Genomic DNA, 72,089 nt, shown 5'->3' with positions numbered 1-72,089 from the left:
CATCTTTCAGAACACTGGCCTGTTCAGGAAGCTGCAAGCAGGGACTTTCTTCCTGGACCAGAAGATCACCGTAGGGGAAGTCGAAATGCCCATTGTGATCTTGGGAGACCCTGCCTACTCCTTAATGCTGTGGTTTATGAAGCCATATACTGGGCAACTTGAAAGCAGCAAGGAGCGGTTCAACAACAGGCTGAGCACATGCAGAATGACTGTTGAGTGTGCTTTTGGCCGTTTGAAAGCCCGCTGGTGCTGCCTCTGTGGGGAAGCTGGACCTGGCTGATGACAATATTCCTGTGCTCATAGCTGCGTGCTGTACGCTCCATAATATTTGGGAAGGGTGGAAGCTTCACTCAGGGCTAGACCGCAGAGGCTAAGGGCCTGGAGGCTGAGTTTGAGCAGCCAGGGACCAGGGCTATTAGAGGGGCACAGCGTGGGGCCATAAGGATCAGGGATGCCTTGAGGCAGCAATTTGAAGCTGAAAGCCACTAATATTTGTTGATATGCTCTGGAGTGCAGTGCTTGTAATGCTAGGAAGTGATTGGTGCACATGATGCCATATATGGATTTAACATAATTGTATGTTGCTTTGCAGGGTTCTTTTTGCATTCAGTTGACAGAATAAAGATTGCTTTCAAACCAACACAATTCTTTTATTAAAAGACAACAACCGGAGGCGTGAGTCAAATAACAAAAACCAGCAGCAGTGAGGGTGAAGGGAAGGTCCGAGGAGGAGGAGGGCTCCCAGGATGGCTCAAGATTTGTGTATGTCCAGGGATCATATCCAACCTTTGGAGTACAATGCAGTGAGTACTGTACTTCAGCAGGGCCAAACTGCAGAGGGATGGGTGTTGAGTGCAGTGGGTAGTGGGAGTCCACAGTTCTGGACTGTGAGGAGGAGGAGGAGTGGAATGCCACGGGTATAGATTGGAGCCAGGAGGTTGATAAGAGCATGTTGGCAGTGTCTCTGGGAGGCACATGGGAAAGAGTTTTGCAACAGTGACTGCTGGGGAGGGTGGGTGTAGAGCTGCTCGGTTTGAAGAGCTAGTATCTCCTGGAGCGTGTCTGTGTAACCTTTAAGAGCCGATCTGTGGCTTCATTCTGGTGTGCTGCATTCCCCTTTCAGTCCCTCTTCTCGCTGTCCCGCCACTCTTCCATTCCTGTTTCTTGGCAGCTGAGTGCATCATAACATCACACAGAAGGTCCTCCTTGGTTCTTCTTGGCTGCTTTCTAATTCTGCACAGCCGTTCAGCCACTAATAACAAAGAGGGAGGGTGGTCTCCCATGGTCATCTCCGTGAAGTTTAAACACAGCATTTTACAGAAGCATTTGCAACACATGCAACACTAATTCAGTGATTTAAAACCCTGCCAGTACACTCACACCTGTCACTAACTGGCTGACCCCAGGCAAGCACACATGAGCCATAAGACCCCCAAAATGGTGAGTAGCTGCAGGGGCAGGGTAAATCACTCTTCCCGGACCCTGCTGTACACTGGACATGTGGCTCTTGGGGAGAGCCAGCACTGTAGAGGGGGCCTGATAATCATTCCTATCCCCACACTTTCCACAGGATGTGATCATTATGGAAGATATCTCACTGCTGAGGGTGAGCAGGGAATCAAGGGAGGATCTTCTCCAAAACTGCGGCTTCTGCCCTGGACCCTATGTGGCTCGCAATGCTCTCCCTGCCCTTCCGCGCCCCCCCTCACCCTGTGACAGCACAGTGGCGCGGGAAAGTTACAGTTAATGAGGCAAGAAACAAAGCAGCTCTGTTGAAAAACCTGTGGCAGCGGATTGCCCAGTGTCTCCACGAGAGTTTCCTGGAGATCTCTGAGGGAGATTCCCATGAAGCAAGGGAGTCAATCAACAGCCTGTTCCGTTGCTCAGAGTAGGCATGTGGTGGGAGACAAGCCTGCTTTCTGCAACCCTCCTGTCCCCAACAATTCACTTCAGCGATTGCCAAAATCAGATCCACTTACCAGGGGCCTCTTCTCCTGTTTGCACTTCGCCAAGATCCGACTGCTGTGACTGGCTAGCCTCTGGGGTAGAAAAGAGCTCCTGGCTGCATGCATCTCTGACCTCTGAGTTGTCCTCTGCCTCTGGGTCCCCCTCCCTCTCCTCCAAGATTTCCTCCTCCTGGCTCAGTCCACTCTCGACTGGCACACGAGCCACCGAACTATCCACAGTGGCCTTCGCAGTGGAGGTGCGGTCGTCGCCGAGTATCGCATCCAGCTCTTTGTAGAACCAGGAGCTCGTAGGTGCAGCACTGGAGCAGCAATTTGCCTCCTGCGCCTTATGATAGCCATTCCTTAGCTACTCCACTTTGACTCTACACTGGTCATGGCCTTTGTCTGTCATGCACCGTGAAATCTGGCCGTAGGTATCCTAATTCCTACTGCTGGAGTGCAGCTGGGACTAGACGGCCTCCTCTCCCCAAATGCTGATGGGGTCCAGCAGCTCGGCATTGCTCCAAGCGGGGATCGCCTGGTGCATGGAGCAGCCCTGGCCACCTGGAAAGATTTGCTGAGACCACTGCCCACATCACCGAGCAAACAGGAAGGGGACTTCCAAAATTCCAAAGGAATTTATGGGGTGGGGCTGACCGTTGGTCACCTGAGGGCAGGGCAGTAGAGTTCAAACAGATAAGAGGTGAGAACAGGCAGTGTGGGACACCTCCCAGAGGCCAATCGCAGCTCTGTAATCCAGCAGGGTATCTACACTGGCACCACAGCGCTGTAGCCTTGGCGCAGAAAGCTGTATGCTGCTTGTTGGGGGTGGTTTTTTTAAAGCGCTACAACTGCGCAGTTTCTACATGCTAAGTGGCTTGGCAGTGTGTACTCCTTGGGAGTTACAGCACAGAAAGCCGCTTTACTGTGCAGAAACTTGCTAGTGTAGAAAGGGCCTTACTTTAAATCTTCCCAATAGCATTTTGTCCCATTGGGCAAAATAGTATAAAACCTCCCTCCAAATCTTACAATATCTGAGTTCTGTTGCTAAATGTGCTATTACACAGTTCATTACAGTATGTCATCTATATACATTCTATAATTCTTTCCAAAAAGAATTAAATAAAAATACTTGCTATCTATCTTGAAAGGCCGAGAGAATTCTCCTGCCATTTTCCCCATATGATGAGAAACTCCTAAACAATCAGCTTAGGAAGTACACATATGTGATAGGCTGGTAGAGGTTCTGGCCCAAGGTGTCTATTAGTTTATTACTTTATCTCATGGTTCAATTAAGGGTGTGATTTCCCCCCTGCCCCCTCATGTTGGTATTACTGCAGCAAAAACATTAATTGCAAAGATTATTGCTTCACAGTAAAATGCATCTTCACTGAGACTCTGGAGTCTAATATTAAGAGCTGCGTAGTGGTGGATAAAATTACTATTTAAAAATGGTTTTTAAATCTGGGAAGCTAAGCTTTTGATTCACTTAACTGCACTATAAGATCTCATTGTGAGGTACCAAAGGTATTGTGTATATGTGTATCTATAACCTGGCGGCACAAATACCCTAGCCTATATCTTACAGTAAGTATTTTGGTGTCTTCTTTTAAAGTAGTTTGTACGTTGTGTCAAAGATCAGTAAAACCAAATTGACTAAAAATTCTTATAACCTTGACCTCTTTCAAAGGTTTATATTTTGTAGAAGGGAGAAGGCCTTTTTCCTTTAACTAGGACTAAAACACCTAAATGTTTCTTTGTTTACTGTTTTTAAAGGATTTTTAGTCAAGATGAAATAGTCTTACATCAACTCTAGTACACATAAAGCAGTAGCCCTGATAATCCTTTGTTTGCCCGCATCTTCATCGTTTTATTTCCACACAAGGACAAAGTACCAGGTTTTACCTCTAACTATTTTTTATTACTAGAGACTCCGAAAAGACCCAATCTTGTTCTTTTGGAAGTCAACAGTAGCAGGATTGGGCCCTAACTCAAGGAGATAAAGGAAAACAAAAACCCAGACTTAGCCCTTACAACACTAACAAAGATTTAAGGAACCATTATATTAAAGGGCAAAGTTTGACTCACGAAGAAATGCCATACTATAACAGTGATAAGAAAAGCAGTACTTGTGGCACCTTAGAGACTAACAAATTTATTAGAGCATAAGCTTTCATGAGCTACAGCTCACTTCATCGGTGCATCCGATGAAGTGAGCTGTAGCTCACGAAAGCTTATGCTCTAATAAATTGGTTAGTCTCTAAGGTGCCACAAGTACTGCTTTTCTTTTTGCGAATACAGACTAACACGGCTGCTACTCTATAACAGTGATAATTGTCATCCGATCTTTCTGTACTCTTAAATTCTGACACTGAAGTAATAACTACCAGTGCCACTAATACTGTTTATAGGCGCTTCAGTATAAGGATCTGTGGGACTAGAACCTGGGTCTGCAAAACTGGGATAGCTCATGTTCCTACATTAGCACTAGGAGGTCATGCAGAGTCACAACCAATGGCCACTGTGGAGTTTAGATGCTGCAGGAAATATCACCAAAAGAGTCCAGGGTGACAGCTCCCTGTGCTCACTATTTAACCCTAGAAGATGCTCCAGGTTTCGGAGTAATTGTCTGGGTAATTATGCAGACTTCTGATCTAATCTTGTTTGTTGATCTCCAATTCTGACCCAAGCCTGATCCTGACTCTTATCTGATTCTAGTGTGGCAGCTATCTTTGCTCTCCTGTCTCTTACTGCCTGATTCCAGCCTGGTAACTACCTCTGGTCTCTGACCCTGGCCTGACTCTAATCTTGGCTTTTGCTTATTGATCCTAGCAGAGACACCGTCTTTCTTAGTTGCCGGGGGGTGGGGGGGGGAAACGGGGCTTGATCCCCTCTCTGCTCCGGACCACGTCCCCACTTCACCCCTTCCCTCAAGACCCCACCCCTGAGCATGCCCTGCCTTCCCTGCCTCTTTCTGCCCCAGCTCCTCCTCCTTCTCCCTCCCAGCGCCTCTTGCACACTGCTGAACAGCTGATTGTGGTGGGCAGGAGGCACTGGGGGAGAGTGAGGAGCTGATTGGGGGTGCTGCTGGTGGGTGGTGAGCACCCACTTTTTTTTTCCTGCTCTAGCCCCGTAGGACCCATGGAGTTAGCGCCTATGGATCCTAGCTCATGATTACTCTGATTCTGTGCACTGAATACTGTCTTGTGACCATCTGTGAGTTGGTGACACCAGCCCAGCTGTGACTGCTAGACCAGTCTACCTATTCCCTTATCCCTTACAACCACAAGCACCTTTGTGTTCACTGCTTAAAGGCAGCAAGAGCCAGATCGCCATGATCCACCACATGATCTGTAGTCTGTATATCAGTGGTTCTCAAACTTTTGTACTGGTGACCCCTTTCACGCAACAAGCCTCTGAGTACGACCCCCCCTTATATATTTAACACCATTATAAATGCTGGAGGTGAAGCAGGGTTAGGGGTAGAGGCTGACAGCTCGCAACCCACTATGTAATAATCTCATGACCCCCAGAGGGGTCACAATGCCCAGTTTGAGAACCCCTGCTGTATATAATACTCAACTTTTACATGTGCATATTTTTCTCTGATCTTTCTGTACTAATTACGCACTCTAAACTCTTTAAATATATGTTAGTCAATACAGAATTTTAATCTTGCTGAGGCCAGAGCTAAGGTTGTGTGGCTGAGTATAATTGTGAGAAACTAGATGTGTATGTTGTTGTGCTTGTATGTTGGAACTGTAAAGGAGATGGTGAGTATAAAGGAGTCTGAGAGGTAAATTAAGTGAATTAGGTATGACGTGGTTGTCACAGCTGAGGACAACTGCACCTATATTTCCCCCTCGTGGCCCAGTAAGGGCACCTGATCTAGGTTCCCAGTTCCTCAGCCATTACCTCTCGGGTGGAGACTTGCATCTCTCTCCCTCCTGACGGGGGGTTCCCCCCTGCCCCCAGGTTGCACAGTTCCCTGACTATACTGTGAGTTCCCCAATAAGCTAGATGGCCCAAACAGCAAGTGTTTCCATTTTGCTTTCTCTCCCAAAGCTACAAACAGCATAACTGCTCACAGTTATAAGTTACCACACGACCCATTCTAGGTAAGCACTTTTATTCTTAAAATGAAAGCCTCACAGAGAAAATATATTAAAAATAATAAAATGATGCATGCTAATAAGCTTACCAGAGTCCCAATTCCAGGAATGGATCTGGTAGGTGGTCAGCCCTTCAAGCCTCACATGGGTTTTTTTTCTGTGGTTACAAGTTCATAATCACTTTTTGCTCACAACTAGAACCCATATATATAGATTAGCCTTTCTTTCATATAAATTGGGTCTGGGATCTTCAGAGACCATGAATATGTAAAAAGAAAAGGAGTACTTGTGGCACCTTAGAGACTAACAAATTTATTAGAGCATAAGCTTTCGTGAGCTATATATTCATATTAATTTTCATGAATATGTAATCAGTTATACAATGGTGCTCTCCTCAGGGCATAGCTTCAAAAGGTTGGATCCAACTGTGGGAATTTGCATTCCCCTCCTCCCAGGTATTTGCTACGAAACCCACTGAACTTTGTAATTCATTCTTGTCTGGTTCATTGATTAAAATGAACACTTCTCATACAATCCCACAACAACACATAAACTTTGCATTTATGGTTCAATGGATTCCAGAGCTATTGAAACTTAATTCAGTAAGATCTCTTAAAGATATTGCTGGGAACTGCTGTATCTGTCTCAATGGGTTTAAGGAAACTGGAGATTTCCAAAATTTTTAGTAAAAAGTGATTAAGAAATGCAGTTTAGAAACCTTAACTTTAAGTTAACAAAGGGTTTTTTTTGTGGGGAGGGTGTATAAAACTATTAATATCGTGAATGTGCATGCAATTTCATTATGCATTTTGGATTTGGATACAGACTGTCTACTTCAAACTCTTGCTGGTTGTTAATGTTTTACATGTTTGTAGTTTTCATGTTTGATATGGCAAAAGTCTGAAATCAATACATTGACTTTTTGCCACATATTACTGACCTACTTACATATCTATCTCTTAAGCCTTTTTGTCTCCTTTTTTTGGAATCTGAAGCTCTTATACACATTTCACAACTGTAATACATAATACTGGAACCAATAACAGAATATCTGATAGATGTTGTAATAAATGAAGCGGGGGAGGTAGCTCCCTTTTATGGACAGCCAGTTAGCTATAAAGTCCCTCTCAGTAGCTCTTCTCTACTTGCTTTATCTGTAAAGCATTAAAAAGTCTCACTGTGATTTATAGGTAAAAGGAAGTGAGTGCACACTGGGCTAGAACTTTTTAAAATTAAGGAAAAACTCTCCCTTTGTCTGCTCTCTCAACTGGAGAGGCGGACAGGGCAGCAGGTATGCCTGGTATGAAAAATCATCAGTACCATACCTAGAAACTACTCATTTAAAACCCCAGATATGTAAGTAGATCAGGAAATGTCTAGGCAGACATGATTAGGTTTTTCTCTTTATTTCATTATGGCTTTTTTTTTTTTTTAATAAAATTTACCTTATTTAAGAACAGGATTGTATTTTTGTGTCTTAAGTGGTTTGTGCACATGTTTTGTAGTTAGCTGGTGGCAACAGCTGATTTCTTTTCTTTTGGTTTCGTTTCTCAGCTCATCCCTGGAGGTAGAGTGAAAGGGCTTGAGGGTATCCCACAGGAAGGCATTCCCAAGTGCGCCTTCCTGGGCTCTCAAAGGGATTCTGCACTTGGGTGGTGGCAGCATTTACCAATCCAAGGTCAGAGAAAAGCTGTAACCTTGGGAGTTTAATACAAGTCTGGAGTGGCAAGTATTAATTTTTAGAGTCCTTGCGGGCCCCCACCTTTTGCACTCAAACTGTCAGAGTGGGGAATCCACCTTGACATGGTGTCGGAGCAGTGGGATCATTTTGAACCAGAAGCACAGACCTCAGGATTCTAAAAGGACACATTTTTCCTTTTGGCAGTCTGCAAAACTAGGGAGGTTTTTCTTTTTCTTTTCCTGAGGGGGAACAGGCATGCAAAAAGTTCAGCCTGCAAACCAGGGAGTCCAACAAGCAGTTTATTTTTTTTGTCTTGCTTCATGGCAACAAAATAGCTAAGCTAGAGTAGGGCAGCCCTGTGTATGAGGTTGCAGTCAGGCACCAAAACCCTAGAGCAACCGGTCTTCCCAAAGCGATACGTCATGGAGAAGACAGACCCAGACATGCAGCTCCATGACTGAAATGCAGGAAGCAGATGGAGGACCGGATATTTTGTCAGAGGGAATGGTCAGCCTTCCCCAACCCGAGATCCAGGTGCCAAGATGGAGGGATGCCCTTAACCCATACCGAGTTCTAACTGTGGAAGACAGGAATTTCTTCCTACAGATGGAGCGCTTGGAGGAGGAGGCGGAGTGCTTGGAGCTGGAAAGGGCTAAACTGGGTCAACCAGGTAGCCCTAACAGTCCTTGTCCAGGTACCGTTCCCCATTCCAAGAAATTCCCCACCTACAATGTAGGCGATGATACAGAGGCCTTCTTAGAAATTTTTGAAAGAGCCTGCCTTGGGTACAACATCCCTACAGACCAGTATATGGTGGAGCTGAGGCTACAACTCAGTGGACCCCTAGCAGAGGTGGCAGTTGAAATGCCTAAAGAAAACATGAACGAGTCTGAACGTTTTAAACAAAAGGCCAGAATTAGGATGGGGCTAATCCCCGAGCATGCCCATCAGCTGTTCAGAGCCCTAAGGTGGAAACCAGACATGGCATTTCCCCAACATGCTGACCACATTGTAAAAAAAATTAGGATGCCTGGATATCGGGAGCAAGCGTTAAGTCTCTGGAAGATCTGTCTCTCTTAATCCAAATGGAGCAGGTCTTAGAGGGTGTTCCTGAGGAAATAGAAAGTTACATCCTAGATGGGAAGCCTAAAACTGTAATTGAGGTGGGGGAGATCAGAGCCAAATGGGTGGAGGTGGCAGAGAAGAAGAAAGCTAGTAGCAGTTAATGGGGATATCAGAAGGTGCAACCCGAGATGACACCCCACCATTGGGGTCAGCCCAAGGCCCCACCTCACAAGGAGGAGCCCTCCACACAGCCAGGGAGACCCCCAGGTGCCCTTTCATCCCACCACCCTACTCTCCAGCCACCCACCTTGCCCCAGCTGGATGATGCTTTAAATGTAATGAGTTGGGGCATGTGAAAGTCAACTGCCCAAAAGCACCAGCCAACTGCAACTCATCACCCCGGGGACCCACCAAGAGTCTTCAGGCGCAGATGCCTCACAAATACCCCCAGAGCCAAGGGAAACTGTGAGGGTGGGTGGGAGGAATATTACTGCGTAGAGAGACACTGGAGCACAGGTGTCAGCTATCCACAAATCCCTGGTGGACCCCAAATTCATTGACCCAGAGGCTCAAGTGATGGTGCAACCCTTTAAGGCCAACTCTTTTAACTTGCCTACAGCCAACTTGCCTGTCCAGTACAAGGGCTGGTCAGGAATATGGACTTTTGCAGTCTATGACGATTATCCCGTTCCCATGCTGCTGGGAGAAGACTTAGCCAACCATGTGAGGGGAACAAAAAGGGTGGGGATGGTCACCCGCAGCCAGGCTAAACAGGTCTCCACACCTCCATTCCTGAGTGTCCTATAAGGGCCCAGTCTGTGTCCCCAGATACCACAGGCCCGGGGACCCAGCCAGAGGTGGTGGAACCAGACCCCGGACCAGAGTCTATGGCAGCAGTTGTAGATCCAGTTCCTGGGACCCAGCCGGAACCAGTTCAAGGATTGAAACTGGTGGAGCAGTCAGCACCAGAGCCCACGCTTACAACCCCACCAGAGTCAGGGGAGCCAGCACCAAGGGGTTCCAAGGAGCCTGCACCTGCAGCAGCAGCTAAACCAGCACAAGAGGCTCAACCGGAGCCTGAAATACCACCTAGTGCACCAGCGGAGAACATTTCACAGTCGACAGCGACACCCCTATCACCTGCATCGCTTCCAGTGGGACCAAGGCCAAGTACACAATCCAATGAGGAACTAATGTCTCCAGCATCAAGGGAGCAGTTCCAGGCAGAGCAGGAAGTGAATGAGAGCCTCAAGGGAGCTTTGATGGTGGCCCGGAGTGATCCACCACCTTTCAGCTCTTCTAGTAGGTCCAGGTTTGTTGTAGAAGAAGGACTCTTAGACAAGGAGACCCTTTCTGGTGGGCACGAGGAGGACTGGCATCCTCAGAGACAGTTGGTAGTTCCAACTAAGTATAGAGAAAAGCTCTTGAGCTTAGCCCACAATCACCAAAGTGGCCATGCTGGGGTGAGCAGGACCAAAGACTGTTTGGGGAAGTCATTCCACTGGGAGTGAATCGACAAGGACATTTCTACCTATGTCGGGTATTGTGAGGTGTGCCAGAGGATGGGAAAGCCCAAGATCAGGTCAAGGCCCCCCTTCAGCCACTATAATTGAGGTTCCATTTCAGCATGTAGCTGTGGATATTCTGGGTCCTTTCTCTCAGAAGACACCTAGAGGAAAGCTGTATTTACTGACTTTCATGGCCCCAAGGCCAGGGCCGGTGCCTGAACCATCTAGAGATTGAGGATTCTGCTACACCCTGGGCTTAAGAGGCATGTGGCTTTCAGCTCATACAGGCAAGGTTCATACACTAAGATTCAAATGTCCAAGGTTCAATCCTGCCCGCTGACAACTAGGGACTGTCAGTGTTACAAGTGGGGGCTCATCCGAGATGTCAACTGCCAAGTCTTTGAAACTCAGATTGTGCTTAAACATGTCCTCTCCCAGAAGTACTCCCAGAAGTACACACACTATTGCTATTTACTTAATCACATAGAAAATACACAGATTGGAACAAAAATTGTAAACCCTATACACAATTCCCTGCCTCAGTTTCCTCAAAGCACCAGGCCATTCTACGGGTCTGGATCAGGGTCACTTGGGGTCATCCAACAGCCTTCTGTTGCAATGCATCACTTATGCACAAAAACAGAGCCTTCTCCCCCAGCTCAGCTAATCTGACCTTGGCCAGTTCGTCCTCTTCCACCCTCTTGCCCACATGTCCTATGGGTCTTCCCCTAGTGATTTTCTTTTAGAACCTTTTGGTTTTGTCATCTGTCTCTTTGTCAACCTTCAGTAACTTTCACTCCTAACCCCTATTTTCCTTAACACCAACTTGGCCAAACTGGCTTCCCAACTCAGGTACCCTATTTAGCATAACGATGCTGTCATCAGAACATAGTTTTAAGTAAAAAGAAAAGGAGGACTTGTGGCACCTTAGAGACTAACACATTTATTTGAGCATAAGCTTTTGTGAGCTGCAGCTCGCTTCATTGGATGCATTCAGTGGAAAATACAGTGGGGAGATTTATATAGTTTTAAGTGTCCCCCATTGTCCTCAGCCTAGTGAGTACCTGCTTAGGTCCTGTCCAATAGAATGGTTACATATAGAAAGATGTTTCCAACCAGTTTGGTGTACAGAATGTGTTCAACTTTCAGTTCTAACATCAGCAATACCTAAATCCAACATTTAAAATTCTAGTAATAAACCTGCCGGTTGCATCAGATCTTGGGAGGATCCAACTCTTTACCAAGTTTCGTGTAGGTGGATAGTAGTTCTGAAGAGTTATCAGTCAACAGTAGTGCTGCCAACAACATATTTCAGCTACAGCCTAAACAGTTGAGACTTATTAGACATTTATGAAAAATGTTTGGCCATTTGTAAACATTTTCTGAAATATTTGTACATGTGAGTTTTTGTTAGAAAAGAACATCTCTGTAATGAGAAAGTATAACAAACTCTCATATAAATATATATTTTAAAGATAATTTTCTCCAGAAAACTTCACGCAGACATCTTGAAAGCAGTTTTGAATTGGAAGGCAACCACCCCGGGAACAGACACAATAGCATTGACAGGTGAATGATCATACAGAACAAGTAGCAAATTATGCATAGCAAATACTCATTGGGAAAAGATGTGGTGAGGAGGTCCTGAGCAAGCAGAGTGGAATGTGTATAAACCATTTGCAAATCATTTTAAATAAACACATTAGCACATTCTGAATTTATTTGCAGATTATCTGCAAACAGGAAAAAGGGCTAAACTAATTTCTTATTTCACATTCAAGTTAAGCTGGCTGACACAGAGGAAAAAATTCAAATAAAATTTCCTGCTATTTTCACTGAAATTTAAATATACAGTATTTAATCAAATTCTAGCAAATATTTCACCCAGCTGAGTCTGCATCTAACCTTTCCCAGAAAACAGGCAAATGGCTGATGCAAATATGCTGCAAGACTATATGCCTTTACTTCCATTGCTTTCTTATTTTAGCTTTTCTTGTTAAGATTCAGATTTTAAAATTTCTCTCTTTCATATAAATATTATCTCCTGAAGCTTCAACTTGCCAGGAAATGCACACAGAGAACTTCCCACTGGATTGAATGTGAGATTGGGGTCCAGAGCCTCTGGGATGACTGGGTTCCTTTAAAGTGACGGTGCATTCTTTAAAGTGACACTTCCAAATAATTTAGGCAAAACTCTAGATTATGATTAAAGAAAATGTTTGAGGTGATGAGGCGATGAGGCAGGGAGATGTAAAAGAAGAGACATGCTCATGTTTTGCTTTTTAAAAATTAATATGAAAAAATTCCTTTTCAGTTTTTGGGTTGAAGACCGTTCCCCTTTACTGATAGAAACTCCAACATGACAGCCTAGTGCTATGGTATGAAAATCAGAAAGTGAAACTTTCTACAGGATGCAAACTTCATTCATCAGACCACTTGAATTTCAGTGTCCAAGCTCTGTGAAATGCACGTTGAAAAAAGAATAAAGCTTGAATGGTGAAAGGCAAACACATTTGAAAATGACATTCATTTATGTCAGTCGCTCTAGCATATTTATTACCAACCACATAATCTTTTTGGACAACTTCCTTCCGTGTCCCTACCCTACATCCCTGGGAACTATTCAGAAGTGCCTGAGAAGCAAGCATGTTCACACCCTTCAACTGTACCTGTTCCTTGGGCTTTTCACAGCTGGTATCAGGTTCTTAAGTAAACCTCCCAGTTTCTCAGTGCCCTCTGTCCATCCTCTGGTATTCTCTACACACATGGTTTTTCATCTCTCATATTTCAAATGGCCAGGAAATTGCGTGAGATTAATAGAGACTTGTCTGGCCCCAATCTCTCATAGGAATTTTTTCCATGCTTATCAAATTTTAAGAGGTCCTTATAATATTAGGTTGTAAGGAGGGAATGAGGCAGCCAGAGCATAGCAGTGTGATTTTGAGTGCAACAGCAGTGAGGGAAAGTTTTCCACCTGCTGGCAGAAATGAAGGAACAGTAGCTTTACACATCGCTTCACTGCTGTTATCTGCAGTCTAGCAAAAAGAAGCTCTGCCGTAGTTCTCCCCTGCCCATTTCAGGGAGCGGCATAGCTCACTGGTTTGAGCATTGGCCTGCTAAACCTAGGGTTGTGAGTTCAGTCCTTGAGGGGGCCATTTAGGGATCTGGGGCAAAAATTGGAGATTGGTCCTGCTTTGAGCAGGGGGGTTGGATGAGATGACCTCCTGAGGTCCCTTCCAATCCTGACATTCTATGATCTGCCAAAATTCATTGTTATCACTTAAAAGCATGGTGTGACATTGCACTCTATATGATTTTATAAAAATATGCTAACAAGTGTGAATATAATGTATCTGGAATATGCTTCATGCAAAAGAGCTCTTGTAAGGTATCATTACAAAGCTTAATCTACTGAGTGTGATCATCCTATTTGTATAAATGTATCACTCTTGTATCTGAAACTAGAAATATGAAATATAACTCTGAGGTCCTGTTGTAGTTATGCAAAGTGTGGGCCATTAATGGTGGTTTGGAATCTTAATGGCTTCTATTAATCAGGACAGTTACCTGTAGATGGCTCTGTTTTACTTGTAAGTCTTCCTGTATACCTGTGGCCTGGCAAGTGGGTAATAAAATCTTACAGTGACATATGACCATGTCACCTGAACTGGAATCCATCTTTAACTTGGTGCTTTTCCATTGAGAAGAGGGGTGGAAACCCAGAGGGACAAAGGATTTCCGCCTTATGCAAAAAACATATAAGTGGGTGGGACAGAACAAAGGGGGTAGCCATCAGGAGAAATCCCTTAGCTACCACCTGAGCTGGAACAAGGGCTGTACCAGCAGAAAAGATTGTGCCCAGACTAGGAAGGCGTCTAGTCTGTGAAATAAACTTATTGAAACATCTCTGAGGGTGAGATTTTATCTGTATTCAGTTTTATTACTGTACTAGATTTAGACTTGCGTGTTTTATTTTATTTTGCTTGATAATTCAATTTGTTCTGTGTGTTACTACTTGGAATTGTTACACTTAAATCCTACTTTCTTTATTTAATAAAATCACTTTTTACTTATATATATACCCCCAGAGTATATATTAATACCTGGGGGTGGTGGGCAAACAGCTGTACATATCTCTCTATCAGTATTATAGAGGGTGAACAATTTATAAGTTTACCCTGTATAAGCTTTATACAGGTGTGATGGGGCAAGGCCAGATGGCTATAGTAAGGAAGGAGGAACAGGTATGTTAGCTCCAGGCTAAACAAATCCCTGGTACCATGGTAACCAAATGGCAGTTGCTCTAGGTTAATCAAGACACCTGGGGCCAATTAAGATCCTCCTAGAAAGCAGTGGAGATAGCTAGGTTGATTGGGATACCCGAAGCCAATCAAGGGCTGCCTGGAACTAGTTGAAAGCCTCCCAATTAGTCAATGAAGCGCATGTGTCAGGAGCTGTAGTAGGAAGCCATGCTGTTGGAGGAACTAAGCAGTACAAATCTATATCAGGCACAAGGCAGGAGGCCCTGAGGTAACGGTGAAAGAGATACTGAATGGGAGCTGCTGTGCAGAATGGCCAAGGGAATTGTACACATCCTATTTCTAAAAAGTCAGCTAATAGCTGCTACTATTACAGTCCCTGGGCTGGAGCCCAGAGTAGAGGGTGGTCCCAGGCTCCACCCTCCCTTCCCTAATTAGTCACTGAGACTGGGAGACAACTGAGACTGTGTGAAGGAGGGTTGCTTCTCCTCGCCTCCGTTGCTGGCTTATGATGAAAATGGCTCAGTAAACTGTGACCCTAGCCCCTAGAGAGAGAGAGAGAGAGAGAGAAAGGCTAGTTCTTGTGTTATAAGAAGGAATAAATAACACTTCCTTATTTACTTTCTCCACACCAGTCATGATTTTATAGACCTCTATCATATCCCCGCTTAGTTGTCTCTTTTCCAAACTGAAAAATCCCAGACTTTTTACTCTCTCCTCATACGGCAGCTGTTCTATACCCCTAATCATTTTTGTTGCCCCTTTCTGAACCTTTTCCAAGTCCAATATATCTTTTTTGAGATGGGGAGACCAAATCTGCACGCAGTATTCAAGATCTGGGCATACCATGGACTTGTATAGAGGCAATACGATATTTTCTGTTTTATTAATCCCTTAACTATTCCCAACATGCTGTTTGCTTTGTTGACGGCTGCTGCACATGGAATACAGTTGAGCAATGTTTTCTGAATGTATTTTTAATAAAAAGATAGCCTTTTACTTAAACTGAGATTTTTTCACAAAAAAAACTCAAAATGTTTATACACGTGGTTGTTAAAATGGCTTGCTTCCTGAAAACTTGGTAACTGGATAGTTGGATCAAGAAGTGGCAGCCCATGGGTAAAGTTCAGCATGGGAGACATACAGGGTAATTGTGAAATTACAGGTCAGAATCATAAGTCCCATCTCCTGTAGCCCTGCATTTGGATGCATTCCCTCCACCTTACTGGCGAGGGGGTGTCGGAGGGGAGCACCGGGGGAGGAGCAGGGCTAGGGCTAGCGCTGACTCGCCTCCTCCAGTTTGCAGGGGCCCAACGTCGCACCCTCCGCTCTACCTTGCCTCTGGGGGGTGGAACGATCACGCTGCGGGTTCGTGGCCACTGGGCCAATGGCTGCGCGACTCGCAGCCCAGCGGCCAATCAGAGCGTGGGTATAAACAGACCCATGCGGCAGGGGCCAATAGGAAGCCAGGCCGCTGCGTGGGCTTGTTGCCGCGCGCTCTAGCTGGGTCGGTAGGCGGCTGGAGCAGCGCGGCGGGACGCGGCATCCTTCGGCCATGGACGCCAAGAGGCAGGTGGTTAACTTCGGCGCAGGGCCCGCTCAGCTGCCGCGCTCTGTGAGTACCCGGCGGGCCGGGGCCGGGGCCGGGTTGCTCTAGGAACGGGAGTTTGCGCGGGGGCTTGGCCGGGGGAGGAAAGCGGCTCCCCGGGAACGGAACGAGACGCTGTTGCAGCGGGAGCGCTCGGGCTTGCGCCGGAGATGGGGCGGGAGACTCCGCGTTGCACCCGCGGCGTTTAGCCCGGGCGGTAAATCCGGCTCGTCTGGCGCTGCGGTGGGGGTGATTCAGGCCGGCAGACCCCTGTCCGCCCGCCGATCGCTCCGCAGGGGCCGGGGGGAGGCGGTGTGCCCTGGAGGGAAAGGGAGGGGTAAGGATTGAAATGCGTAAAGCAGAGGCTGGGTGTTGCTGAAGTCAGCTAAATCGGCGGGCGTGGTGGCACCGGCTGGCTGGCTGCTTCCCCTGTTCAAAGTAGGGTGACCTGACCAGACTGCAAATGTGAAAAATCAGGACGGGGGTGGGGGGTAATAGGAGCTTATATAAGAGAGAGAGAGAGACCCAAAAATCGGGACTGTCTTTATAAAATCGGGACATCTGATCACCCTAGTTAAAAGTATCCTCAGCTGGGCACCGCAGATGCAGGCTCGGAGACCTGCCCTGGGAATCACTGTTACCAGGGGCTGTGGCAGGTCAAACTCCAATTTGAAACTGGGGATCTTTCTCCTGAAGCTCACACTGTGGTTAAGAGAGAGCTCCCCTCTCAGGATGCTTGCCCCGGTACCTACCTGCATTGCAGGTGACTTGTTTTCCTGTTAGCCCAAGTGGGTATCTACTAGTCCTCTTTCCTTGACCACGAAACCTGAAGCGTGTTGGTCATTTATAATTAATTTTGTTCCAAGGCAAGAGACTTAGCACGTTGCTTTCAGGTATAACTCATGGGCCTGTTAGGTAATTCTTGCTGTCAGTTTTTTGTGGCAGTTTTGAGAAAAGGGCAGGTTCCTATTGGCTATTGTCATTGCAGATCTGCAGACTGTGGAAAAATTAATTGCTTAAAAAAATCCATACTATTAACACATCAGTGCTGGGGAAAATAAAAGGTCAAAGTAATCTAGTTCTCTTAACTGCAAAGCCTGATAATTTTGTAATTAATTGTTGGATATACCATTTTCAGTATGGGAGAAAAGTATTTGCAGATACCTTAGTGTAACTACAGCAAATTAAAGCTTGAGCTAAGTGAAGGAGCAATCTTTAATCACTTTTATATGTGGAAAAAATGATAATGTCTAAAGTATAGACTCAATCCTTCAGAAAGTTGCATCAGCAGCTATCAGTTATCCAATTACATCTGGGTGGAGGAGTGGCTCATGCTGAATTTAAAGCTTCCAATTTTCCACACCATGGTTATGTACTGTGAGCATTTTTTGTTTTTAGGACTTCTGTGCCTGGGTTTGTTCTAATATATTCTTGTTATGTAGCTGCTGTTCTTTCTCAAAGTCAGGTGTCCAGGGAGCGACATCTAATGGATTTTCTGGAAATATTTTGTAGGTTGTATTGCAAATAAATTTGTTTTTTCTAACATAAAGCATTTAGACAGGAAACCACTCTTTCATTGGTGCTGCTCTAATGTCTAATCTTGCAACCATTTAACTGCTAAGTATTAGTAGTCGCGTGATATATATGAGATTACTCATGTGACTAAGGACTATTTTTGTGAGCAAGGGAGGACAGGATCAGGCCATACAATTTGTTTGGTTTTTTTGCCCCTCTTTTATTTGGAAATTACAATACTCTTGCAATGGACTGTTTCACTTCAGTTTTAGTGGGGTCTAAAGTTGCCTTCCTTTCATTCCCCAAACTCCCCTTGAAACAAAGGATTGCCAGGAGTAGGCTGTTGACTTTTGCAGATTTGTTTTAAGACTAGGGAGAGGGGGATTGTTAATGTGTGAGAGGAAGAAGCATATTCTTTTGGAAAAGTAATCTTCTCCTCCCTCACCTCTTTTAATTACAAATTCCCCTGCAACATTACTAACACAACACAAAGTTCTCTTAAGAATTGAATTAAAAATAGTATCTTGCTTGTCTTTTGATGATGATTTTTTTTTCCTCCTGAGCCAATCTGCACGTGCTGTCCACTAGTCTGAAGTTCAGTCTGCAGATGTCAAAAGTGACACTGTCTTTCCAGATCAGTCAGGTGGTGACCACTTGGTACCCGCAACAGGTCATGCAGATTTCTTACTGGGAAGGCAGTTTGCTTAGTGTGACCAGGATCCCAGGGAGCCAGCTGAGGTCACTCAGTTAGGGTGATCTGCAAAGAATGAGGCAGACAATCCCCAAAATACTTAGATTTACCAAGCTACGAAAGCTTATGCTCAAATAAATTTGTTAGTTTCTAAGGTGCCACAAGTACTCCTTTTCTTTTTGTGAATACAGACTAACGCGGCTGCTACTCTGAAACAAGTTAACACAAAACAGCTTCTTTATTACCTCACTGGTTGCCCAGAAGCCAACAACACAGTTCCCTTAAAGTAACCCAGCCTGAGTCCTCCACCCAGATACCCAAGCTGAGAATGATGAGGATTTTTGAAAATCTTATTTCATCATATAAAAAAGAAAAGGTTCTACCAATCCCAAAGGATTGGACACATTACCTCCCAGGTTAATGAATATTCCAGATCATACTCAAATACACACTTACAGCCAATTCTTATTAAGTAAAGTAAAATTTATTAAAAAATAAAAGTGAGAGCATAGTTAAAAGATCAACATACATACAGACATGAGTTCAGTTCTTGAGGTTCAGATTCGTAGAAGAGATGGTGAGCTTGGTAGTTGCAAAGAGTTCTTTTAGAATTTAGCCCAGAGGTTATATTAAAGTCCAATATCGTATTCTGGGTGTACGAGCTTAACTGGGATCTCAAACTTCCTCTCATGAAGCTTAAGCAGATCTGAGATGACAGGATCAGGACCATTTTATACAATGTTCTAGTATCCACTTGACCACACGGTCCTGGGTAAACATTAGGCAGTCAGGGTGACTTTGAAGTAGGTTTACTTCCTAAGCATTGCCCGGTACTTATTCACACAGATTAACATAAGGCAATTACCTGTCTTTCCACCATTTGCAGATTTGCTATACATTTCAAAGAGAGATGAATACAGTGAACATCCTATGTTTACAGTTCATTTAAATGTTAAGGTGTTCTTTTGGTCTCAAGTAACAGAATACAGCATAGACAGGGACTGTTGATTACGTTGTTGACCACTACCAATATATTTGTAAATACACAAAAACACCAACATTCTTTCCCCATATGTGTTTAAGGGTTGAATTTGAGTCATTCGTCGTTCGGGATCTTAACCCTTTCTGGTCATGCGTCACACTTAATTTGTGCAATTCTCCAGAGCATATGTTTCCTTGGCAAATTCATAAATGGTGTGCTTATAATGTTTGCCAAGGAGAGCTCTTTGTTGGGTTGTTCATTCCTTTAACTTCCTTTGGGGGGGGGGAGACGGAGAGAATATTATTTTCATTTTGTGAGCTAAGAATTATTCCAGTTGTGGGCAACATGGTTTAATGGTTAGACCCTGAGTACAGCTCACTGGTGTATGATAGCAACAGGAGAGGACATGCTGGGGCATCAAGTCACTTAGGCCTAGACTTTCAAAAGTGACCAGTGAATTTGTGGGGTTTTATTTATTTATTTATTTATTTATTTTTATTTTTTTATTTTTGGGTGCCCAACTTGAGATACCTTAAAGAAAACTGATTATCAGAATGTGTTGAGCACCCGTGCTCTGAAAATCAAACCCCTTTAAATTGCCTTCAGCTAAGCCACACAGAATTCACAAGTTTGCTTCTGGCCATAACTCTCAGAACTTCAGTTTCCCCATCTGTATGCTGTAGATAATAATAATTTGCTTTTATAAAGCAATTGGAGATCTACAGATAGCAGGAGCTAATATATGCTCCAAGTTTTGTTCTTATTAAACCAGCACAAAGGAGGTGGAAAGGTCTAATAAAACCAATAGTAATAGTCTGGGCATTGAACTATAGAACTGACTTGAAATGAAGAATACCCACAGGGGGCACATGATTTGATTATCCCATCATCTGAGAAGCCCTTAGCTAGTAGATAAGGTGAAGTTGTTGTAGTAGTTGAAATTTCACTAATTTTATAATGCCACAATATACAGTAGTTGGGATGTTTATGCTTCAGCACTGGCACACAATGATTTTTTTTTTTTTTTTTTTTTTTGGGTAGGTGTTGCTAGAAGCACAGAAAGAATTGGTGGACTATAAAGGACTTGGTATTAGTGTACTTGGTAAGGCTTTTTAAATATTATTCTGTGTTTTACAGAGTTTAGAAGTTTAGCTGGATTATGAAATAAGTATAAGAAATTTTGAGTTGTAGATTTCAATCAAGTGCCCCCATTTCCTTTTAAAATTTCTTACCCCCTTTAATGTCTGGAAGGCGTCTCTGAGTCCTGAGGATCTGTTTACACATTGTTTTCCTCTCTACACTAATCATCCACCAGAAAGTTTTGGAGTGACATATGAGCAGAGATATTTTATACTTTATTTTATTGATCCTACACTGAGGCCCAGAGGCAAGGAACACAGCAAATCATAGCTAGTGCCTCTGGATCTTCATTAATTTTGTCAGTGGAGAAGAAATGTAGAAACATTCCAAATTTATATGAAGCCATGTTTACCATTAAGAAGGAAATATGGTGTCCCGTTTGCTGTCTTTTGTGCCATATGCATGTCTGTTTCACTTTTCAGAGCCCAAACTTGTACCCCCTCCCCCACAAAAAAAAGTTTATGCAATGCACTTAGCAGTACTGCTGTACAGGATCAGGCCCTTATTTTGTAATAAGTCAAAACTTCTACAAATAGAGTGAGTACAGGTCTGATCATGAGAATTAATATTAATGATTCTTAGCTCTTCAGTGGGATTATGGAACAAAGAAGTCCCTTAAAAACTACACATTGGTTACAGAGCAGCTCTGTTCTGAGGATGTTAAAATGGTAAAAGGGAAAATATACTTGGATTCTTACCAAAAACAAATAAAAGGGAAGGAGTTAGAGCAATGGCCTGGGAGTCTGGCTGGAGACCTGGGTTTTAATCTAAGTTCTGCCACTGTCTGCTTTGAGGTATTAGGCAAATCACTAGTGCCAGCTTTTAAACTTAGATGGTTAGCGCCATGTTTAGGTATCTTAAAAATTGCTCTGAATTTCAGAGATGTAGAGCACCCATGTGTGGGATGAAAATTAACTGGAGCCGCAGATGCATGTCACCTCTAAAAGTCAGGCCCCTTACTCACCTAAGCTTCCATGTTTGAATAATTGGGCCTTAACATCTCCGTGTCTGTTTATTTTTATAAAATGAGAATAATACATACCAGCCTTTTTAGTATGGTTCATGTTCTTCAGCAGAAAGGCACCATGCCCTGATTCAGCAAAGCACTTAAACATGTGCATTAGTGCCTTGGAGCCTGATCCAGTGCTCATTGAATTCAATTGAAAGGCTCTCATTGAATTCAGTGGGTTTTGGAGCGGCTGCTTGCTGAATTAGGGATGGAGTTACGATTACGATTAAGTGCTTTGCTGAGTTGGGAACTATATGTGAGCAAAGTATTATTAAAATATTAAGTATTGTGGTTTATATCGGGGACAGCTGACTTACAGAAGGCTTTGCTGCTTATCCAGCTGTTTTATAAAATCAAGTTTGTGCTGTGGTTTTCTTTCACATTCTCTTTTTTTTTTTTTTTTTTTTTCCCCCCCACCCTATAGAAATGAGCCATAGGACATCTGATTTCTCAAAAATTATAAACACATCTGAAAATCTCTTACGTGAATTGCTGTAAGTTTTGGGTATTTTTAACTAACTCAATGATTAATGTGGAAGCCCTTCACATCAAAGCACCTGTTTTTCAGATACTATAGAAATAATAAAATATGTATATTTGGGACTGAAATTGATCTTCCGTTTGCTATTTTATTGGCATACTCAGATAAAACAAAGTGTTTTTATCAGGTTAAGAAACTTTTCATGTGCTTTTATAAAATCTTATTAACTCAAAATATCATATTTTTAAAACTCCAATCTATCATGGATATAGACCTGATACAGGACAGCAACCCTGTTAGACACAATTGCACATGCAAGTTTTTAAAATTTGGTCTCAAAGTTAAACTCCATTTTTAAGCTCATTAATTGTACATTTTTAGCATACATCTACCGTAACAATAGTCCAGTCTGTAAATCTTTGCCTTCAGGAGTCCATTCTTTTTTCCAAACAGATTGTTTCTGACATTGAAATTATATCTTAAAAGAAATAAAAAAACATTATTTTCTGTGAGACCAACAGTAAACAAAGCCATTCATGAACATTAATTCTGTTGTACGTATACGCTATCTTATTTATTGTTTATACATGCTACAATAGAATTAGTACTAGGGGCTTTGTTTATTGTTAGTGTCAGAAACAAGCAAGGTTTTCTGTGAGACTATCTTAAAATGTTTTGTATTGACCAATGAAATGGCTCCATGACTAGATCAAACCAATACCAAGCTGATATATTTTTGCTTTAATGTCGTCTTTGAAATGACCCTATCTAAAACTGATATAGCTTTCACAAGATGTTTGCAGTAAGTGTAGCAGCAAAGAGTGTACTAAGTCCTGTGCATAGTTTTGTTTGAAATATAAAACTAATTTCCTTCTTTTACACAGAAATATTCCAGAAAACTACAAAGTCATTTTCCTCCAAGGGGGTGGGTCTGGTCAGTTCAGTGCTGTACCACTTAACCTTATTGGACTAAAAGAAGGAAGATGTGCCGATTATGTGGTTACTGGAGCTTGGTCAGCAAAGGCAGCTAAGGAGGCAGAGAAGTATGCCCAAGTGAACATTGTTCATCCTAAACTTGGAAGTTACACAAGTAAGTTGATGTTTAGCTTGCTATGTCCGACAATCTTGCATGTAGTCACATGTAACAAGATTTTTCAAATTGCTCTAGCAGAACAAGTCTGCCACATTTGAATCATTCCAGAAATGATTGTCAGGTTACTGAATAGAACCAGTTAAACATTTGGGCGCCCAACCTTTTTTTGAATTGCCAACAACATCTGTACATTCTTCCTGACAGCGAAAGACATCTGACATCCTACTTTGAGGAAGGAAGGGAAGCCCCATCACTCAGAACTTTTAAAACTAGACTGAGCAGATCCTAGAAACTGTATGGTGGGCAACGGTCCTGTCTTGACAGGTTTTTTGCAACTTTAAGTTGTGTGATTTGATGAATAACCTAAAGCATTTTAAAAGGTGTAACCCATTCACAAGGGCACTTCTCACTGCAAGTGCTGGGGATTGCCGCTTCAGGCAGTTGGCGTAAGAAGGCTGCTTCTGGAACCCTAGCCTTCCCGAGCAATTCCCTGTTATCTGAAACCATTGGGAAAAGGAGCTGGTTTCCAGAAGCAAGTGGGCCTTGAGAGCCAGCCTGTTAAGTTGGGAAAGGAACAGGCCCCTAGGATGGAAGTGGGCTGGTTGGGAAAAGAAGCTTGAGCCAAGGGAACTGCACTGGGACAGTCCAATAAGACTTCTTGGACAAAATGATGAACTGATTTATGTGCCCTAAACTCCTCCTTCCCCTTGCCTTAGCAGCTATGGACATATCAATTGGCTGGATCTAGATGCAGTTCAGTCTTGTGTAAATGCCTCCTACACTGTAAAAGGTATATCTTAGTGGCTTTAACATCATCCTGTTTCCTAATTTTTGCCTATAGTGTTATGAGCTCTATTTGGACCCATGTAAGTTCATTGGAGTTTTTCCTTTTACTTCAGTGACTGCAGACTAGTCTTTAGGGATGGGTACATTCTTCTTTATTCTTAGGGGAGTAGGCTTTCTTTTGTACCTAGCCTACAGGTGAATTTGATTTGTTGTTGGTAAAAACCTTTGTTACCTAATGTAATAAAACCACTCTCAATAGCAATTTAAAGTTCAATGCCAAAGTAAAGTTGCACACCAGTAAAAGTAGAGTGCTGTTTCTAGCCATCTTCGGTAAGCATTGTTTCTATTTATTTATTTATTTATTTATTTATTTATCTGTCTCAGAAACTCCTGACACAAGCAGCTGGAATCTTAACCCGGATGCCTCTTATGTCTATTACTGTGCTAATGAGACTGTTCATGGAGTGGAGTTTGACTTTGTACCTGATGTCAGAGGAGCAGTCTTGGTTTGTGATATGTCTTCAAATTTCTTGTCCAGGCCAGTAGATGTTTCCAAGGTACAGTATCAAACAAACTCGCTCTACAAAGTGTAGCCCAACCTCTTCAAACTTGGATTAGACAAAAAAGTGGATGGAGTGTGTTGGGCATTCTCCATTCCCACTGAAGCTGTTGGAGCACAAGCCGCTTTTTTTTTTTTTTTTAAGGTCCCTTTATAAGGAATTAGGCATTCAAGTCTGAATATTGTCTCTAATGTGCTACCTTGTTCACTGAGACTTGGACACGTCAAATTATGTTGAGTGCCGTGTGAGTGCTCAGCACTGTACACCACACTAAAAGAGAAACAGTCATGGCCTTGCACTTAGAATCATCTAAGATAGATAGTTTGTGTTGTCTTAAGTGATGCTGAAGTGGCTCTTGAGTATTAGCTTTTCCTTCAGGTGGTTACAGCAGGGGACAAGGTGTTGGGACTTCTGGATTCTACTCCTGGCTCTGCCATGGACAAGCTGTATGACCATATACAAGGCTACATCCATGTCACAGAGATCATGGAATCCATGACTTCCAGAGACCTCCATGACCTTCTCTGCTTCAGCCCCAGGGACTGCAGGACTGGAGCTGGCAGCCAGCAGGACCCTGGCAAGGTTCCAGTGACAGGCGACAGCAGCGATGGGGAAGGGGGGGTTCTTGCAGGTTCCAGTGACAGGTGACAGACTCCTGAAGTGACCCTCCTCACGGTTCCAGGGATGGGTGACAGCCTCACATGGGGGAGGGGAAGGAGGATGCCTTGGGTGGGTGGCTGCGGGTGTCCCATTTTCTCTTTGGGAAATATGATCACCCTGCAGCTGCCTGGGCGGAGGGGGAACCCCACAGCTCCTAGCCACCATGGTGGCAGGGGAGATCATGGAGCTGCAGCAGCAAAAGTCATAGACCAGTCACGGCTTCCACGAATTCTTGTTGATTGCCCGTGACCTGTCTGGAACTTTTACTAAAAATAACCATGACAAAAATCTTAGCCTTTACCATAGTCAAGTCATTTAATCTCTGTGCATCAGTTTGTCTATCTGTGAAACAGGGATATAACACTTACCAGTATTTGTAAAGTGCTTTGATATTTTTGCATGAAACGCACTATGGAAGTAGAAGTGTTATTGATTTGTGTACTTATTCGCTTGTAGTGAAACATAGGCACCTGATTTTCCATAGAAACCTGTGCTAGGGGAAAGGAGGGTCAAATAGTTTATCTCCTATTTGTGTTTCACTGAGCCTCCTTTCCTTTACTTCCCTTTGAGTAGCTAGAGATTATAGGGTGCCAGTTCTAGACCAGTGGGGGTTTGTTGAAAATGCTGCTATTAGTTTTCAAGCAAATTGTTTTGGGGTACAAACAGATGGAGACAGGCTTCTCTGAGAATAATTTGTAGCTACTGGATGGATCCTTGGTAAACAAAGTGAGATGGTTCTTGAGGTGAACTGTCTCAGATGAAAGAAGATATTTAATTTTGACAGTACAGATAAACAAAGAAATCAAAATTGATCCTCTTCCACCCCTCAAAAAATGGGATATGTTTTCTTACACACTGTTTTCTGAATGGCTATGTCTTGATATTTATAAAGAGACAGATCTTACAACTATATAATATGCCTGAATAAGTCATTGCTTCTAAGAAAATCCTCTTCTTTCTATTAAAGTTTGGTGTCATTTTTGCTGGTGCCCAGAAGAACATTGGCTGTGCTGGAGTAACTGTGGTAATAGTGCGTGAGGATTTGCTTGGGTTTGCACTCAAAGAATGCCCTATAGTATTGGACTACAAAGTACAAGCCGGAAATGGCTCATTATATAATACTCCTCCATGCTACAGGTAACTTGTTCCTCCAGCAAACTACTACGCTGGCTGCTGCTGTTGTCAGGAAAGGTTTCAGAAACTGAATGTACATTTGCTACCAAGTCACAAATAGGCTGGAGGATAAAGTACAGCAAATCAAATCATTATGACTTTGAGTGAGGGAACTACTATTGTAAGCCCCATTCCTGTGACTTGTATCAGGGTTGAAGGAGGGAGTTGAAAGAGGTTATTATACAGTATGTACTTTTTAGTTGTGATTCCATGCTCTAGCAGTTTTAGGGCCAAATTTCTGTGCTGGCCATAAACTGAAGTAAGTGTAGGTCCAGTGAATTCAACGGTGATGCCTCAGTTGATTCGAGGAGAGAATTTGGTCCTTAGTCTTTATCTTCAGTCAGTCGGTCCAGATTCATATAACTCCCATCTTCAGCAGACAAACCAAAGGTCCAAATCCTCCCTTCAGGGGAAAAAACGTACACGGGGAATTGGAAACTCCCCAAAGTTCCTTGCATGGAGTTTCCCACAAAACCTTCCCTAAAAGGCCAGGGTTTATTCCACCTGCCAAAGCAGCCAGCATTTCAGACCCTAGAGCATGCAGATCCCCAGCAACTTACTGAAGGCCAGAGCCATCTACACATAGATCTTCTGTTTCCACAGCACAGCCAGGGCCCCCTTTCCCTGCCCATGGAGTACCTCAAACAGGGAACCCCCCTGTAGGGTGGAGGGAATGATGCATATCCCACCTCTAGATTGCACCTCCTTCCATCCCTACACTGCCTCCTTCCCGTGTAGTGTCTGGGAGCGGGGAATGGTACTGTGGAAGTGGCTGATCCCTTATCTGCATGATGGGTCGAGGAAGAAGGGTAGCTATGTGTGGAGGATCCCTTCAGCAAACACAACTTTGGGCCTTTCTTTCAAAGTGCATCCTGCACAACTGAATCCCTCTATATCTTCGTTGCTGGAAAATGTTGATGGCAGAAACATATTCTTTTAAATTATTTTTCCTAATACATTTTCTATTGTTGTGACATTTACTGCAATAGTTAAAGTGAGACTATAGTCAAGAGTTTAAAAACTGGCATCTTGGTGATTTTTGTATTTATCCTCTCAGAGCCTTTCATCTTAAATTTGCATAGATTACCTCTCAAGATCAACCTGGCATCCAAAAATAAAACTCATCTTTCTGCTTCATAATCCTCACCAGCAATCAAGATCATAGAATCGGAATGTACCTGGCAATTTTGTGTATAGATGAGGCACTACAGAATACAGCTTGCTCTTCCACAGCTACTGCGTAGTGACACTAAACTGCTGACAGCAGTGAAAACAGGCTTTGCTAGTGGAAGATTCAAAAGACATGTAGGCCCAAATCCTGCCTCATATATAGTAAAACTTGTATTGACTTCAGTGAGATTGGAAGCATTTCCTTTACAGTTTGTGCAATATAAAGATGATTAAAAAAAACCCAAAACCCCCAAAACCCATTGTTCTAATCCAAAACTCACTTTAAAAAAAAAAAAAAAAGCGTATGCCCTTTACCCCAGAATACTGCTTTCTGGCAGAATACACTGTTTTCTTTGGAAAGAGTACACTGTGCTTTTTAAGGTCAAAATCCTTCAGTGGAAAACTTGCGTTTTTAATAAAATTTTATGGCTGGTATTTTCCACATACGTCAGGAATTTCAGCATTAAGTTTCCAGCATAACCTGTGATTGGGCCATATTGAACATGCCGTATATATCATAAGGCATGATAATCCTTGTATTTGGGGTCTACCTTAATGCCTTAACTTAGTATATATGTGCAGTGGGTCAAGTTACCAGTGATGTGGGCACTGTAACTTTGAATTTCCTGAATTTTGCATGTATTAAATGCGAATCACTGTACTGAAATGAAATAGGACTTACTTATATTGGAGCACTAAATCTAAAGACTGTACATTCATTTCAGACTCTGTGGGTCTGGAGCTGTTTACTCCAAAGTGCACTGCACCCTATAGAGCATACACATTTGAAACTGGTGGTAATGGGGCCCAAAGATGGTGCCTCCTGCTGGGTCCCTCCTGAAGTCCTCTTAGAAGTTGGACAGGTTGTTCAGCGGAGGAGGGGGGTTGACCGTGTCAATATAAAGGGCTTTGTACATGTATCTACATATTTGCTCTCCCCGTTTACGTAACTGTGTAACAAAGTGCCATGCATGCTCAGTAGGCTGTTTTTATTGGCTGATAAAACCTTTATTTTGTAACCACTTATTTTCCTGCTCACCAAAGTACACATTCTGTATTGAATACTGTGTATTTGGACATGCCACGTTTTAAATTCAAACAAATCACAGTTTTTCAAGTGCAAAAGTGTTTCCATTTGAAAACCAAAGAACTCACCATACCTTGGAACTCCAACAGCATTGATTCCACATTTGAGATGCAAACAAAAATTCATTTCTGGGCTGAAAAGAATACTGAGAAATTTTAGTCATTGGTGATGATTTGTTTCAAATGGAAGTGCCTTTTCAGCTATAACTGCATATCTATTAATAACATCAGTTGGAGTGGGAAATGCAGTCATTTTAAAATAAAGTTATGCTCCAAAGTCTCTCCCTTCTTCCCACCCAGTACTTGGCCAGCTTTTACTTCATGCCAGTGACCCACATTGGAGGATGTTCCAGAATCCAGTGTTGTAATACCAACCTAAATTTTGGCAGGATACAGATCTGTTTGGCTTGGTTTTAGGATGCCTGTTCTTTTCTGTAAGGAAATGGCAAAGCTTCTTTCCTTTCCTTCTGCCTCCCTCTACTCTGTTCCAGGGCTAGCTGGCAAATAGGCAGGAAATATTAACCGAATTTGCATGAACCACTTAGCAGAACATTGAATTAAATTAACGGGATGCTGATAGTCTCAACCTATTGGCACTAAGAGTCTTGACTTTCTGACATTAAGCTCCTCTGCTAAAATTAATAGCAAATTTGCTGGAGAAATCTCATTTCTCAGTTCCAAGGATTTATTTTATATTTAAAGCTTCTCCAAATCCATACTTTTGACTGGCATGGCAGAAGGGTATGGGATTTTCTCTTGTTGACTGGTTTAAGAGCATCACTTAGGGCTCAGACCTCCAAAGCTAACTTGCTTAAGTAGTCCCATAGACTTGAGTAAGTGTGAGCTATTTCTAAATTTACCCCTATGCGGAGGGCCAGTGGAAAGGCTATGCACCACTTAAATCTTCAAAATAGAGTTCAATTGATGCATAGGGATAAAGTCATGAAGTCATGAAGATTGCAGGAGTGAGCCCTCAAAGTCATAAGCTGTTACGTTAATTTATAACAGGGAGTCCATAACCTCACTCCTTCCACAATGTGTTTCTGAAGTGTTTAAAGATTTAGTATCCAAGGAGAAATTAAAGGTAGTGATGTTAAAACAACCTCCTGCTAGATCTGTATATGAGAGATTTGTAGGGTAATGTTGTCTCAGCACTTCCTTGGAAACTGCAATGGAAGGATTAATAAAAGCAAATTTATTGGAAATATGCCATGAAAACTTGTGAACAGTTTGTTATGTAAAGTGGTGTAGTTGTGGGAAATGTCTGAACTTGAACAAGCAGAGTATTGTAGCCAAAGCACAAAGGCAAAAGTCTTTGGAGATTTTTACATAATACTGGGTAACTGGCTTTGAAATAGTTGATGTGTAGCCATGTGAAATCAACAGGCTTCCAGCTTGTGCTTCGGATTTGAATTGGAATTAATAAATATAAAATATTTATAGTTTAATGTGAAAAATAACTTTTTAGATGACAGTGGGGTCATGAATGTATGTTTAATGGTCATGAAAATAAGACTAGATTTCTGGCATGAAGCAGGCAGGTACAATGCAAGATCATCCACAGAGCTTTGTCACTGTAGTGGCACTGAATCTATAACACCATCTGCTGTTCCAGCCCTGGGTCTCCCTGAGATTTCTTTACTAAAATTGACAGTTACAATCTCAGTTCTGCAGTCCTTACAGAGGCAAAATGCCCAAATGAAGTCGATGGGAGTCGTGCCCTGGTAAAGACTGCAGCATCTGTCAATAGGTGGTCCAATTATTTTTATGGAGAAAACTCCATTAGGGACTAGGTTACATCCAGCAAACTTGTCACTTATGAAGTTAAAAGGTACTCCAGTTAGGCTCAGAAATTTCACCTGCTTTAAAGTTGTCGTTATTGGGAATGTGGTCCAGATGCTAAATGTGTAACTCGTTAAAAAAATATCTCCACTTAATTGTTGAAATTTTCAGAATAAAACCTGACTATACTTTTTTCCCTATTTTTTCAATAATATGACTTCATAATGTTTTCTTTTGTTTGTTCAGTATCTATATCATGAGTTTGGTCCTGGAATGGATAAAGAACAATGGTGGGGCTGCAGCTATGGATAAACTGAGTTCAATCAAATCACAAATGATTTATGACATTATTGACGAATCCAATGGATTCTATGTGTAAGTTGCAATAAATTGTCTTGTTTTTTAATATTTGTTGCATTGTGTTCACATTTATAAATTTTAAAAAAACCGGTGAAACTAAAACATTGAGTGCTGCTAAAACTTTTTCCAAATGCTAAAATCAGGGGAAGTTAATTAGCACATGCATTACCTTTAACTCCTTTTCTCTGGTCAGTGTCCAAGGATGAATCTGAATCTGTTGCATTATGTTGGGAAGTTATTTAAATCTTAGCCTGTACAGCTTAATTGTGGAAGTATATTAAGAGCTCTCTTCTAAACATAACATTCAGTACCTAGGAAAAAGCAGTCCATCTCTGTGCACCTTAAGGGAAGCATGGGCAGAAGCTGTTACGCTATAGCAGGAGTGGACAAACTTTTTGGGCCAAGGGCCCTGAAATTATATGCAGGGCTGTGGCGGGGGTTGGGGTACAGGAGGGAGTGCAGGTGCAGGAGGGGGCTCAGGGCAGGGGTGCAGGATGGGTGTGGACTGTGACAGGGGGCTCAGGGTAGGGGGTTGGGGTGCAGGAGGGGTGTGGGGTGTGACGGGGGCACAGGACAGAGTTGGGATGTGATGGGGGCTCAGGACAGGGAGTTGGGGTGCAGGGTGTGATGGTGGCTCAGGGCATGGAGTTGGGGTGCAAGGGGCTCAGGGCAGGGAGTTCGGGTGCAGGAGCAGTGCAAGGTATAGGCAGGGGGCTTACAGCACGGAGTTGAGGGGGTGGGGTGCAGGAGGGGTTTGGGCTCCGGGGTGGCAGTGGCATGTACTGGGGTCAGGGCAGGCTCCGTGCCTGCCTGCCTGTCTGGCCCCAAGCCGTGCTGCTCTGGGAAGTGGCCAGCACCTGGGGCGGGGGGGCGAGACAAGGCTCCAAGCGCTGCCCTTGCTGCGCCTCCAGGTACTTCCCCCAAAGCTCCTATTGGCTGCAGTTCCTGTTCCTGGCCAATGTGAGTTATGGGGTGCGGTGCCTGGAGGCGAGGGCAATGCACAGAGCCCTCTGCTGCCGACCCCCTCCGGATTGCAGGGACGTGGTGCCGGCCACATCTGAGAGCGGTGTGGGGCCTGCGGCACCATGGGGGGCAATCCTGCAGGCTGGATCTGGCCCACGGGCCGTAGTTTGCCAACCCCTGCACTATAGCCTACGTTTGGTGTAGATAACCGCTGTCCCTGGAAGTACTTTGTCTGATTCAAAATACACATGCCAAAATGGGCTTTAACATGCTAACAAGATGCAGTATGTGCTCTCCCCACACCATCTCTTTTTACAGTCTAGAAATGGTGCTAAACTCTCCCCTGTCCTTTCATTCAGGGACCAGTGAGTGACGTGCTCATACTCACCCATAATGCTGAATCCTACCTTTTACTGAAATCTATGTCTAGAAACTCCCATTCAAATTAATGGGATGAAGATCAGGCCTAAAAGAAACCAGTGTAAAAATCATTAATAACTTGCTTACATTCATCAAATACATCTGCAGGTGTTTTCAAGGAAACTTAACAATATGGCTGATTTGGAGGGTTACTAGTTATTTATGAGCTGAAGGGTCCCAAAGCAATGTTAGACAAAAGCTGATATTTTAAACCAGGGTAGCTGTTTAATAAGTAACAAGCTGGCTGGTGAATATTATTCAAACTCTGCAGAAATATTTTGCCTTCAGGATAAAACTAGAGATTCTCAGATTTAACCAGTTTTCCAAGTTAGTTATGATAGGAGAAAGTCAGAGTGGGATTTTTCAATGAAAATTGGTTGCAGCCTTCATATGTAAAGGATATAGCCTCTTCGTAATATCTGATGCTTTCAGCCTATCCATTTCATTAGTGGACATAACCCTTAGCCTTTGGCAGGATGGTAACTGAGGTTTAAGTATGCTCCATTGAAGTAAAAGGGAGTCTTCCTCCCCCCCCCCCATTGTCTTCAGTGAGTACAGGCTCAATTCCTGAGAAACATTTTGTGACGCACAAAATGTATGGCAGGTTGGCCTACAAAGGGTGTCTAAATTTGGAGCTGGGGAAGTAATTTCCAGCTGAGAGAGACAAACCTATGCTAGCTGTCTGATCAAGCTAGCATGCTTGATGGTGCAGGGGCTGGCTGGTCTGAATGCCTACTAAGGATCTCAGATGGGTACATATTCATGATGGCTAGCCCCTCCCACTGGTTGTGTTGCTAAAGCTACACTTCTATTTTTAGTGCGCTAGCTTGATCAGAGCTAATACGGGTATGTACCCTTGAGCTGGGAATTACATCCTAGTTTGAAGTGTAGACCTAGCTATAGTTGTGAGCAGGGAATAAAACACAGAAATGGGGGTAATTAGGCTGTGTTTGAAAGCTGAAGTCACAAATTACACTCATTTCTCATTGTATGCAACTTATTCTGTATTGCAATATTTGCAGCTAAGGCAGCAACATTTTGAACTGTGCCTTTGATTGAAAATAAAGGGTTACCAGAAGCTGTCTGTCCAGCTGTGATATGCCTCCTAGGCCATGGAATGCCTCACTGACGAACCAGAGTATGACAAGTCTTCCAATGCATTGACAAATCTACCATATTTAACACAATACTGAAAGCCACTTGGGGCATGTGTACTTCCATACATGATGTTATGAAACCACTAAATTAAATGATTTATTATTTTAACATATAATACTAGTACCCTGCATTGTTTGATAAAGATGCAATCTTGGAAAAGTTCCAGTGGTGCAACAAGTTACTCAAGTGTGAGAGAGTTTTCAGATTCAGATCTTAAATGATGCATATTTTCCATTTTATATCTGAAGCATATGAGCAACATTTATATACAGAGGCATCTGACCAATCATTCCTTCAGCATGAAGACAAATGCAAAGTAACTAGCAAGTCAGTGCACACTTTCATGAAGAACGTAGAAGAGCTGGATTCCCTTTCCGACCCAAACAAAGTGGTGATAATATTGAAAGCTGTTTAATTTTGAAAATAATTTTTATTTCATTCACACCTGACAGAATCCATATAGTGGCTGTGTAGAAGGGAAACTTGCAGCTCCATGTCTTCCTTCCATACCAGGAAGAACTGTGCTGCTGGAAGCCCTGAGGTTGAAAGGTTGCTCTTTACTTTTGACGAAGTCATCCATCCTTCTTGCAGAACATCTATCCTCCTAATACCTAAGTGGTTCTGTTCTTAGGCTAAGATTTTCAAAGGAGATATACACATCCCATTGACTTTCAGTGAGAACTGGAAATGGAATTTTCAAAAGCACCTACATGACATAGGAGCATTGAAAGTCAATGGGACTTAAGCTCCTAAATCACTTGGCTGCTTTTGAAAGTCTCTCACTAAGGCCTTGTCTACACTACTGTGGTAAATTGACCCAAGTTGTGCTATTTCCGTTATGTGAATAATCTAACTGAAGTTGATGTAGCTTAGGTTGATTTACCTCAGTGTCTACACCACCCTGTGTCAATGGGAGACACTCTCCTGCCGACTTATCTTAATCTTCTCGGGGAGCTGGAGACTGTAGTTGATGGGAAAGTGCTCTGCCATCAACTTAGTGGTGGGTTCACCAGGCCCACTAAATTGACACCACTGCATTGGTCGCAGTGGTGCCGATCTACTGGTAAGTGTAGACATGACCTAACTCTCTCATACTGCTTTGAAAATCCCAGATCAAGGGTGTGTCTGGGTTAGGAAATGTGGCTTAGGTTGAGGTGCGACTTAGATTAGGTTGAGGTTCACTAACACCATTATAGCTAACCTCAATTACCTTTTTCTTTTAGTCTAGATGCAGGGTAGCACCTGTTATCTTGATTTAACTGATCAAGACCAAACCTAGGGTGAACTGTGACCAATTAAATAAAGGTCAATATAGTAGGGTCAATATGCAGCCAGTCTACACACCTGGGGCCAACGAAAGAATCCCACATGTGGCTGTGGCCAAAATCAGGCAATGTCACACATCACTGACAGCTGCCCTTTGACTAGATCTGGTGGTGGTCTGAGGGCTCTGCACTTTTCTGAGAAGGCTGCAGCTGCAAGGCAAGCTCGGCATTCAATAAGAAGTGAAGGATACAACAGAATTTCTGCTTTAAAAAGGATTTGTTCTATGTTTTTGGCACTGAAAACGTGTATGGACACAGCTTGCACTTCTCAGTGAAAGTTTTTGTATGCAAAGAAATGCAAGATCAAATCTTCATTTGTTATCACAGCAGCATACTATTTAAAAAAGAATAATGTATTATAAAATCATCATTCAAGTGACCTCTGGCTGAAATGACAGGTGAGAGTGACTTGTGTGGCTAACCAAACATGATTACTCAGGCAAATACATCCATTATAACTTCCATAGATGGATTTAAAAAATAACCTAGATTAAGGACAAAATGTTGTAATAATTATATTTTTCAGATGTCCTGTGGAGAAAAAGAGCCGAAGCAGAATGAATGTTCCATTCCGCATTGGCAATATTAAGGGTGATGAAGCTCTGGAAAAAAAATTCCTTGATAAAGCTGTGGAATTGAATATGATCTCTTTGAAAGGACATCGGTAAGTACAAGCCTGGGATGAATTCATTTGTGTTAACTTTTTTAGGTCTCTGTGCAAAACGAGACAAAAGGGTTGCCATTCTCCCCCCAGTACTATAGCAGCACTATCATCTGAGTGGGAGTATTGGGACTGGCAGTCCTGAGTTGTAGTAGGAGCTGCTGCTGCTTTGGGCTTGGAAGGTAGGGAAAACTTTCTCCCTGTTCTCACCATCCAAGTCCTGTGGCAATTCTTCTCATTCTGGTTATTCAGACAGTGTGCTGGGCAAAGGAGTTGGCTCTTGAGGACATGTTCTTCTACTGTGTTGGAGGTACATGCTCAGGCGAGGAAGATTAAGGTGTTAGCCTGGGACTTTGGTGGTGCTGGACATTGAATGCAGGCCACCCGAGACTTTTCTGTGTGACTTTGAGCAATTCATGTAATCTTTCTGTGTCTTAGTTCCCTACCTGTAAAATGGGGTTAATAGCACTTCTGTATCTCATAGGAGTATTGTGAGATTAAATACATTTAAGATTGTGAGGTGCTTAGACACTAGGATAATGGAGGCCATATAAGTAGCTAAAATAGATGCATGGCTCCTGTTGACATCAAGGGAAGCTGCATGGACATATCAAAAGATGGAATGTTACCTTTCATTACCATGAATGTGAAATATCCCCATATATTGAGGGGAAGATAGCTGTGTGTAGTTAATGGTAGGGATACCTTTACTGATACGTAGAAAAATAACTAACTATTTTTTGCTCTCAATTCAGATCTGTGGGAGGAATCCGTGCTTCTTTATATAATGCTGTGACAATAGAAGATGTTCAGAAGCTTGCAACGTTCATGAGAAGTTTCATGCAGATGCATCAGTCATGAATGTGCATGAATTAGTGTAAGGCTGCACATCTATGAAATAAAACATAAAGGGTTTGACAGTTATTGTGATGCTGCATAAAATGCACAACAACTTTTTAGTAAACAAGAATTTTGTTTTAGTTCATATACCTATTGTAGATAACTAAATAAGGATGAAGGGCCCAGTCCTACAATATCTTGAGTGCCCTCAGTTTCTGTTTAAGTTGAGGACACTCAGTCCCTGAAAGAACTGGTCCCTAAATATGCAAAAAATAACTTTATTGGCAATCTAACAGCGGATAGTATTGTGATCTACTGTAGCTCAGATTCTGATCTTAGTTACGCTGCTGCAAATCCATGGAAATCAATGTGTTACTATGGATTTACACAGGTATAATTGTGATCATAAGCTGTCCCAGTTGTGTGTGTGTGTGGGGGGGGGGGAAACAAACTAGTCATGTTTTTTTACTCTCTTATGTGTAACTGTAGAAATCAATTTTTTTTTTCAAACTAATGCCTTGTTCTCATTAAACTTCAGTAGTGCTTGGTTCTGTAAACAGAATTTCATAAATACTATGAACACGCACATGAGGCTAGAACTGATTGTAATTGAGAATACTTGGTTGGTATGTCAAATACATTCCAAGAATGCACCTCTATATAGTCCTTGGGGAAACTGATGTAGACATTTCCTGACTTCAAACCTAGCCTTTAGACAGTTGCTCGCCAGCATGAGGCTCATTATCCTGAGGAGTTTCACCGACTTCAGTGTAGTAGTAAGTGTTATTGTAGTAAGTGTTTGTATGGTTAGGCCTTTTATTTGTGTTGTCATTTATAGATGTAACAAGACATACACTCGTATGTAGTAAAATTAGTGTGTAAGATGTTTGTTTTTGTGTGCATTTTATGTTAAACCAGTGTAGGGTATTTTCCCCTCCCCACAAAAACTGCCCTCATTTTAATTTAACCCTCTGTTAAACTGGACTCCCGAGTTTTACTCGATGGAATACCTGTTTAATGTATCCTCCTCCTTACTGACTGACCACAATCCCATCTTGCTCCCTAGCAGTCCAGATCACAGCAGCTAAAATAGTTTCCCTTGCCTGCTGTTTGGACCCTATCTCCTCCTTCTCTTAGTTGCTTCACTTCACTAGCTTCCTTCATCTTCTGCATCACATCAATCTTCTCATCTTGCACGTGGGGCTCTGAACAAATCCAGCTGGTGTATATCTTGGCTCCTGTCTTGTTTCCTTCACTCTGCCAGAGAGAACTCCACCCCACTGTGCTCTCTGTACCCCTCCCCCACTCACCTACATGCCTTATTCCATGGTTTCCTGAACACCTAAAACTCCCTCCCTATCCCAGGTTTCAGGGACTTTCTTTGCACATGCAACTTTTCCTTGAAACTCATTTCTTCTGCATAGCCCACAGTCCTAATCAATGCCATTAAAAATGCTGCCAGCAGCCTTTTGTTGAAACAACAACAGAACAAATGATTCTGTTAACGCTGTTGTCTGGGATTCCTAATGTAATTGTGTTTTGTTTTTTCTGTCTTGTTCAGACTGTAAGCTCTTCGGGGCCGGAATATGTCTTTTGCTTCTTATATAGTGCCAAGAACAGTACTGAAGCTTTAATAATCTTAATGATGGACCACTTCATCCCTGTTAACCTCACTGAAATCAATGGAGTTACATCACCGATGAATTAAATTCTGATCAATAGGTAGTAGTTTTATGACTGCTGTTTTAAGAACTCATTGCCAACTTATTTGTTTAATTTGTGGAGAAAATAAAGTCTTAGAACACAGAGTGAACAATGTATCTGTTTTTTTTGAGGGCTTTCAGACTTTTTTTTTCTTAGTGAGGGAATAAGAAGTAAATACATTTTGATAGTATTTCAATTCTGATCCTGCTTATTGAACAGTTTGAACCTTTCCATTCAGATTGCTATTTGTTGTTGACTGGCGTATTTGCCCATGCCACTCACCAAGTTCTGTTTCAGACTTCCTTTTCCAAAAGTCCCAGCATCATCCTCACTCTCGTGCGAACTTCCTTCCTTGCACTTTCCATCCCTCCCCACCTCATCAGCCCTTCTCTCCTATCATAGATTCTCCTCCTGTGCCATAAAATAAACTAATATTGCTGCAGGAAGCCCACCTCGGTGGGATGTTTGATGGATTTGGCCACCATTAGGTCCCTCTAGCTTCCCTCCAGATTCATTCAGCACATAGTGCTATATAGAACTCTTGACTCATGGGAGAGGATTTAGCAAGGACAATACAAGTGGGAGGGAGTCATGGAGATCAGGGAGGTCAGTTGAAAAGGCAGCCAGGTGAAGGATTTTTTTGATAATAGGTGGTGGGACTGGGGGGGGCGGGGAGGGGAAGTAGAGGCAGCAGGTTAAGAGGCCCTTATTAGGGATAGAACACCTGTGAAGGGATAGATGGAGTAGAGACCATTAGCTCTCATTTGTTGCAGTCTGGAAGATAAAAATGTGCTTTTCCTAAAAGATGGTTTGGTTTTGTTTTTAAATGATACTCCTAGATATCATCAGTGGCAGGGATAATTTAACAGTAGTAGAGAGTAGTGAGGGTCAGAGGTAGGGAAATTATCTCAATCCTGCTTTAAGTTGGTGGGGGGGCAGAATTTTAAGAAGGGGCTTCTGGAAGCCCTGACAATCCCCTTCCACCTATCACTTGTCACAAACCAGCATTTTCAACACTAAAATGTCATTTCAATAAGTTGCAGCTCTCTGAGGTGATGTGTGAGAGACTGATGTGGGGGGTTCTCAGCTGTTGAGAAGGGACGCGAGGGATCCATGGGGTCTGAGTCTGGCCAGGGAGGTCTAAGAATTTTTCTGAAATCTTTGCCCCTGCCCCGCCTCTTCCTTATGTCTGAGGTTCTCCTTCCCCTGTGTGATTATCTTTGGTGATCTTTTGTGAGTTATGCTGCGCTGGAACTTTGAAAAGGCTGTAATTAAAAATTTACTTTTAGACTTCTTTTTCCCCTCAGTGAAAATCACAGGTTACTGTTTTTGCCATGGACAAGTAGCGAGCTGAGGAGGCTGTACACTAGATGCCCACCCACAGATCACATGGAGAGCATGTTGGCCAGTCTCGAAAGGGTCTAGACTAGAAAGGGGCCATGTTATGGCAGTTTTGTGCCTCCTCCCATGTCTTACAAATTGGGTGTATAACTAAATCCAGTTTTAAAAATGCAACATCAAAGAAAAGCACTTTTCTACTTACACAGCCTGTCTCATATGAAATCTGAAGGTCATTAACTTGGGGCCAGCCTGTATTGTGAGGGCTGTCTCTCTCCTTGGCATTGGGTCTTCCCAGTGCATAGTTGTGGTGGTCTTTCTGATTAAGTAGTAGTTATGAGCACACCCATACTCGTACAAGTAGCCCTATTGGAGTCAATGAGGAAATTCACCTAGTGAATGATTTGAAGGATCATGTTCTGTGTTTCAGCTGAAACTGAATGTTCTTGTTTTTCTGACTTAAAGATAGATTTGCTCCTAATTTTTCTTTCTTCAGATGGTATTTTTAAAAGCTTTTTTTTAAAAAGTAATGGGGATCAATTCTTAAACTTAATATAGCAAATAATCCATTTTATACCTCCACCCCTATCCTGGAGTAAATGTTAGCAGAGGAAAGCAGGAATAACCATAAAAAATGGACAGAGTACTTTGAGAGATTAGATATTGTCAAATTATGGTGAAAGTATTATTAGGTCTGGCATATCAGCATATGATTAATGTTTGTTGCATTACATTCTCTGAATGGAAAATAAAATCAGAGTGAACCTCTTCACATTTGATAAGAGTGTGCATAATTAAAAAGTGAAATGTTACTAGATTTTATATGAAATCAATCACTTTAATTGGAAGGAGGTATCTTTTATTTCTGTTGGTAATTGGGCTCTTGATAATTTTAAATCAGAATTCATGACAGTTTGTGATAAATAGGCTCTTTTTAGGCTAAGGAAACTAAAGTTATAATTACCCATGGATTACTCCTGAATGGTTGAAAGGGTTTGATTAAAGAGACGCAGGGAGATATATAGAAAAGCTGGTAGCATGTGAACGTTTGTGTGTGTGTGTGTGTGTGTGTGTGTGTGTGTGTGTGTGTTTTTTTAAGCAGCTAAGGAATAAAAGCATATTTGATGTGACAGAAACAAAAGCACAGTATTTGAAATCCCACAAAATAAAATGGATCTTCTAGGAATGCACAGTGCATGGAAAGAGAAAATTGGGCATTTCAGTAAATGAACTAACCTACAAAAAAATGGAGTGGAGAGAATTATGTGAGATGGATTGAAATTTGCTGAAATTGTAGGAGAAATTGCCATTAGGATGATTAGAAATCTTAATTTATAAATATAATTAAGAAATCTGGTCACAAATATTTTGGCATGTGATTCTTTTTTCCTTTGAATCTGAAAGTCATTAATAGATAACTAAAACTGAGGGGCTTTATAGAAGTGCTTAAGTCAGTTTATAAATGTTCATTGTGTGTGTGTGAGAACTGTTTGTATTGAAAACAAAATATTTTAAACTGGTGAATTCTGAGGCCAGATGCTACTTGGATCAACCAAAATTCAAATTCAGAACAATCCTGAACTTTTAGAAAATTCAGGTCTACCCTCAAACTTTGCATCTTGGGGTCCTTCTCTAATTTATATTTCAGACTAGCTCAATATCTCACTTGTAGAGTACCTGTTATATATTAACTATTCTCCACAGTTGTAATGCACAAAAAGAGTTTAAAAAAAATCCATATGGGGTTATTTAGGAGCCTCTTCTGGCTTGATATTTTGCTTCCTGGTTGACTGCTTTGTATGCTGTACAGAGAAGTGATATCTCTATTAAAAACCTCACTAAACTAAACCTAGTCCTCCCTTCAAATTTACTGTATAGCCACTGCTAGGTAGACGTCAAAATCTGTTAATAGTCCCATTGCCTGTGATCCAGAAGCCTGGGGAAGCAAGGAAATAATCGTGGACAGGAAAGGGGCTATGCAGTAACTTCTAATCCTACAGGGTAGCCACTACAACCCCTCTGTGCCATTTACACAAGGGAGTCACTATGTGGGGGCAAAGAGACGTGTGACCTGGCTGCTGGAGAGAGTACATGAGAAATAACTATTTGGTATATTCCACTCCCCAGTATTAATGACTGATGGGGTGGAATGCAATGAAAGTTACTGCTGATACAATTATGCTTACGAATTAAATGCTTTTCCTTCAACAATACCGTGAGTTCCCAGTGAATGGGATCTCAGACAAAGCACAGCCTTCAAGGATTTCCAGTGTATAAAGATTTTTTGGGGGGGGGGAGGAAGAAATTCTGATATTGTTCAAAGTACTTATCCTGCACTATTCGTAGAATATTGTGCCAGTGGCATCGGAAGAAAATATTCCTTTGTTAATAACCTTTGCATTATACCATGTATCGGAAGAATAGCTGCCAGTTGAGCAAAGCTTAGCACAGCTGTTACTGGCTTGGCCAGTGAGTGGGTTCGTCAAATGTAGATCTGCCTGAGAATCACCCAGTTCTTGCTTCCTGTTTCAGCTGTAGTGGGATATGGGCTTCATATACAGGGCTACAAGCTACCTGGACTAAAGCCATACAATGTCCATAGGAAACAAATTCAGTGGTGATGTAAGCGGTACTGTAAGTTACATGTTGCATGCATGTTGGTTAGAAAATGGGTATACTGGGCAGTGTAAAACATGCATGGATTTGACATTTAATGCTTGTGTAAAAACAAAGGAACAGACTAGAGGTATAGGAGGAAAAGCAACTGAGAGGAGGTATAAAATAAAGGTGCTATGCCATTTTGCCCCTTGATGGGTAAGTTACACTTACTTTGCATGCATGCTGAATGTTGAGTCTATGCAGTTTATTTCCAGCATGTATTTTACATAATCTATAATGGCCTCATTTGTACATATTGCTGCTTCTTTTCTCTCTGTTAAATGAGAAAAGCGATCCCATTTTGTTTTGGGGATACCCTCAAATGGTAGTTACAATTATAGTATTCTTTAGTAAAGGGAATTGCTTGGTTGACAACACTACCTTAACAGGACGTTATTTGCATGTGTGTCCTAAGTGAGTGAAAAATAAAGCACTGTGGACTGTTAGCAGGAAATCTAAAGACCTTTGTCTTTTCATACAAAAAGGTAAACTGGTGGGTACGCTATACCACAGCACTATTTTAATCATTACTGAATTTGGCACAGGGAATCCAATCTGGGATTCTGGTAGATGGCTAATTCTCCTGTGGATATTCTCTAATTTGCTAATTCTCCTCCTCCCATCTTCTGGCTATTGGCCGTTAGACACATTGAGTCACATCTGAAAATACAAGTATGCATTTTCAGTCTTGGGAGGTATGACAACCTGGGAAGATGTCTCTAATACCTTTTTATGTCTATTATGTGTGACTCAGTTTCCCCTGTTCAGTTTTGTATGCTGCCTGAATGCACAGAACTATATCAAAGGAGGCTGTTGAGAGGTTATGGAACCCAGCCTGAAAGGTAAAACAGTGACAGAGATAGGTCAGCCTCATGTACATAGCTTCATAACAGTTAAGATAACAATGGCTGGACCATCAACTGGTGGGAGAATTTCCCTAGCTGGTTTCATCCAGGATAAACCTGGGGAAGACCCTAGAAAAGGGATGGGGTTTTTTTGGTGAGCTGAAAGAGGCTGCCAAGGATGTGTCAGTGAAAAGGCTGCCAATCTGACTGGAACTCGGGGTATGTCTACACTGCAGCTAGGAGCGTGTTTTCCAGCTCAGGTAGACAGACACATGCTAGCATATAAAAATAACAGTGTAGCTGGGAGCAGCACAGGTGGTGGCTCAGGAGAGCTACTCAAGTATGTACCTAAGGGAGCCAGGTAGGTCTGTATTCAGGGAGCTAGCCTGAGCTGCCACCCAGGCTATCCCTGGCTACCCTGCTATTTTTAGCATGCTAGCGTGAGCAGAGCTAGTTCGTCTATCTGCCTGAGCTGCAAAGTATGTTCACAGGTTCAGTGTAGACATACCCTCAGAGACAGAGGGACCAGGAGAGCGAATAAGCTGGACTTCTCTGAACTGTAGATAGTCTAAGTTTAGGTAGGGGGATATGCATGTAGGCCTCTTTGGGTACATCTACACTGTAGCTGACAGTGAGCTACACTACACTAGAAATAACAATTTGGACATGGTGACTTGGGCTGGAGTTCAGGCTGTCGAGCCTGAGGGTGGGGTGGGTGGACTTGAGGTCCTGATTCCAGAACACCTGCTCAACTATTGTTATTGTGCTGGCTTGCATGAGTCTGTCTACCTGGGGAAGCTCACTCCCAGCTACAGAGTAGATGTATGCTTGGTAGTTTTAAATTTACTTTTCTGATTGCTGTATACCTTTTGGGCAAAATAAATCACGCTTTGTTTTGAAGGTGCTATTTCTGTACTTACGCTGTCACAGGCTCCCAAAGAGAGACCCTTGCAGGGACCAACCCTGGCTGGACCTCCTGAATTAGTCACTGTTGGTACTCGGAGAGCTATAACCAAGGTCCTAGTCTGAGTGGGTGAATTCCAGAATTCCACTCCAAGAGAGGCAAAGACCCTAGGCCTGACTCCTATGGGGTGTACTCAGAGAGACTCCAAGAAGGGACAGTTGTAGCTGTGACAGGAGGATGCCTCTAAAAGTTTAATCAGAGGACTTTAGTTACATTTTAACAAGTTTTCATTAATTGTTAAATGTCTAATGCCCTGATTCTTATGAAATGTTAGTTTGTGGTCTAGTCATATATATATTTACATGTGAGTTTGAGATACGAGTTCTCTGGTCAGTATAAGAACACAGACAGACAACTTACAGCATAGCTCTGGATTTAAGAATTTTAAAACTTTGAGCAAAACTTCTGGAACGGATGGTGCAGTAGGTTACTAAACAATCCCCTCACTTTAGGGAGTTAATGTACGAATCCTAGCTCAGGTCACAAGTGAATCCCTACTTTGCATATTGAAAAATTACCAAATAGTTTAGCATGATTGGTAGCCACTGCTCAGGAAGGGCCTAGGACAGGAATAACAAAGGCAGGTTGTAGATCAGAACTGATTTGTATCCCCAAGACCGGTGTGGAGAAGCTTAGATCGTACCTGCTGATATGATGGTACAACTTCCCTGAAGAAAAAAGGTGCTTCTTCAGTTTACACTAGCAGAGAATTTGGCCCACAACACTTAGTGCTAATTGTCTTGAAGTTTCATAAGAATTACACTCAATTTAGCTATAGTTTCATTTCACTTGTGGACACTGACTCTTTCTGCACCATCATATAGACTATGTAATTGTGACTCTTTCTGCACCATCATATAGACAAAGCAGAAAACAAGGTCTTTGCTGTAAGGAGTTTCTAATTATAGGGTCAGAGGCTTGGGATCAAGCTGCCTTCACTGATTGAAGGTAGGGAGCATTCCGCATCATAAGCATTTGGTTCCAAGATGTAGCACTGGAATCGGCACAATTATGAATTAAAACTGGACATGATGGGTTATGACCCAATATACAGAGAATAACAAAGCCAAATTTATATAACATGGTGATCCAAATAGGGCATAAACAATCTGGAGGGGTGACATTCATTAAGATTTGTATTAATCCTCAGAGAATGTAAAAGGCTCCTTGTTATGTCTTTTACCCATGAAGGGTAGCCCTATATTTAAGTCAGATTACTTTTATTTCAGATTAAGGCAAACCATTTAGAAAATACTCAATGATGGGTAGTCCTCTCTGCCTCAGTTAGTGGAGGAGATCCAGATCCAGGCTATATTAAGTGGAAAGAGGTGCAAAAGGAAGAGGGGTATCTCAGTGGCGGATTAATGACTTTGCCGCCCATAGGCCCAGAAATAATTGCTGCCCTGCCCCCAGCTCACCTCCACTCCGCCTCCGCCTCCTCCCCATCCCCTGTGTGTGCCGCTGGGTCCTGCTTCTCCCCGCTCCCTGCCAGTGCTGGTGCGCGAAACAACTTGGCGAAGGAGGGGGAAAGAGGGGAACGCGGCATGCTCAGGAGAGGAGGGGGGGATTTGGGAAAGGGGACCAATAGGGACAGGGAGGGGGCAGGGATTGAGGGCGGGGAAGAAGCGGAGGGCGTGAACCGGCACCGGGGGAAGCAGCCTCTGGCTGCTATTATAAATTTGCCACCCTAGGCCTAGCGTTAATACGCCGCTGGGGTATCTGCAGATTTACAGCATCACCCCTTCTTCCCCAGAAACTGATTGTACTGTGTGTGTACGGAGCGGCAGGACAGGCTGGAGTCAAGGGTTTGGCACCACTTTCAATGGTATGTAACGTAGCAGGACAAGATAAGTTACCCAGCCAGCATGATCTTACATAGCATGTTGGCTGCTGCACAGTCACCCTCACATCCCCACCCTCTGAGGTGGAATTTGGGGCAGCCTGAAACAAGTGACATCATAGGAACATGGTTGCCATGGGAATTATGGTGTTGTGGGGGCTTAGGGGATGGTGAGAGAGTGCTGAAACACTAGTCTCCTCATGAATAGCCTCCTCTCTTGAGATCTTTGGGTGTAAAAGGTTGAACCTTCATCTCGGGGATGAATTCTTACTAACAAGTGTGCAGCTAAGCCTATTGAATATTAATGCCCTCATCTCAAAGTCTAAAACAACTGGCAAACACCCAGCCTCTCCGTCACAGCAGCAAAATACAAAGTTGTAGTAATTAATCTGGAAAGTCCATGAGACAATGTGCCTGCAGACTGTGTCTAATACTGAAACTATGTTCCTACAGCCAGGCTGGAGCTGCTGAGCTTTCTGAATGTCTCTCTATTCAAAACTCCAATAGGCCTAATTAGCCATTTCCCCCATAACACAATACTCAAATACAGGTCTGATTACTCACTATATTGTAGCTGATCACAGGTATGATAATGCTCTCACAAGGTCTGCAGCAGCTCTGGTGCTATTGATGCTGGTCTGGGCTTGGGCCCAATTCATAGGGGTTAACAAAAGGACTGATACTCAAAAACCCAGTCTTGGCTGGCCAGCCAGTACTATGCCATACATCAGGGTAAAGGAGAGGGACAATTAATATGGAACACACTGTAAATTCCAGCTCTTGGGCTGCCATATTGTTTATAGTAAAATATACTGATGTATTCTCATATTGCCTAAGTATTATTGAATAAAACAAATCTGTACATGAATCTGATCTCAGTTACATGACTCCAGCATTACTGCATAAGTAAGTAATACTAGAATCATGTAACTGAGATCAGCTTCTGGGCCAGAGATGTTTGCGGAGTCAGTGACCGAGCTAGGAATAATACCAGAGAAAAGTGGCACAAAAGAATAAAAAATGATCAGCCATCTGATTCCCAGGCTCGATTGCCTGTAGATGTTGGCAGCTAGGAATGCTGAAAAATGTGGGCATTTGTGTCCTGGGGGAGAGCATGTCTCACATCACTTAACAGATGCTGTACCTTGTTTGTAATGTCATTTTAAGAAAACACAGACTCTCATTGTTACGAAAAGGACAGACAAACCATTCATTCCATAACAGCTGGGTGTTTCTATAAGCATACTTAGAAAGCAAGCCCTGTTGTAAGAAACTGTTCCGTGAATGGGATTGTTCTAACATTTCTTTATAAACAAATATTTACCATTAAGCATCTTGGTATAGAAACAATCCTTCATAACTTCTCTTAACACATTCCCACTGTTATATTAATTCTAATGGAATATCTGGGCCCAAAGAGTCAAAGGTATTAACATGACCCTGTAACTGTCCCCCCATTACAGTTTTAAATGGGGTTTGTTGGACAGAGATTTCAGCCTGCTTCGTATCATGGCAAACATCCCTTAAGAATCCTTTTAAATCTTTTATTAAAGATGCAGAAAAACAAGAAAAAAACATTAAAACATTTAAAATATGCAGGATTAAATAAGGCCTTCATTTCAGCCATAACCCTGGATCCCTTTTCCTTTAGCCAAAGAGAACTCTAGAAAGAACCACCCCTTGTTTGACAGTCTTAGATGGTATTAAAGATGGTAAAACCTGTCCTTTTGGGGAAAAGAGAAAGAAGTTAGTTGAAAGAGGCTGAAGCTGTTGTTGTTAAACTCCAGTCCATTTCCTAAAAGACAAAACCAGACACACACACACACACACATTCGCACACAAAAAGAACAGAAAAAGTAGAAAATGCAGCTTCTGTCTCTGGTGCTGACTTTCATTTGCAACCCTCCCCCCCCCCGCTGGAGAAACATAGGGATTACACATGATTTTATTAGCCATGTCAAGATCTGGTAAACTTGTGTCACTATTGGGCTGTGTATGACTTGGCTTTTATCTGTCCTTTCTGATCACAGGCTTACAGCAGTGTTGCAAAATATATCGTCTTGGCTGGCTAAGGCAGACTCGTACTAGACAGAAGGAAAAAGGAGATAAGATAGGGAAGCAAAAAACACATGGGAGGTGAGGTGGTGACAAAGTCACATACTAGCTGGTGGTTGTGATTTAACCAAAATAAGTGGAAGTGGCAATGTCATCTGGGTCTCTCTCTCTGGCCTGGTCTGATCAGGACTTCTCTCAGGATCAGGATGATGAAGGCCCAACAATGTTACGGTAGATCCTAGGAAACACTAGGAATGGCAGCCATCGTGGTAAAGCTTGCTGCAGGGGTTGTTGTAAGACAGCTGCTTCTTCTGCTAATTTTCTCTCAAAAGTCTTTCTTTAAAAAATTTTCTTTTTATGAGAATCCAAAAGGAAGTGGTGGTTGGAATAGCACATCCCATCATTATTTTGTTCACTAATTAGGTCTAATGTTTGAGACACCGATTTTTGATCCATTGATTTCCTGACCTACACTTTTCTTGTTTCTCTTTACACAATCCTTGTATTCTATCAGAAGGCCTTTTTGTCTGCACTGATTCAGTCTTTTGGTCTCCATTTTGCATCTTTTCCCAACAACATTTATTGTTATAGGTGATTTTAAGAACTTTCACTCACTTTTCACAGTAGAACTCAGAATTTGGGTAAATTTGTAGGCCAGTTATCACAACCCTTCCCTCCACCTCTCACCCTTTCCTCACCCCAGAAATAATACTGGAAACTACATTGTAGATAGGGCTGGTAACACTGACTGTTATCCAGGTTGCTTGACACTTCCCTGATAAGATCCTATATTCAGTTGCTTATAACGTTGCCAAACATTAACTGTTTGAGCTGAAATTTTCCATGCCAGAAGTGTGCTGCAGGCTGAATGTTCTGGAAAAAAATGTCAGCCAAACAGTTGAGCCATTTTTGAGACTGAGACTTGGGAAAAATAGATTGCCAAAATTTAACATTGAAAGATAATCTTATCTCTGAATGGTTCTAGAGCCTCCATGCTTTGGAGCAGGGACATGAAAGTTGGTGGGGAGGGAAAGAGAAGGCATTTGTGTCAATTCATGTGTGTGCCTCTTGCCATCCACATGGAAATCTGCCCAGATTTGCCCAAGTTATAAACCTTTGAAAAATCAGTTTGCACATGCTCAGTAAAGATTTGTGATTTGCAAAACTAAAATCTCATGATTCCATCCTCACTGAACTGAGCTTCTCACAGCTCCTAGTGCTGACCAGACTGTGCATGCACCATCCCATGGAGTGACTGAGCATGCTGCAATTAAGAGCTATGGGAATGAATTCAGACTTTCTCTGTAGTGGCTCCTCTTGGCTGTGGTGGAGCTGGGTGCCAGAACTGAGAACAGGGAGCCTGTCTTCCCTATGCTCTCAATGAATCCCCAGCTGGGCTCATGCAGTGTGAAGAGAAAGCCATCTTATTCAAATGCAAAGGGGAAAATGCAAGAGGGAAAGGAGGAGAGTGGGAAAAGGAGTTGCTGGGACTGAAATGTGAGAGGTAGGGGAGAGAAGCTGTGACTGCCTGGGCAAGGAGACTGGGGCTGGGAGCTAGAGAAGGAGGGGTGGTGAGGCTAGCTTGATGGCTTTTGTGGTCCCATTCTTAGGCACCTAACTTTCCCCAAGCATTGTGTGGGGAGCCAGGGCACCTACCTCAGACACTACAATGCTGAGCCTTTTGATCTAGCTCTTGGTGACTTGTCCAAGGTCACACATAGAGTTGGTGGCAGAGCTAAGTACTGGATGCAGATCCCCAGAGTTCCAACCCATTGCTTTAATCAATAACCATCATCTTCAGGGATATTATCACCTCATACAGATGGGGAACTTTGGCACAAATATGTTCAGTTACACAGGAAGTCTATGGTATAAATGGGACTAGAACTTGTGGTGTTCAGTGTTCACTCAGGCCCAGATCCTCCAAGGCATTTAGGTGCTTAACTCCCATTGAAATCAATAGGAGTTAGGTACCTAAATACCTTCAAGGATTAAGCAGCATGCAAGAACTATGCTTCATTCAGTGTCCAGTTCCAATTGGTTGCACATAACATCAAAAGCTTCACAGCACCCTGCTCAGACTGTGTCTGGGAAGTTCAGTCCTTAAAGGCACACTTTCCACTACCACAAAGCCCAAGTGTTCTGACTCAGGGTCATGCACCTTAATCACAAGACTTGCCTTCCTGTCTGGGGACATTATATACATGTTAACATACAGCAAGTCTTCCCTAACATTACTTTTCTAGGTAAGCAATTGCTGTAGATGTCACAGGGACAATATACAATCACAAATGGAATTATGATCAGTAGGTGAGGAGGATGAGACCCTGTATTGGAGGACAAAAGGTTAAAAATCTCTCTGAGCAGTGGAAGGCCCCCAGCTGTCTCCTATCACTTAAGGGTTTACAGCAGAGAATGAAACAGACTCCAACTGTGCATGGTATCTCAACAAGAGGATATAAGAAGTTAGGTTAGCAGAAGCCAGGCTTTTTAATCTTTTGAGCAGGGGTAGATACGTGGTAGTATGTGCTAGGATTTCCCTGAGTGTAGGAGAGAAATCTAGACTACAGAAACCTGTATTCCCCAAGGGAGACAGATTCTCTAGTAGCTGGTGAAAAGGGGACTGAGCTGATGATTGTTCTTCTCAAGCTTTTAAAAAGGGGTTGAACTATTTATTTTTTCCTTGCTCCCTCTAGTCTCTACCTTTTGTGGCCCTTGAGAATGGGGATTAGACTAGGTAAAAGGGTTGTGTAACTCACCATTAAAGAGACCCTTTTTTATCACCTGTGGCTTGTTCAGGAGCCATTGCTTTTGGAAATGCAGAGGTGGCTAAATCCAGAAACCTCGTACGCTGCTGTACCATCTCCACTACACCTATTAGAGTGACCAAAACCCTTGAAAATGAGACTAAAGGTCATAGTCATAGTAATTGAGGTGTCTGTTATTGTAGATGCCTCTCCTGGCAAAGCAAGGGAAACCGCTTTTAAGATAGTTTTATCCACAGCTGCATCACTTTTATTATTTGCTTTTAAGAAGGTGTTTAATTCTCCAGAAATGGTTTTCTTTGGGTGTTGCTGAGAACAGTGCAAAGTGTAGTCAAGAAAATCACTGCTAGTTTTACTATCTTGCTATTTCCAGAAATCTTTCTACTGCACAATATTTTTTTCTGCAATATGCTGTTGGCCATACTAAACAATTTAACATTTTCTATAAAAATAACTTTTAAAAAAATATAACTCCACCAGCAATGAGCCAATTCAAGGAGTTCTTTAATTGCCCATTAATGTAGTCCTTGGGTGGCAGAAACCACTTGGCCTTCAGCTCTGTATCATACAGTTTCAATAGGCATGCATTAATAGCCCATTAAAGCACACTTTGTAATATCTTATTTCTTAACTCATATTGCCTACTTTAGGTGTAGGGAAATAAGGATATAAATTGGATTTATCTATTCTTCAGCAGTCTGAATTTTTAAAAAGTTATCTCTTATCAATCACACATTAACTATGAGACTGAGGGATCTGAATAATCTGCCTTGATCGTGCTTCATTTAAAAATAGGTGGTCCTAATTAGTAAGCATGGAGCAATTCTACACTGCTATTGTTTCAGTGTAGAGTCAGCTGCTCAGGAACCCGTATTTCCCAGCAGGGCTTGCCCTAATTTCTCTGGGGCTCTATGTGAAGTCATATGTGGGGGCCCTCATTCTACTACATTTCTCAACTACTACTGGGTTTCCCATCTCAAAGTACCCATGATAGCCCTCTTGTCTTCTACCTGTGATCCAAATACAACTCCTTGTACTCCACCTTTTCATGTTCTCTGTATGTGTGTGTGTATATATATCTATATCTTATTATATGTTCCATTCTATGCATCTGATGAACTGGGCTGTAGCCCACGAAAGCTTATGCTCAAATAAATTTGTTAGTCTCTAAGGTGCCACAAGTACTCCTGTTTTTTGCGGATACAGACTAACATGGCTGCTACTCTGAAAACTCCTCTAGTGACACTCCCACCCCTCACCCACACATGTGGACCATGAAGTCTAGAGATAGAATTAAAGCACAGTTTTCTAAATAAGGACAGGAAGCGAAGAGATTAATTTTTGCTGTGGTACAATTACGCTGGTGCCAAGTTGAAATGCAGACGAAGACTAGAGATGGCACTCTGGCTGGCAGACAAAAAGTGTGCAGGTCCCTACCCAGCTGCAAGTGTTTCATAAAAAGCCACAAGACACAGACAAGATGTGTGCAGAACCACCACAGCAAGCATACGACCTTGTAACCCATATCCTCCACCGTGTGACCTGATCCCTCTATTTTACTCCTCATTTGTCATGTCTCTTTTTAGATTCTAAGCTCTGAAGGACACAGACCATGTCTTTTATTTGTCTTTAAAGTGCCTAGCATACTTCGGATTCTAAGTCAATTTTGACTGCATTGGATGAAGAATGCCTATCACTTTATTTTACAGAAGATAAAACAGGCATGAATTTTGCCTTCATTCCTATTCAGGAGATGTCTGTTTGCTCCTCTTTAGGGAGGCTGCTAATCCCTTTTGTATAGTGTCATCAGGGAGTGATGGCACTTGGTTGATAAAGATGGAGCCATAAATATTATCATGCAGAAAGGCTATCATCAAGTGAGAGCTTCCTTATAAGTTGCTCACTGTAGGCTAGTTGCAAGTACTTCTTTTCTCTTATAAATTGCTACATATGGCTTGTTGTTTTTATTTGTTCTGTGGTAGCACCTAGAGGCCCCGACCAGGGTCCTGTCACGTTAAGTGCTGTGGATACATGTAAGAAAAAGACCCCCTGCCCCAAAGAGCTTAAAATCTATTTCATGTAGCCAATCACCTACTGTGCAGTCTAATGCTAATGCTTTTGCAAAAGGATCTCTCAGCAGTTGTAGTACATGGCATTATTACTCTGCATCTGTCTTTGATTGTACGTAAATACTCAATATCTAAGCAAAGTAGAACACCAACGTAATAAAATGAAAACAAAACAAAATTGAAAGTTGCTTGAACAAAATTCCACTAGTGCCCCAAAACACTACATGTTCTTTTCAAAAGTTCTACCCATCAAAACTGCAAAAGCATTAGATTATCTGGAAATGAATAATAGTTAAGGAATCCACTTTGTTTTCCACAACCATATAATCCTATGTCATGCACTGCTGTCCAATCCAACTCAGCCCTACAGCACATTCAAGCCAAGGTTCTCATGGTGCTTAACAAATATTTATGAATTAAACTTTTAAACACTCCTATATGTAACATTCTGGTGGATTTTATTTTTTATTATACATTACGGTCCTCAATGAGCAGTTGTAAAAGATCCATAACCAAGCAAAAAGACAAGACAATAAGAGTGACTATTAAATAGGGATTATTTTTTGCTTTCCTTTCTGCCTGTCTAAATACTTTAAAGTCTTCCATTTGATCAACAAGGAAAAATAGAAGATATTATATATTCCTAATTTTATATATCCAGGTGTAAAGTGTAAAATATCCAGCAGTGTAGCATAAAAATTAACATATGGTCATAGTAGAAATACTGGGCCTTTAGTATTACAAAACTCAATTACACAACAATACATGTATGTAAAAAAGAATCAGTGTGTTTAATTATTCTAACTTGAAGCAAAAAAAGGGGGTCAGATTCGTTAGAATTAGATCTATTCAAATACCACTGAGTTTTGAGAAGTGACAGTACAATAAAAGAGCTGGGGAAAAGAATCAGAGTTTCTCTCACTTCTGAAGGGTTTGGGCATCCTGGTGTTTTCAAATTGCTGCAAAATTTTGGAAAGCAGCTGAAGAATAGTAACAATGGCATTTGGAGTAGATGGTTAAGATTTTTAGGGTCAAGTTTTAAACATGGGTTCCCAAGGGAGTAAGGAAATTGCTGTACAATAATGTACTTTATTGGTTCAGTTTATATAGTAGGTTTACTGATTCATCAATCCTGGAAAGACTCTGGGATTGACAATTCCTGCCCCTGTGTCTGAATCTGGGCTAGTCTCTCCTTCCCATGTATACATCACAAAAGTGTGTGATTAGGAGTGGAGTAATTATAGAGATCGATCCCCTATATGTTATGTGCAGTATGTTGGAGCTTTCGGAGTATTCACTTTCTAGATCCCAGTTTCTTTTCTGTGAACCATTCTCTGTTGTATTAAACAACTAAATAATCAGACACAAAGGTGGCACCTTTTATTCCATTGTAAAGCCCCTTTAAACCTGTTCTGTGAAGCATTCCAATCATAATGCTAACTCTTTGTTCATTATGTTAAACCTGTTCATTCTATTAGATTTTCAGAACATTAGATCTATTTTCAATATTTTTAACCCTACAGCATTTGCAAAATGTGTATGTGCTGCTTAATCGGAGGTACTACATCGATGAGAGCAATACAAGTCCATGTGTGCAGGCTCTAAAAATAAAATATGATTTATTTCATATACTACGGTAGAACCTCAGAGTTACAAACAATCTCCATTCCCGAGGTGTTTGTAACTCTGAAATGTTCATAACTCTGAACAAAACGTTATGGTGGTTCTTTCAAAAGTTTGCAGCTGAACACTGACTTAATACAGCTTTGAAACTTTACTATGCAGAAGAAAAAATGCTGCTTCCCCTTTATTTTTTTGTAGATAACATTTAACACAGTGCTGTACTGTACTTGCTTTTTTTACTTTGTCTTTGCTGCTGCCTGATTGTGTACTTCCGGTTCCAAATGAGGTATGTGGTTGACTGGTCAGTTCATAACTTTGGCGTTCATAACTTTGAGGTTCTACTGTAATGTACAGTGTTTGCTGCCTTTCTAGCGACCATTGTTGCTGAGAAGCTCTTTGGCTAGTCTAGGAGATGCAGCATGAGTTTATCAAATCAATGTATATTACAGTCTGCTTAAGAATTTACAGCAGTAGATTATGGACCACTGTAGTAAAAGCACATGCATTATTTGAATGACAGAAAAAAAATGACAACAAAATGTCCTTGTCAACTGCAAAGGAGTCCAAAAAAAAATCAACCAATTCAAATAGAACAGTCTGAAGGGAGAAGGCTGATTAGAAACTGGATTGTAATTTGGACAGTAAATCCTTTTTATGATAGTCCACCGGTCATTAACTATCTCTGCTGCAAGAGAAAACTGGACTATTAACTTCCTCAGACTGAACTAGAGGGGAAAACCAATCATTTCTTTTACAAGCAAAAGAAAAGGCTCTGCTCAATAAAGATCAATTAAACATTTCTCATAAAAAAGAAGGCTTGGTAGCTAATGCCAATGTAAATGGATATGTGACCATCAAAACCTTTCTTAGTGATTTCTAAAGGTCATTACTTACTATTTGCCTTTTAAATTTCTTAAGCTACAGATTCAGTAAACTTGTCTGATTGGGCTGTGGTTAATAATTCTGTTGGGTGCTGAGTGGTCTTACCGGAACACAGGATTTGCTATACTGGATGAGATTGGTGACCCATCCAGTCTAGTACTTTGTATCTGGCTGTGGCCAGGATCAGATGTTCCTAAGCAATGTGTAACCCTTCCTTAGAACTCATTAATCAAAGCACACAATCACATTCTTCAGTAGAACTTAAGCTTGTGCTTGACAGTAAGCATGTGATTAAGTGGTTTGCTCCATCAGGGGTATAAAGGACAAATGTACATTAACATTCCTGTACAGGACGTTTCCTCGTAAACCCAGGCAGCTGTGGTTGACATGTCTTGAAGCATGTGGGTTGGTCTTCCTTATAAATATTTGTCCTGGCTCGTAGCTTGACATTCTAATAATCTAATTGCTCTGTTTTTTTTCCTTTTGTGTTTCAGTAAGATCTTTATCTCATTGTTATATTGTGTAAGTGAGTTCCAGAGGTTTATTATACATTATAAAAGAAATGACATAATTTCATCATTTTGAAAGACGTTTCCTTTCAGTTTCCTTGGGTTTTCTCTTGTTCTTGTACTATAAAACCTTTTCTGTACCATTATTGCTGATGAAGGCTGTAAATATTGAAATTTTTGTCTGGATTATGAGGATAGCAAGTAATTTTTAAAGAATCTGCCCTTATTTATAATTTGTTTCTGGTATGGCCATTACATGCTATGAGCTTTTCAAGCAGAAAAGAATAGATGGTCCTGTCCTGAGGAGCTCACAATCTAACTTCAGACAAAGAGATAGAAAAGAACAGGAATGAGTACCAATTAGAAGAAGAGTGGCCAATCTGGGCCACACTGTGGTGATATAAGATTGTGTTAACCAGATTGGTCATTTTCTTTCAAGGAAAAGGGTAATAAACTATTCCCAATCGTTCCTCCAATTTATCATTATCAGTCTATATGTTATGTATCATAACTAGTTTGTGGAAAAAAAAAAAGAGAGATTTTACGGGTTTAGTTGATATCTGGGTAGCTGCCCAAAGCTCCGGATCCAGAACATGGAGAATGGATTATTCCAATTTGTTCAATCTATCAGTAGCTGGATATTACAGGAAACAAGATTACCACAAACAATGAAATTACTGGTCCTCTTTCAGTGTGCTGTCTGCAATAGTTGAAAGCTTGTCTTGTCTACCTGTATGTGAATTAATACATCTAATGGCAGACACAGCTCTCAAATGTGTTTTCCCTTTTTTCAGTAATATGCAGACTGGACCCTATTTTTTATTATGGGCCAAATACTACAATTCTTACTCAGGTAAAATCCTCAATGAAGGTCAAAGTGTGATTGCCGTAACTGCAGATTTTGGCCCTAGACTTTCAATGTGGGCCATATCTCATATACTATTAGATGGGCCAAATGAAAGAACTCTGGGAGTCAAAAGCTTTTCCTTGTACCAGAGACAGAGTTCCAAAAGGTACGTGTCTCTCCCCATTAAATATTCTATTATTTTCACTGTCTACATTGGGGATAAGTGAAATATTGCATACAGAGAGGAGAATTATCTCTAACTTCGATTCCACTCAACACAGGTTTAAATATTCAATTGGAACTTGAATGTTATTGGATTTTCACTCTACCTAGGAGAGACTGTAAAAAAACAAGGAAGAAGGGGTTAGAAAGAAAAATTGTAACACAAATACAGTATATAGAGGGCATCTGTTTCAGCAAGTCTGCTGAATACGCATTATTCTATCCTTAAGACATTGCATACAGTTCCTTTTCGCTCCAACCCCTTAGACAGAGACAAACACCTACAAGATCTCTCTCAAGCATTCTTACAATTACAGTACCCACCTGCTGAAGTGAAGAAACAGATTGACAGAGCCAGAAGAGTACCCAGAAGTTACCTACTACAGGACAGGCCCAACAAAGAAAATAACAGAACGCCACTAGCCATCACCTTCAGCCCCCAACTAAAACCTCTCCAACGCATCATCAAGGATCTACAATCTATCCTGAAGGACGACCCATCACTCTCACAGATCTTGGGAGACAGGCCAGTCCTTGCTTTCAGACAGCCCCCCAACCTGAAGCAAATAATCACCAGCAACCACATACCATGCAACAAAACCACTTACCCAGGAACCTATCCTTGCAACAAAGCCCATTGTATTCAACAAAAAAACTTCAGAAACAGACTCCAAGGAGAGACTGCTGAATTGGAATTAATTTGCAAACTGGATATAATTAACTTAGGCTTGAATAAAGACTGGGAGTGGATGTGTCATTACACAAAGTAAAACTATTTCCCATATTGGTTCCCCCCGCCCCGCTCTCCTGCTGGTAATAGCTCACCTTGCCCGATCACTCTTGTTACAGTGTGTATGGTAACACCCATTGTTTCATGTTCTCTTTGTATATAAAATCCCCCTACTGTATATTCCATTTCATGCATCCGATGAAGTGAGCTGTAGCTCACGAAAGCTTATGCTCAAATAAATTTGTTAGTCTCTAAGGTGCCACAAGTACTCCTGTTCTTTTTGCGGATACAGACTAACACAGCTGCTACTCTGAAACCTAGAAAAGAATGGTTTGTTAATTTGGGAAATCTGCAACTTCCTCCCAACAAAGTAGATGGGTTTGCAAACCCTGAGAATGCGCAAAGTGCTGTCATTTGTATTATTTAGAATGGTGGGAATGTAGTAAGGATTGAGGGTACATTTTCATAGAGCTATGTGAAACTCCATTCAAGGCAATGGGAGTTCACTGTTTTAAGGGAGATCAGAAAGTGACTCATTGACTATAAGGAAGATCGTACAACTAAAAGCAACACACAATGTTTTGGGAATGTACCCCTAAGTGTTTTATAATAGACTGATGTCTCTTAGGTCACTCATGACAACAAGGTTTAATGTCCACCTTGTAGAGAGAAGGATTGTGTGTGTTAAATAAATCTATTTTCAGGTTGCCTTCAAGATTAGATTGTTTCATACCTGGAGAATTTGTGGTTCAGTTTCCAGCTTGGTCTGTTAGGTCAAATTACAAGAGCAATAATTAACTGGCAGATTCTCCTGGGCTTGCTCTGGCAGTCAGGGAATGGTGAAAGAAGTGGGAGCAAAAGTATCCAAGTTCTTCCCAGGGTGACAGAGAGATACCCCTGTGATAAGGAGAGTTTCATACTTTAGATATATAGATGTTGGTGGGATTTTCCAGCATTAAGATGTCAGTTTATTAAAATAATTGGGTCAGATTCTGCCCTCAATTATATTTTTGTAACCTTGTTGGCTCTGTTTGACTCAGAAAAAAATTTGGCCTCAAGTCTTCATTTTTGACAGGAAAGGCACATCTAGTTAACAGCAAAGAGACATAGAAGATTGGATTAGATGTTATAGAAGAGGTGCGGTTATAGCAAGTCAGGGAGATATGGATCAAGAGCTAGATCTCTTTGAAAGACATATAATATACCTTGTTATGCTTTAGAAGGTTTTGTGCTTTTGTTCCAAGTTTTTTGTAATTTGAAACATATGCTGGCTCAGCAGGAGCCATCCTTCATTATTTCCAAATTGGCTGCATGCTCCTGTTATGTATAATGTTCATTCTTCTGCAATACATTGTAGAGATTTTCAAAGCTCATCTGAAAAATGTAGTTATATTTAGATATAGTATTGTTACTGCATTTTTGTTTAATATAGTTTTTCCCAAACCCAAACAGTTCAAAATGTAAATGAGAAGCTGTGCATTCCAAGTTGTGGTATTTTAGAGATAGAGACTGTGGAAAATTTGAGTACTTAGAGTTTCTATAAACGTACATAAACAAGGGATTTTATTTTTGGAGAGAGAGAGATTCCTGATTTTGGAATTTCTTTCATATTGAGGCAAATCAAACCCCATAGAATTAAAAATTAGTTTGCTTTGCACAGAGGTTAGTATTAGCAGACTGGTTAAAATATGAAAACAAATGAAAAATAAAATGGGGTTAAATTTTGAGTACACTATCTTTGGAGGCCCCTCACAATATGAAACAGCTTCATTAATGGAGTTTTCTTATTACTGAATGGATTGAAGGATAGATGACATGTACTACCTCTGTACATCCACCCTTTAATCCCAACATTCTCTTTGGAAATAAAAAAAGAACTGTACTGCCGATGTTTCAGAATTTAATAATTGATTAGTTTAAGATTTGACTTGATATATTTCATGCTACTATTAGTTATATTGATGCTTTGCATTAATCATTTCCTCTTTTCTGAGGTTAATGTTTTTAAAAGTCATTGCTTGATGAGATCATGCAAATTCAGCTATCTGTGAGGCTGTTAAAAGAGAGGTCTTGGCTACATAAGTTATTGCAAAATGCATATAACATTTCTTGGTAGCCTGAAATACTGTAATATTTTAGTGGGAGGGAAAAATCAATCTTGAATCTTTTAGTCTGGCAATCACAATGCTACTGCATTGATTCTGTTCAGTCTGGTTTGCAATTTATTCTGACCTGATCTTATCAGACTTAAATGAATACTTCCCAGAGAAAGTAGAGTTTGAGTTTGATTAATGTTTTGCATTTGGTTTTAAAAACAGTGTTGAGCTCTTTTCGTAAACATTAAATTATAGAGCTTAATCCACTTTTTGCTGTCTAAAGAATTTGGTGTTAAGTATAAGCTAAGGACACAAGAGGGAGACAAACACTTGGTTAAAATGAGAGATAACTAAGCATGGCACTGAGACTTCTATTTTCCCTTAGCCATTCAAATATCAGACATCAAAGAAGAGCCAGTATAGGATTAGTATGACTTTATATAATATGGCTATTACAAAAGAAATGTAATTTACAAGTATTGTAGGTGTACTCTTTGTCATGTATCTTATTGTTTTCTAAACTGACAAGAATATTCTCAGAATCATAAAGCAGCATTAATGACAGGTTTCAGAGTAGCAGCCATGTTAGTCTGTATTCGCAAAAAGAAAAGGAGTACTTGTGGCACCTTAGAGACTAACAAATTTATTTGAGCATAAGCTTTCGTGAGCTACAGCTCACTTCATCGGATGCATCCGATGAAGTGAGCTGTAGCTCACGAAAGCTTATGCTCAAATAAATTTGTTAGTCTCTAAAGCATCATTAAGAAACAATCCGCCTTTTTGACTAATTAGCACCAATGGAGTAAGAGCCAATTTCTTAAACTAGAATCAGAAACAACCATCCCTCCCACACACTGGAAATGGGTAGCACTGAAGTAACTTTTGCCAGTAGATGAGAGCCACATTCCATCACATCAGCATTATTTAATCTCTTATTGCAGCCAGGTCTGGTTATATGTAATTCTTTTGTTTTCAGTGTAACTCTTTTGTGCGTGCGTGCGTGCGTGCGTGCATGTGTGTGTGTGTGTGTGTGTATGTAGTGTTTTCCAATGAATAATATATCTTAAGAAGTCTCAACAAACAGGTAGTGTAGAGATTCACTTTTTAAAGCCCCCCTATATTTTCATGGTATACAACATGATCAAATAGTACTCTCTCTCTTTGTCGTCATTTGTGCTTTTCTGGGTTTTATTGAAGGAAGTGCCCAGGAAACTTGACAGATTTCCAGCTCTGAAGACTGACACCCCATTTCTCCATGGAACAGGTCCAGCAGCATGGCAAGCTTTCCCACACTGCTCTGCCAAAGTGAGTCAGTCCTGACTCTGTGGAACATTCCCTAGGGAAGTTTATCATCTGTGCTGGTTCATTCATTTGTTGGCCACTCTGCTGAGAACAACAAGGGTGCTAATTATTGATCACAACCACATGTGATGTGGACACTTGTTTGCTAGGAACTTTGCTGAAGCTAGCCAATTCTCTTTACACTGGCCATCAAACAGCAACTAGAGGATGATTGTTATTATTGTTGTTGCTGCTGTTGTGTTCTCTTTCAGTATTACATCATGAGGATTAAAAAAAAAAACCAAATAGCCTTCACAACATACAAGATCTTTAAATATAAAAAGGGGAAAGCTTCTGGCTCAAATTTATCCTGACTACTAACCAACTCCATAGGTTTGGGTGGTCAGGAGTTTTGTTAAGCCTTCCACAGATTTTCTGCTTTTTAGGTGCTCAAACACATTCGTTCTTCTTTGGTTTTCCTTAACATTCTCGCAGTGTCTAGGGGTTCTGCTGCCTAGGGGGTGGGGCTTGTGATGTCTTGGCACTTTTAACATATCCTTGAGCTGCTCATTCATACCCTTAGGGATTACTCCAAATGCTCCAATAATCACTGGGCTTGTCTTTGTTCTAATGTTCCATAATTGTTCCATTGAATGGAACAGCTCTTCAGACTTCACTGTCTTCTTTTCTTGTTTGTCTTTTATATTTCTGTTTGCTGATATGGCAATATCAATTAACATGGTCTCGTTTATATTCTTTTCTAGATCAAGGTCCAGCCTGCTTGAAGCGTTTGGTCAGCGATAATTGCCAGATCCCATAAAATCTTTAGCGTTTTCATTCACTAGTGTGCTTTCAATTCAATGGTCATAATATTGCATAATTAGTTTAAATCAGTACAGTATTTGCTTCTAAGGCTCCAGTGGAGACACTTGATGGCCACATTGTGTTTGTTCATATGTTTTCTCCCAGCTAGGCTCCTGCAGGCACTCAAACACATGTTCCACCATCATCTTCCTTTTTGAAACACATTCTGCAGTTTGTGGAGCAGTTCTTTCAGACAGTTTTGTTTTGAACGAAATTAAGCCTTAAGAACTGCTCTTGTGCACTCATAATGAGGCTCTGTCTCTCTTTTGAATTATCCTTCTAAAAGCCATGAGTTTGTTTACTTGGGATCACCAATGAGTTCAATCTTTCTCCACCACTGTCCTTGCACTGATTTCTGTGCAAATCTTTTGAGCCTGTTTTTGGCTATTTGATTTCTCCTTTCTTTTATGCTTTCTTGCACAAGGATGCACAGTTGGTTGCTGCTTGTTATCGTGACCAGATGATCTTTTACTCTGGCTGACTCCTCATACATTTTATTTTTATATTCTTCATTATCAATTGCTTCTTCCACAGATAGCAAAACTCCTTTGAACTGTCAGATGTACAGCCTTAGTCAAGAGTCCACCTCTTGACTATTAGTCGTTACTCTATGTATCTCCAGGAGCTTCCTTGTTTGGAGGTCAGATCTTCTCTTCTCCTCTTGATTCCACTTGATCATTCCGGTGGTGTACCATACTACCGGTATCCCCCACATATTAATGGCTCAGATGAAAGACATCAAAGATGAGTTTTGTCCTTAGAATAGTTCTTTTTTGACTTTCTTATATTCTGACTCCATCAGTTTCAAGATTCTAAGCTATTGTAGGGACTATACTGAGAGATATTTTAATACCACCTTTGTTAACTGGTATGCAATCTGATGTACTAGTTTGCCCCTCTTTACAGATGCCAATTTACATTTAGCCAAACCAACCCATATCTTTATATCTTCACCAAACTTTTCTGTACGTCATCAATCTCTGTAACTCATTTTATGACCATTCATATAATTTCAAATAATCTATGCATAACAAGTGGTTGTTGCTCTTTGCTGATATGATAACAACAATTTACCTCACAGAGAACTGGTGATAAGGAATCCCATTGAAAGATTCCTCTTTTAATTTGGACCTCCTCAATGAGAGGCCCTTCCAGCTAGTCAAGTGTTCCGTTTAACTATAAATTGCTGCAGAAAGGAAATGATCTTTGGAGGAAACTTGTGCATTTTCACTGTCTCAATGAATGTGGGATGCTGTCGTATGCTTTTTGATCAGTTAACCACCCTATCCCTAAATTATTCTTTTTTTGTTTTGTTTTGCATCTTTTGTGATCTTTTGTCCCTTTTGAGTTTACTGTGCAGCTTTTTTGGTCCATAGGAAGCATTCCATTGTGAGCTAGCGCTACCCGGATCGCCTTTGCCAGAATTGGCATGAGAAGTTTCCACATAGTTGGTAATCTCATGATTGGTCATAATTCATAGGCTTCTTTCTTTTCTTATGTGAGGACTGTTCTTCCTGTGACCGACCATCCATCTGTTCTTCACATATTTATTATGTTGTTCAGGGAAAAAAAATCTTGGAGAGTTGTTAGGTGTTTCAGCCAGATTCTTTGCAATTTTTCATTCCTCTCAGTATCTATTTCTAATCATTATTTATTATTAATTATTATATTAATAACTATTATTATTTTGATAGCACCTGGAAACCCCTTTGTGCTAGGCACTGTACAAGCATATAACAAGGAAAAAGATCCTAGTCCAAAAAAGCTTGCAGTCTAAGTTTTAAATCAGAGAAAACATCTGGATATAACAGAGATAGAGAGAAAGCACAAAAACAGCAAGACAGATGTGAATAGTGGAATAAGCAGTGGTGATGGTGGTTTCAGCACACCAGCTGCCATTTCAACAATATTTGTGTTTATACCTGTAGACAAAACTTACAGATAAATCGCTAACAAATACTGTTACAAGGCGGGGAAAAATATATACAAAGGTTGCTGCATAGGGTTAAAGTATGTTAAAGTCTTTGAAAGCGTACTTCACCAAGAGGAATGAGTTCAGCAATTTTTACTGCCTGAGATGGAGTCACACTTAGAGGTGGAAAGTTCTATATTCCACTCCCTTGAAATGATCCAGCCTTCCTTATACTATCATTATCTATAACTAGATGAACAACACTTCCAAATTGCATCAAGGAGCCATGTAGGAGATCTATATCTAAATCCTATATGGCTGCGTGTAATATATGGAAATGTAATACAATTATAACACTATATCACACTGTCTATTTTAAGCAGCATGAAACATGGCCAATTTTCATGCTATTAAAAAGGATATATTTCTAAAGGTTTTATGAAAATACCCACTGGCTGGTGGTACCCAATAAGCTACTGGACTTGGGGCACACACATGCAGCATTCAGGGACATTTAGAGTGAGCCCTGAATAGACTGTGTTGCAGTTGTCCATTCTAGAGGCATTAAATACATAGGCCTTTTTTTTCTAAACCAAGTATATTTTTAAAACAGAAAATGGTTTGGCCCTAACCTCACTGACCAGCTGAGCTGTGTTAGAAGCCATTTTTTCTGGCACACTACTTAAACAGAGTTTTAAATAGTTTCTGAAGATGGTTCCCAGCCCAGCGGGAACAGGGCTGCTATAGATAATTGGCAGATGCAGTGGCCTTGTTTAGACTAGACTTCTTCTTAAAATGTATCACTGTTGCACTGGAATTGGTGCCGCTCTGCCTGTGGTAGTGCTAACATAGACAGGCTGCTGGGGACCTCAGGCATTTTAACCATTGTTTCAACTCAGAGTAGATCTAGACAAAATGTTGATGGAAATGCCAGTGGAGCTGCACCAAAGCCATTGCCATTGCAACAGTGGGAAACATTAAAAAATGCTAATGTAGACACAGCCAGTAGCTGTGGGTTGCATCTTTACAGCAGCTCCTCTAATGATAACAACTGTGCTCTGTGTTCCTCGCTCTTCATTTCCCTGGCTACTAGTCATGCAGAAATGAGACAGAAAAGAAGGTTTTAGCAATATAGTCTAAAATTGCCTTAGGAGTGCTAGCCCATTCTAGCTGAATGGAAGAGCAACACAATCAGGTTCACTGATATCAGTGTGTTCTGAGTGTACCACGTGCCTTAGAGATCTGTGGTGTGGAAAAAGATCTCTTGTGGCCTGTAATGCATTATTTTGTCCAATGATAATCTTTTGTAAATGTGAATTTATTGTATTTATTGTAGAATTCAGTTAATATTTTGGAGTGGGGCTGGAAATGGAATGTTGCAGCCTTTTCACAAACTATACTGTTGAAACACATCTTAAAAATTTGGCACTGACATATTTGCACTTTCAGGTTGAGATCGCCTTCCTCAGACAGGAGACTCCTAAACTGATTTCTTATAACTTCTTGTGCAGCAATTGTGTGTATAGTATAATTCTTCATATTTAGAACTAGGCAAGAGCAGTCTAAAGCTCTTTTTACTTATTCCTTAAGCAGTTGTCAAGACAGTCTTGGGGATTCCAGTTGCATAAATCTTTTAAGAGTTTCATCCTGTTTTCACACCCAAGAACATGAATAATATTCAAAAACTGAGGATGAAGAAATGGAGGTATTAGAATTAACCTCTGTGCTGCTGGAAGAGGTGGGTGGGACTAGATGGCTCACAGGACTGGAACGAAGATACAGAACTCTTCACCTCTAAGCCATTAGTCCAGCTCCAGTACAGGTCAGCATTGATCACCATGTTTTGTCTTTTTCTGAGTGAGCAGCTGACTGCAATACCTGGATTATATGAACAAAAGTAATAATCACAGATGCTATAGGATATAATGGGCCTGGTGACCGAATAATTCTCTGTCCTGAGAGGTGGTCACTCCAGGTCATGGGTAAAACACACCGGTAGGATGGCTTAAGAAAATAAGAACATTTCCATGCTACCTATATCATTCCTTTTGATAAAATAGCTCTTCAGTTTCTAGTGCTGTCACTTTTTACCAGCACTAAATCTCTCTCTCTCTCTCTCTCTCAGGATTGTGGGAGTGTTTGAGAGTGAGTCTGAGAATGAATGTGCTTTGCTGTTCTCTCTGTGTTTCTTTCTGTTGGCACAATGGGATTTTGTTTTTATGTGTTTTAGTTTTGTGGTTGTTGTGGGTTTAACTTCAGGATTTCTTTTGTTTTAGCAGGCTTTTGTCTGCCATCTGGCCTGGCATGATCAGCCCATGGGTACAAAGACCTCATTTTTTGTGGATTCTCAGGGTATAACCCATTGCCATAGATTGTGGATTTTGCCTCCAGATTCTGCCTCTGTGGAGGAGCTGTGGGAAAGGTGACTGGGTTTAAACATGTGAGGTGTGCCTCCCTCATTAGCAAGGCTGCTGTGTTTGTTGCCTTGTTGAGCAGGTGTATGAAGGGGATTGTTGTGTGGGGTGATTTTATCCCTGTTGTGCTCCTCTCAACACCCTCTGTTAAAGTCACAATATTTACACATTTCATAAAAAAGGAACATTAGCTGGCTAGAGACCTGGCAAGTTATGGTAAGAGCATTAGCTCTGTTAGGAGGATTCCTTTGGGTCGTAAAGCTCCAGAGATTTGGCATGTCTTGTCCTTTTTATAGGTAGGTTTCTATGATATGAAATGATGTTTCCAAAGTGTTGAAAGTTTTCCTGAAATAGAGGACTGGGGAGTGTGACTATATTGTGTTTGTTGCCACTAGGACATGGGCTGTTTTTGTTGTGGGACTCTGACACATTTGGTTAATCAATGCCCTAAGAAGAAGCAGGCTTCCCTTGGGAATGGTGACCTTGTGCCTGGGAATGTGGGGGTTTCTAAGAGTAAAGTACAGGATGGGGTGGCTGTGGCAGGCTCTAGATGTCACTGGGGATGTTGGGATGGGATGGGGTGGGGTGGGGTGAGTGCCCTCTTTACCAGCTGGTGGAGATGGCATTACTGGTTCTGTGGTTCCTGACTCAGCTGTCTCTTGGCCTGAGTCTGACCGCAAAATGGAGTCTGAGCCTGTTGCTATGGCATCCTCAGTCTTGGCTGAGGACTCTGGCGTTCTGGCAAAGCCCTAAAGCAAAAAATGGCCCTTTAAGACACAGAGGGTTGCAGTTTCTGAAGGTGCTGTGAAGCAGACTTGTCTGGTTAGTGCAGTTGGGAAGCACACCAGTGAGGGTGCTGCTGAGGGTGGTTCTGTGGCTGGGGACATGGAAAATTCTCAAGTAGCAGTTTTGTGGTCTCTGTCCCAGCTGTCCCCTACTTCTTGTCTCTCTGAGGTCCTCCCTCCCGCCCCCCTCAAGGTTGGTAGTGATTCTGAGTCTGAGTGTGGGGAATGATGAACTCACAGATTCTTTGGGTCCTGAACACCTAAAGGGGGATATACCCCAGATACTATTAGTATATTTCTGGATGAGACAAAGGGGAAATGTGGAGTAGAGGTGGCATATCTGGTTTTCCTGATCTTAATCTGTTTTTGTTGTCTACTCAGTACCCTATGAGATATGTCTATTTGTCTGTGTTTGACAAACAGAAGTGGTATAGATTGAAAAAAACAATGACCAAAGTGCGTGTCTTTTTGATTAATGGAAATGTTGGGGGTTAATGGATATAGGAGAAGCTGGTGTTTTTCTTTGAGGTTTTGGTGCTCTCTTTTCCTGTGTCTGTTTTTTTTCCTTATTTTTTCTGATGAGTACTCGTCTGATGGACAATTTTGTATATAACTCTCAGAATGTGAATGGATACAGAGACAGTAAAAAACATATCATACTCTTTGAATACTTGTCCCAGGAAAAAAGATGGACATTTCACTTTTTGCAAGAGACTCACACAGAGGCAGGCAACCAAATCAATTGGCTTGCTGATTGGAAAGGGAAGGTTTTTCTGAGTCTTGAGACCACTGCAAGTGCAGGGGTTGCCATTTTCTTTGTGGACAAGGTGAAGTCTTATTCAGTAATTATGCAGGAAGTTGTTGCAGGCCGTTTATTGACTTTCAGCTACTTCTAGGCAATATCTTTTTTTGATTAATGTCTATGTTCCTATTGTAGAAAAGACATTGTTTTTTTCCCCAGAGCTTGGGTTCTCTTCTGACAAATTGTTTGACGAGTGATATTTTATTTTTTGGGGGGAGGTTGAGGGGGGAGGGGAATTTTAATTGTACTTTTAATGAGAGACTGGAGAGGAATCATTTGGAATCACATTTACTGTCTTGCTTAGTGACTTGCTACTCTTTTACCGGCTTCTGAGCTGATTGGTGTGTAGAGACATTTTTACCTGTTCGCTCAGCAGTACACCTGATTGAGTGCTCGTGCCAGCTCTTTCTCTCAGGCCCATTTGGATTGTTTTTATGTGTTTACTCTTAATTTGTCTCACTTGCTTTTTAGTTGTATTGTCACTACTAGAATTTCATATCATGGTTTGGTCTATTTGTGTTGTCTCTTCCTTCTATGCAAGACTGTCATCCATACTGGCATTTTAACACTCATCTTCTACAAGATGTTCACTTTTGTGACTCTTTCAATTATTTTGGGGAAGCCTAGCTTGCTTCAAAGGAAGTTTTCCACTGCTCGAGGCAATGGAGGGAGCAGACATGCCAAACCCGCAGAAAAAACGCAGAAATTGGGCTTGTTTTTAGCTTAATTGGCTTGTGAGATGCTTGTTGGCTAGTTTTTGGCTTGTAACTTGTTGCTTCTTTTTTTTATCAGCTCCCAGCAAGCAGGGGTAAGGGGCAAGGGGTGGGGGGAGAAAATCAGGGGTGCACAGCAGGCCCACCACAGTCCCAGACTGCATGCCGAGGGCAATCTAGTCACATAGAGTGTTCAGGTTCTTAGGGATTGGCTTGTTTTGAAATTGGATTAGCTTGATTTTTGGTTTATTGTGAAAGTCGGGGTGCTTATTTATCATGTGAAAGTTGGCAACTGTGGAAAGGAGGTGGGTAAAGTTATAATTAAATGTTTTTGTCAGCAATACTCTCAGCAGACAACCCTGGGCCTTCGCTGGAGTATGGAGGAGTTAGAGTTGGGGATTGTGGAACTTGAAAGCCTTTCATGGCAGTAATGATGGTGGATTGCATGAGAGCCTGAAATATAAAACACACCTCTTGCAGGATCTGATAGGCAGCAAGGTTCAGAGTGCACTGGTTAGGTTCCAATTTCAGTGCCTCTCTCAAATGGGACCTACTCAATTTTTCTTTGGCCTGGAAAAGAAACATGTGGAGCGGAAAATTGTTGGCCACTGTAAGGCGTCATCAGGCCTAGTGTTTTCAGATCTGTGGGGATTAGGAACTTTGCTGTGAATATTTTCTCAGATGTGTATGTGCGGGGCCTCTGTATCTATCTAAAACTCAGTGGCTCTTTGAGGGTCTTCCTAGGATCTCACTGTTGGAAGTGGACAGACTTGAACAGGATCTGACACTCTCAGAATTAACTTCTGCCTCAAATGGATTCCTCATGGAAGGCACTTGATATTGATGGTTTCCCTATTAAGTTTTGGACCCTTCTTGGGCCTGACTTGTTCCAGATTTTTCAAGAAAGCATAGAAAGCAGATATTACCACTCAATTGTAATTGGGTGGTTCTAACCCAGTTACCTAAGAAGGACCCTGGGGAGATGAGAATTGGACACCTGTGTCCCTGCTTTGCTCTGACTATAAACTTTTTTCAAAGCTCTTGGTAAAGAGACTGAAAATTGTGATTGGTTTGGTCATGCACCCTGATCAGACCTATTGTGTCTCCAACAGGTCTGTTTTTAATAACCATTTCCTATTGTAGGATGTGGAAGATAGGAGGGATCAGCAAGGAAAGCTACCTTATTGAGGTCAGAACATGTAGGGATAAAGTGAGACAGGCTAAAAGTCGAGTCAAATTGGATCTTGCAAAGGGAATTAAAACCAATAGTAAAAGGTTCTATAGCCATATAAATAAGAAGAAAACTAAGAAAGAAGAAGTGGGGCCGCTAAACACTGAGGATGGAGTGGAGGTTAAAGATAATCTAGGCATGGCCCAATATCTAAACAAATACTTTGCCTCAGTCTTTAATAAGGCTAAAGAGGCTCTTAGGGATAATGGTAGCATGACAAATGGGAATGAGGATATGGAGGTAGATATTACCATATCTGAGGTAGAAGTGAAGCTCAAACAGCTTAATGGGACTAAATCGGGGGGCCCAGATAATCTTCATCCAAGAATATTAAAGGAATTGGCACCTGAAATTGCAAGCCCATTAGCAAGATTTTTTAATGAATCTGTAAACTCAGGAGTTGTACCAAATGATTGGAGAATTGCTAATATAATTCCTATTTTTAAGAAAGGAAAAAAAAGTGATCCGGGTAACTACAGGCCAGTTAGTTTGACATCTGTAGTATGCAAGGTCCTGGAAAAAATTTTGAAGGAGAAATTAGTTAAGGACATTGAAGTCAATGGTAAATGGGACAAAATACAACATGGTTTTACAAAAGGTAGATCGTGCCAAACCAACCTAATCTCCTTTTTTGAAAAAGTAACAGATTTTTTAGATAAAGGAAATGCAGTGGATCTAATTTATTTAGATTTCAGTAAGGCGTTTGATACCGTGCCACATGGGGAATTATTAGTTAAATTGGAGAAGATGAGGATCAATATGAACATCAAAAGGTGGATAAGGAATTGGTTAAAGGGGAGACTGCAACGGATCCTACTGAAAGGCGAACTGTCAGGCTGGAGGGAGGTTACCAGTGGAGTTCCTCAGGGATCGGTTTTGGGACCAATCTTATTTAATCTTCTTATTACTGACCTTGGCACAAAAAGGGGGAGTGTGCTAATAAAGTTTGCAGATGATACAAAGCTGGGAGGTATTGCTAATTCGGAGAAGGATCGGGATATTATACAGGAGGATCTGGATGACCTTGTAAACTGGAGTAATAGTAATAGGATGAAATTTAATAGTGAGAAGCGTAAGGTTATACATGTAGGGATTAATAACAAGAATTTTAGTTATAAGTTGGGGATGCATCAATTAGAAGTAACGGAAGAGGAGAAGGACCTTGGAGTATTGGTTGATCATAGGATGACTATGAGCTGCCAATGTGATATGGCTGTGAAAAAAGCTAATGCGGTTTTGGGATGCATCAGGAGAGGCATTTCCAGTAGGGGTAAGGAGGTTTTAGTACCATTATACAAGGCACTGGTGAGACCTCACCTAGAATACTGTGTGCAGTTCTGGTCTCCCATATTTAAAAAGGATGAATTCAAACTGGAGCAGGTACAGAGAAGGGCTACTAGGATGATCCGAGGAATGGAAAACTTGTCTTATGAAAGGAGACTTAAGGAGCTTGGCTTGTTTAGCCTAACTAAAAGAAGGTTGAGGGGAGATATGATTGCTCTTTATAAATATATCAGAGGGATAAATACAGGAGTGGGAGAGGAATTATTTAAGCTCAGCACCAATGTGGACACAAGAACAAATGGGTATAAACTGGCCACCAAGAAGTTTAGACTTGAAATTAGACGAAGGTTTCTAACCATCAGAGGAGTGAAGTTTTGTAATAGCCTTCCAAGGGAAGCAGTGGGGGCAAAAGATCTATTTGGCTTTAAGATTCTACTCGATAAGTTTATGGAGGAGATGGTATGATGGGATAATGTGATTTTGGTAATTAATTGATCTTTAATATTCAGGGTAAATATCCAATCTCAGGGGATTAGGCCTATTAGATGGATGGGATCTGAGTTACTATAGAAAATTCTTTCCTGGGTATCTGGCTGGTGAATCTTGAGCCTCTATTATGCATGTTGTGAGAGCTCCTTTCTCTCCCTGTTCCAGCTTATACTCCAGTGAAAGTTTTTGCATATGTCGATGATGTGATGTGATGTGACTATGTTTATTACTTATGATTAAGGCTATGATTTTTGTCATGGAGGTTGCTGAAAGTCACGGAATCTGTGACTGCCAGAGACCTCCAGACTTCAGCCTCAGTAGTTGGGAGCTATGAGGTACCCCCACCAACTGAGGCAGTGGGGCCCACAAGCTCTGAGCTGCCATGGGTGGCTCCCTCAGCTCCCAACCCCACAGGCAGGGGGGTACCCCGCAGCTCCCCACTACTGTGGTGATGGGGACCCTTGCAGCTCCCCAGCAGCTGCATGGGACAGGGGGACCCCTGCAGCTCCCCGGCTGCTGGGGATGGGTGGGGTAGGGGGAGTCTGCATCTCTGAGCCCCCAGAGGTGATGGGGGCCTCTGGAGCTCCCAGCTATCCCACAGCTGCCCAGCCCTGTCCCATTTTATCAAGGATATTTTTAGTAAAAGTCAGGGACAGGTCACGGGCAATAAAGAAAAATTCAAGGAAACCTGTGACCTGTCCCTGACTTTTACTAAAAACATCCATGACAAAATCTTAGCCTTACTCATGATTGTGATGTCCAGGTTTTGACTGAATGTCAGCACTCTTTTGAGCAGGCTTCCTCAGCTTGCATAAACTGGGGGAAGAGAAACGCACTCCTGCTGAGGGCTTGGGTGATCTTCTACCCCGTGACTTTGCCTAGGGGGCTATTGTGGAGCCAAACTGGCTTTAAGGTGCTGGGACTGGATGATCAGACTTAGGATGGAGTTATGGAAAAGTTGGAGGGGAGGTTGCAAAGGTGGAAGTGGGATGTTTGCCTTGGCTCTCCTTCTGAAGGCAAGTGTTAGTCATTAATAATTTAATTGCCTCTATGTTGTGATGTAAGATAATTGTTTTGGGTCCCCTCCACTCTTTAGAAAAAAGGTCAGAAGGTTCCTTTGGACTTTCTCTGGGATGCCCGTTGTGGAAGAGGG

The 72,089-nt window shown here is 41.7% G+C and overlaps 1 protein-coding gene across 3 annotated transcripts; it reads left to right on the top strand.

Moving 5' to 3' along the window:
• Positions 1-16,013: 16,013 nt before the first annotated feature.
• On the top strand, positions 16,014-37,823 carry PSAT1 (phosphoserine aminotransferase 1). Of its 3 annotated transcripts, XM_038403549.2 has the most exons (10): positions 16,031-16,186; positions 20,389-20,449; positions 21,921-21,990; positions 22,862-23,067; positions 24,241-24,413; positions 26,044-26,213; positions 30,534-30,662; positions 35,040-35,177; positions 35,930-36,051; positions 37,576-37,823. In XM_038403549.2, exons 1-9 carry the CDS (start codon positions 16,127-16,129, stop codon positions 36,033-36,035), a joined length of 1,113 nt encoding a protein of 370 aa, XP_038259477.1. In that variant the 5' UTR covers positions 16,031-16,126; the 3' UTR covers positions 36,036-36,051; positions 37,576-37,823. The 3 variants fall into 3 exon arrangements, with proteins under 3 accessions (XP_038259475.1, XP_038259477.1, XP_038259478.1); XM_038403547.2 differs by having other exon boundaries at positions 16,014-16,186; positions 35,930-37,823; XM_038403550.2 differs by lacking the exon at positions 20,389-20,449 and having other exon boundaries at positions 16,055-16,186; positions 35,930-37,823.
• The last annotated feature ends 34,266 nt before the right edge of the window (positions 37,824-72,089 follow it).

The sequence above is a fragment of the Dermochelys coriacea genome, chromosome 5 (assembly GCF_009764565.3).
Source record: "Dermochelys coriacea isolate rDerCor1 chromosome 5, rDerCor1.pri.v4, whole genome shotgun sequence".
NCBI lineage: Eukaryota > Metazoa > Chordata > Testudines > Dermochelyidae > Dermochelys > Dermochelys coriacea.
The sequence above is the reverse complement of the archived record's forward strand: the minus strand, read 5'-3'. Positions and strand labels throughout refer to the sequence as shown.

What these genes read in the sequence shown, in the direction of transcription:
- PSAT1 (XM_038403547.2), top strand. Translation starts at nt 16,127, where the DNA reads ATGGACGCCAAGAGGCAGGTGGTTAACTTCGGCGCAGGGCCCGCTCAG. An exon ending in TAAACTTGGAAGTTACACAA is followed by an intron (nt 23,068 to 24,240) that starts GTAAGTTGATGT and finishes TATCTGTCTCAG; the next exon opens with AAACTCCTGACACAAGCAGC. An exon ending in AATACTCCTCCATGCTACAG is followed by an intron (nt 26,214 to 30,533) that starts GTAACTTGTTCC and finishes TTGTTTGTTCAG; the next exon opens with TATCTATATCATGAGTTTGG.